The sequence below is a fragment of the Amphibalanus amphitrite genome, unplaced genomic scaffold (genome assembly GCF_019059575.1).
Source record: "Amphibalanus amphitrite isolate SeventyFive unplaced genomic scaffold, NRLGWU_Aamphi_draft 000986F_arrow, whole genome shotgun sequence".
Lineage (NCBI taxonomy): Eukaryota > Metazoa > Arthropoda > Thecostraca > Balanomorpha > Balanidae > Amphibalanus > Amphibalanus amphitrite.
In genome coordinates this window covers 151959-224047 of record NW_024882480.1, presented here as the reverse complement: position 1 = coordinate 224047, position 72089 = coordinate 151959, and the positions used below count along the sequence as shown (strand labels likewise).

The following is a 72089-nucleotide window of genomic DNA, read 5'->3' as shown; positions in this document are numbered from 1 at the left end:
TTATAAGCATTTCTTCGCTAAAACCCATGCAAAACAAGAGAGGATTTAAAAATGAAAACTAAGAGCTTTGTTGACAGTAAGCTAGCATCACCACTAGCATTTACAACTAGCTCGTCAGCTTGTTGAGCCGCTAGAGATTAAATCTGGCCCTATCTTTTTGATGGATCGCAATCTTACCAAGAATACGAGTAGACGCAATAGTTCAGAGACCTGGTAGCTCGGTTGTAGGTATAATTTGCTCTAGAAAATGTTTGCCTTGCAATTTACTGCTATTTAACCCGCGCCTTGGTGGGGTCTGTTTATAACGCGACCTGGTGGGGGGGCTATTTTTTGCCCCCCCCCCCCCCCTCGTATCTCCGAAACTACTGGACGGATCCGCAAAATTCAAACGGCGTTCGAAAGGCCTGTCCAATTTGTCGAAGGAAACCAAATTTCATTGACCTCGGGGTCACCGATGACGTCACAGGTCAGGTCAAAGATGAAATGTTTCACCGTTCACGGGTCTTCTAGGGAATGCGCTATAACACCGAGGAAAACGCATTTTGTCGAGAATCAGCGGTAGGGCGTCAGTTGCCTAGTAGATATGTTGCTATTAGAGGTCACTGGCAATACCAGGTCAGGTCACTGGTCAGGTCACCAAGGGTCACAGGTCAGGTCACATGAGCCCAACTTTACTAAGGTTGTGTGATACATGTTTTATGGCCAATTTTTCATTTCCAACTCAATGGTGTTGGTTATAAGACTATCAGGTACGGCTTAGGTCACTTTCTGGTGAAGTTCAGGTCAAGGGCAGGTCAAGGTCAGGCCAAAAAAGGTCAAATTTTAAAGTTGATAGTTTTGCATAAAATGGGTATTGATTCGATGCAGCTCGTCACGGGGAGTCTAATGGAGGTCTTTGTTTTGCGCTACGGGGTCTAGAATTGCTAAAAATTGAGTTTGAAAATTTGACGTCATCAATTTTGAACAGTTTTTTCGCTATAACTTCGCCAAAAAAAGAGATATCAATCTCAAATTTGGTATGTGGATTGAAGGCGGTAAGGACTATCACATATATTCCGGTTTTTGCGAAATTCAAAAAACTTCTGGATTTTTCGATTATTATATTCAAAAAATCTATTTTTTTATTTTTGGGGGTCAAAGTCCAAAAATTTCAAAAATCCGAGATAGCAGTTTTGTAGCCCTGTCCAATCTACAGCTTTTATGTCTTTATCATTTTTCTGTATTCGCAAAGCTATAGGCCTGACAGCTCTTCCCGCGAAACCCTTTTTTGGGTCGAAAACGGTAGAACATGACGTCACTCTGACGTCATTTCCGGCCAACATATCAGAGCCTTTGGAAAATTTTTGGTCACAATGTGTAAAATTGATGTCCGGGAGGGTACTGAAAGTTTGGTGACGATCGGCGGAGCGGTTCTGGAGATATATCGAAAAGTCTGGAGGGGGGGGGGCAAAAAATAGCCCCCCCCCCCACCACCAGGTCGCGGGTTAATATAGATAATTGTATTAAACTCGTGTACATGAATCGATTTTAGCAGCATGCGTGCAAAAAATCGACTAAGGATTTATTTGAAATGCAAAGCATATGCACATAATGCTAATTTTGACTGAATGGCTAGTCCCGCTCTTTTGAATCGAACGATTGAACGGCAATCGTGGCCTTTAAGTGGATGCGGCGTGGCATAAAATATGAGAGGAATCGCGTGATTCTGACAACCGTAGTCGTGGAAAAACTAGGAAGAAATAGAATATCAAAGAAGAGTTCCTCTGCATTAGTTCCGTCGTGACTTTAGTCAATTCCATCAGTGGGTCACTGTTTTGGCCTCTTAATTGATATCGACTTAACATGATCAAATGGTTTTATTGATACGAAATACAAGAATATTTGAAACTGAAATCGCGAGCACATATATTGATCAACCACAAGTCATCGAATGAAGTTGCTTCGTCAACGTGTTTTGAAGAATTAGACATGAGATATGAAAGGAATTAGGGATATGTGAATTGCGATAGCCTTACGTCGTTACATGAGTGACTGTTATTGTATATATTTTACCATGATAATACTCCCTTGCACTCTACAACGCACTTTAATCCTGTTGAAAAGTCGAAATTTTGTGCCACATTTTTTAAAAATATCATCAGACTTGTAACTTAAGCAACTATTTAGGTGCAATAATGAATTAAATCAAAGGTATCATGCGTATGGCCAGATACAAGAAGTTTGACTACACAATTTATTGACGGGTACTGCGATCCATGTGCAGCTCAGCAGCCTGCCTTGCCTTCAGAGCAGTAGTCACTTATCCTGGTAAGTGCAATGGCTGCAATTGCACTTACCACAATCGTGCACTAAAAGTAAGCACGATTGTGCATCGTGCTTACTTTTAACGCAAGCCAAGTCTGAGCGTTGTGACGTCACTACAGAAATATATTATATTTGGCAAGAGTTTTCAACGACTGGTGACCATAAAATCGAAAAAAAAACGCAATTCAGTGATATGGTAATGGATAAACCTAGAGTGGCATGCCTTTCGTTCAACAGTGAATGAAGTAAAAAAAAAAAAACAGAAGCTTGACGCGTTAGACGAGTTACACACCTCCTTCCTTTTGAGTCTCAAGCTCATTAGGCATATACGATGAACCAAATAATCGGTGAATGGAGCAATAGACGCTGCGCAGCCGAATCTACACATATATATCGTAGACATTTAGTCATCTTCTCCGGGCAAAAGGTCGCAACTGTTCGCCTGTCAAACTGCTCAAGCAGCCTATGCTAGAGAGTGTTTGATTCGATGAATTTAGAGGACAGAGCCGAGCAGTCGGGGATGTCTTCATTTCGTACAATATCCTGGAAGATACAGAGATCAGAGAAGTCTGAGATTGTCAGTTGAACAATGTTACTGTGTCCAATCAGTCGCTCAAAGCGAGAGGATCTCGGCACCTCAACGCATTGATTTGCTCACAAAACAGATAGCTCGGCATTTAGGTGTATTGATTTTCTTGCGAAATAGCTGGATATTGCTTTGGCGAAAACCTAAATGGGTGTGCCACTAGAAAGTTGGTAGCTTTTGATTTGAGAGAGCAAGATAATTTGGTGAGTTTACATAAGCCCACACCCACTATAAGACCACCAGCCGCTGCTGCAACCGGCTACGCGCTTGGCTTAACCCGCGCGGGGCTGGGGTCTCCAGCCGAACGCGCGGGGCTGGGGGGGGGGTAAATTTTACCCCCCCCCCCTGTTATCTCCCGAACTAACGGTCCGATTTGGAAAATTCAAACGCCAATCGAAAGCTCTCATCACGAACTACTAAAAACATGTACTTAATTTAAAGTTTGAGGTCAAGGTCAAGGTCAGGTCAAGGGTACAAATTGCAAGTTTCTACAGTATCGGCCTTGCACCGTAGTTGCCGAAGAATGGAGTCATGGACTGAGACTGATCGCCCAAAACGTGTTCTTAGGCTACCAAGACAATATTCGTTGCATACAATATCATTCAGAGGTCAAGGTCAAGGTCAGGTCAGGTCAGGTCACCAAAAAACAAAATATAGAAAAGGGCATGTGCGACACATGTTTTATGGGTCATTTTACTCATAGAATTCAATAGGCACACTCAATAAGTGATATGGAGCACCTCTGGATGAATTTCAGGTCGAGGTCAGGTCAAGGTCAGGTCAAGTGAGGTCAAATTTTGAAGTTGGTTGTTAGGGCCTAAAAAGGTGTCTATCTGATGCAGTTTTTCACGGCGAATCGAATGGTGCTATTTTTGTTTCCGTACGAGGTCTAGAACTTTCAAAAAAGTCATTTTTCAAAAAATTTGTGTGTCGTGACGTCATAAAATTTTGAATAACTCCCACATTTTTTAACCGATTCTTCTAAAATTTGGTATGTAGGTGCACATATACCACTTCTCTGACATATATTCCGGTTTTTTCGATAGACTCAACATTTTGGATTTTATAATGATTTTCCCGAAAAAGTCAGTTTTTTGAAAAAAAATAGGCCAAAATCCAAAATTTTCAAAAAACCGAGATAGCCATTTGATGGACAAAGTAAAATTACGTATAACCTTTTTTGTTACGTCTTGATTCCTTTAAAAATGAAGATGTTAGCGGCGTTTGAACTTTTGCCGTTTTTGAGGCGAAAATGACGAACATGACGTCACTAAAACGTCAATTTCTCAACAATTTTCCGACGGATTTCGCTCAAATTTTCAGGGAAAGTGTCAAATTGATGTAAGAAAAGGTGCTGAAAGTTTGGCGGCGCTGCGCGCCGCCGTTTTTGAGATATCGCAAAAATTCGCGAGGGGGGGTAAAATTTACCCCCCCAGCCCCGCGCGGGTTAACCTACATTCATAAGTTTACCATAGCAAAATGCCACGAATGTTTTCGAAAGAGTGGATCTTATTTACCTTATGAACTCATTTTTTTCAATTATCTTGTTGATAAGGCTTAACCCTCGCCGGCACAGGCGGGTAGCTGATGCAACCCCCCCCCCCCCCTAAGGGTTTTCGCAAATAACGTAACGTAAAAAGCGGCTGATCGCGACGAAACTTTAAGTTCCCTCGCATTGATCAATTTTACACCTACCCTGAAAACGTCATGACCCTGACCCAAATGACCTTTGACCTGTAACCTCTTTTCCGAGACCATGTTTGGCCGGAATCGCGATTCGGCGTATGTCGGCTCGCATTAGCCACGCGTTTGCAAGCTTGTCGTGGTTTCACACGTTCAAACATGTGATTTGATGTTGCTCCCATGCATTAGGGTGGGAGTCAAGGTCACCTGAAGGTAGGTCAGGTCATTGACCTATGGTGACCTCGGTTCACTTTTTCGAGTTTTACATGTTTCTAGGCTAGTTTTTGGAGCTGAATTCGAATTTCGCAACCATTTGAACATTTACGAAGTAGTTTTGGCGCCTTCGTAACACATTACGAAGCTGTCAGAGGCGGATGACAGGTACTGCGAATACCCGGCAGGACCCCTACCGGTTGACCTGACCTGACCTGACCCGACCTGGTCTAAACGCTTAACAACATCATTAAGCGTTTGGGTCATTGATCTGACCTGGGAGGTCAACCGATGATCTAGGACCTTAAAATTGGGTATCATTGGGTTCCTCTCGTGACGAGCAGCACGCTCGTTTTTTCCGCGAAGCTCTAGCTCCATTAGGGGCCAAACGCGAGGGGGGGTCGTACCCCCCATGTGCCGTCGAAGGACTCAAAATGGCCTGTGCCGGCGAGGGTTAACCCGCGCCCGGCTGGGGTCCTGGATTTCCACGCCCTGCTGGGGGGGGGGGGGGGTGTTTGAACACCCCCCCTTCTAACTCGGCTCCTGGACCACGTAGCGATACGCGGAAGGCGGCGTTCGAAAGAGCGTCAAAAATAATGAGGAAATCACTTCGGTCAATTTTTTGGTCAGGTCAAAGGTCAGGTCACCAGAGGTCATTGAAGGCAAAATTTCGCCGATTTCCAGGTCGAATGTCGACAATTTCCAAGAAGCCAGCGCATAACTCGGGAACCAATAGAGCTACAGCGCCGCGGAAAAGCGCATTCGATAGCCCTATTAACGCCCTTTCTGAGTAATTTTCTCAGATTTGACCTAACGTCAACGGTTTTGCCTGCAGGGGGCAAAAACTGCAAAAATAGCCGATTTTTTCGGAAACAGTTTTTCTGCAATAACTTTTGACCCAGACCTTGTACGAGCTTACTTTTACCGGCATCGTGTTCCTCTCGTCAAGACGCATCGAATGAACCATAACTTGACCTTTAAAGGTCAACTTGAAAATTTGACCTCAGGTCAAGGTCATGACCTGACCGGAAAGGGTCATGTTGCATATCAGTCGATCCGTATCGTCGAGCTGAACACATCTAAGGCGTTTTCATCGCTCTAGCATGCCCCTATCAAAAGTTATTTGCGAAAAATTGTTAGATACCATTCGTGACCTAAGATGACCTCAGGGCATAAACAGGGGTCACGGACACCATTTTCATGTTCAGTGTGTCTAAACCACTTGTAATTCAGTGTTTGGGAGTGTTTATAATGTCTTTCGTCCAAAAGAGGCGCATTTCAATTTTCTCCCATTGACTTATAATGGGGAGGTCGCAAAATTGACCTGACCTTAGGTCATCGATATCAAAATTCTGAGATATACATTTTGTACATGCTATTGCTCTTAGCAATCGCTGAAAGTTTCAAAGCGATCGGTCACTCGGTGTAGCTATGACGGACATTGAAACTTTTTATGAGGTGAGGTCACTTCAAGTGACCTGGTGACCTGACCTTGAATGACCTTGGTCTGAAATTTTCACAACATGTGTAGAATTGATGTATGATAAGGTGTACCAAAAACGGCGGCGCGGAGCGCCGCCGTTTTTGAGATATTCGCGAAAAACCACAAGGGGGGTGTTCAAACACCCCCCCCCCAGCAGGGCGCGGGTTAACCCGCGCACCGACGCCCCCCCCCCCCTCCTGGCTTAATCTTACATATAAACGTCGTGGAATGGATATGGCAGCACTGGCTGCAGTTCAGCTGCAGACGACGGCTAGCAAATGCAAAATGATTTTCACGTATTTCAATCCATCGTATGTTAACGGTCCAAATTATCATTTCGTTGACTCGGATAACCGTTTGTCGGCACTGGTATTATTGCAAATGTTACCAAATGCCGTGATTAGAACAGTACGCCATTCTATTAAATTGGAACCCTGAGGTTATTCGTGAATAGGGGGGAAACCGCGGCATGTAGCGCTGCGAACTTTGGCATGACCTTTTCCACATTAATTTTGAAACTTGGACAAACACTATGTCCAAGTTTCAACCTCCTACCTTTCAAAGTCAGGTCACCAGATCACTTCGAATGACCCAGCCTCAAATCACTTTTTTTGCAAATTTGTCACCGTGTCACAGCTACAATAGATGACGGAGGTCTTTGAAAGTCGTAGGATGTAATGTGGTTATTGATAGCTACATTTTTTATTTAGGAATGTCGATGACGATAACCTAAGGTCAGAGGCCAGTTTTACCAACAGAAAAATAGCAGCCCGGCGCAATTTTTCTGTCAAAAACCAGCCGACGAGTTTCACCAACCAGGCGAAAAAATATCCGCCGGCGTGAAAAAATATCAGCCAGAAAAATAGCCAACGAGTTTCACCAACGGCAAATGCGGCATTAATGGAGTGTTTATCTGCGCCATTATATGTAGAAAAACAGCCCAAAAAAATAGACAGGCGACCCCGTCTATTTTTTTGATGTCGTGTTGGAATAATTGGCCTTATTTGTTGCGAACTATCGTGATTTGCGCTTCTCAGTTGATATAATAATTTAGTATCATTCATAGCCAATTTGTAAAGCATCTGGGCTTCAAGATTAGAAGATGCATTGACCTAAAAAAGACTAGACGCGCGACTCCCATTGGCCCGGCGCCCGGCCGGCCGTTCCTGTCTTGCGACACTAGCGCCACCACACGACTGGGGGCGTGAGTTAGCATCGTAATGCTAAGGCTATGGCGAAATATCAAACTTTGGATGCGGATGCTGATAAACCTGTTTGGGTTAGAACATTTTAACCTTCACAGATGCATTAAGTAGTCAATTATGTATGCTAGGGAACAACAAAACTTGATCGGCAACGTTACAGCCCCATGGAACAGGGCCGATCTCGAAGCCTTATTCCACGGTTTGGGAGGTGAACGACGGGCTTCAGGCGGTGCAGTATTTATTCTAAGTACGTTCTTTGGCAACCTGGGAACGTGCATCGCTGTCTGCTGTTGGGAGACCAGAACGAGACCAGAAAGCAGGAGATTCTGAAAGAAAGCCAGCCAGCTGACCGGCCACAGCGCTCAACTCCGCTCAACTCAAACAGCCATACATCGATACATACATCTACGCCGCGCTCCGTCGAGATACTAAGGTGTCCGGCAAATTCAAGTTAGATTAAAGAGGCGTTTCTCAGTAAGATCCAGTCACTTACACTGTCACACAGTGTCTGTAAACTAGTAAGCACATGCCAGGAACGAATCAGGCCAAGGCGATTCCCTTGACTTCACAATGAATTACATTTGTTAGTGTCAAAGACCGTCATCTAACAGAAAGCAGCTACCCGGCTATCACCCACTTTTTCCCGGAATATTTCATGTCCTCAAAAAAAGAATAAAAGTACACGACACTGAAAATTGACACTAAATAAATTTTGGATGGCGGACATTTCACATTACTGCTACATCTCACGTACAATTTTTTCCAGACGAAAACTCACAAATTGGTGGATAAAGCGAAACAGCGAGTGAAATCACGTAAATATCAAAGATAGCGAAAACGACAAAACACCAACTATGCATACAAAAAAAAATTAAATACCACCTACACTATTGAATGCACATACTCATATGGCACATATACTTACTGCCGCGCAAACAGCACCTGCTTGTGCAGATGATGCCTCACATGGGCACTGGCCATCCCGCTCAGAGTGATATAGTGGCCGTAGGCATGCAGCCGGACGCGCAGGTACCGGGCCACCACCTGCTTCAGCAGACTCACTGCGTGGCATCCACCTGCGCGAGGTTCAAACATGTGCTCCTGCACGCCAGGGAATAGCTCATGACTGCGCTCAGTCATAAACTGAGCGAGTACGGAGCACTGAATCCTCAGAGACAGGTTCTCCTGTCCCATTTCACCGCACCTTCTCAGCGCAGTCAGGTGCCGCTCTGATGACGCAATGATTGCGTACGTCGACGCCGATGGGACGAGAAGGCCCCCGTTGTCTCGAATTTCGACCAGCCTCATCACTTCGCGTGATGGCGGATCTTCCTCGTTACTGAGAAGTGCACCTATACACTCTCCACACTTCACCACGCTGCCCTCTATCAGCTTACGGCACACATAGCCAGCTATGTAGCCGACAGAGTCGTCCACAAACGCAGACCGGTTGCCGGGCGTCATGAGGACATGCTGCACTACCGCCGGCATCGGATCACCTGCACCGAGTGCCGAGCGCTGCCGTTGTGGGCGACGGATCTGCAGCAGACCGACCTCGTCGTCGTTGCCGTTGTCCTCGTCAGCTGGTGCCGTGCTGTTGCCGGTCGCAGATGGCGAGATGAAGTTGTGGAGAGCCAGTCTCCGCAGAGCGTGCTGCAGCTGCACCGCGTTTGGGTTATTGTTAAACCCACCCATGCGCCGGATACGGCTGAACAGCAGCTCCACGTGATCCTGGCTCATCTTGTAGGGCAGGACGTACGCGAAGCCCTCCTGCTCCAGGAGAGCCTCGCTGACGTCCAGGACGGACTGCGCGGCGAGGCAGAGGCCCAACACAGGAGTGGAGCGGCGCGTCTTCAGCACCGGCTCTCCGGATGCCGTCTGCAGCCGGAACAGTGTGGAGCTGAACTCCGCCAGGAACTGACGCCGGATCCTGAAAAGGGTTGAATAAGTCAGGAACCCGAAAAAAACGGGAGCTGGTTTAAACGACTCTAATTCCAGGCAGGAGTCAGAGTCGGTGATTTTTTCGATTCCGACTCCGGACAAATTAACTAACGACCACGACCCCGACGCCGCAGCCTTGATTTAAAGTACTAGCAGCTGATTTCGGACACCTTTGATGCAAAACAAATGTGAAAGACTGACAAATAAGCAAGACAAGCAATTGGCACGATATGAATATTTCAGGGCATCGTGGCAAACAGGTTACTTCAAAGCTATATTCAGGCAAAAATGAGTCAATGCAAATGGTCTGATTATTGCTGGTTAATGTTGAAGCACAATGATAGCAACAAAAAAAATGTATCCATCGCTTTGAATCCATCGCTACTCACGGTAGGTTATTGGCGGTTACAGGAGCCTTGAAGCCCTTGCCATAGATGCTACTGCCGTTCAGGTAATCGAACGCCTGGTCGATCATCAGGATGAATCGGGCCGTAGCTTCAGCTCCAACGAACTGGTGATGGCCAGATTCTGCCATGTACAGCAGGGCATTGCCCACCGAGCTGCTGAACAGCTGAGCCGCGAGTTTTACCTTCATTTTGTTTTTCTTGTACTCGATGTGGAGGCGAGATAGCTTATTTGCAGCTCGGATGCCCTCCCTCTGTTGAAGAGCGTACAGCGCCTGTGAAAAAACAAACCAAAATTATTTTGATGAAGAACGTCGGCAGCCGACCTGGCAGTCAGATTACTTCAATGCTACTGCCTACTGCTATATTAATGCAAAGCTGAGTGAAAGGTCTGGTCATTGCTGGTTAATGCTTAAGCACAATAAAAGCAAAAAAATGTAAATGACACTGTTGACAGCATCCTGATGGGTGGTTACTGGTTGTGTTATTGCTGATTATTGTTTCAGTACAACAACTACAAAATATACAAAAAAAATATTCACTACAACATTATGCACAGTATACAAAAAAGCTGGGTAGTGGTTAAAATCAAATAAACCCATTACAGCAAGTCCGCTGATTAGCGTTAATGCTCACCTGTACATACTTCCAGGATATCTCTTCGCCATCCAGAAGCAGCATTTTCTGTTCACCGAACAGGTTCCGCAACAACTTCAACATGTGGACGACATCAAGGAGTATGTGTACCTTTTCTCCTGTAGCAGGGTGCAGGAAGAAGTTGTTCCTGATGGGAAGCTGGAGTTGTCCCGGCTGCATATTCTGAACGCCCAGGTGAGCGAACATCGTCATGTTGGCCTGGAGACCATCTGCCACAAGCGTCCTAGCCTTCAGACCTGCTGAGTTCAGGGCACGTAGGACGGTCTTGGTCAGCTCAGCCTGCGTCTCTCCCGTCAGGTGATCAGTTAAAAAGTACGCGACTGGGTGGCGCCACACCCCCTTCAACCCAACGGCCATGAACACCATGGCATTTGTGGCCAGTCTAGAGTCTTCCACATCACCTGCTCCCAGGTCGACATGGCCAACAAACTTGTCCTTGGGCTGGGAGTACACTTTTGCCTTTCGGATAGCCATCTCATCTACCATGAGGCAGCAGTTTGGGTCGATTTTCTTCGAGGCTACTTGAGAGGCCAGGGTCTGTAAGACCTCGTCGAGGACACCGACTTCGCATCCGACGCTCCTTGTCCACTCTTGCAGCGAGGTTACACCAGGAAGGGAGAAGTTCTTAGCGAGGAACTTGTACGCTCTGGGAGAGTAGTAATGTAGCGTGAGGCAGAGCTTTTTTATCTCCTCGGAATATCTTCGCCCACCACGCTTTTTGCGACCACCGTTCACTACTTCGTTGGCAAATAGCTCTGACACAATTGGATTTTCAAAGCGCGCACGGATGCTGTCCAACAGGTTAGCATCCATCACCTGGCTCTCCTTGAGTGCATCCAACGTGCTTTTCAGGCACTTCAGCCGCCTATCGCGTCTCTTCAGTTTTTGACGCAGCTTCTTTTTCTCATAGTTTAGCTGGCGAACCTTGGCCACCATCTTCTTCATTGGACTGTGGATGTGGCGCTCTGCCGCACTAGAGGAGTAGCTGTGGTCCAGCAGAGTCGGCTGGAGCTCTTGTACAGTGGGCTGCTGAGGCTCTTTGGAGGCAGTGGACTGTTCGACCTCCTCCGAGACAGTGGGCTGCGGGAGCTCCTCCACAACAGTGAACTGCACAGGCTCCTCTGAAACTGTGAGCAGCTGGACCTCCTCTGGGACCTCTTCTGAGGCAGCCTGCTGCTGTTGCGACTCTGATGGCCCGGACAGGCCGGACATATCTGTATTCCTAAGCAGTACCCGTCTCACTCGCTTGGCCTTGGGTGAAGACAAGCTGGCACCAGCTCGCTTCAGGGGACTTCTGCATTCAGCTTGACCGCTTTTCCCTGGGAACACAAACCAAGATGGGATGGTTCCCTCACGAAGAACTCTGCGCTTATGGCTGGGACGAAAGTCATCTTCAGAGAAGTGATCACTGCAGAGCATGGCAGTCAGTGATGGCTTCCATGGCCTTCCGTGATCTCCTCGTCGCCGCACTGCAGCCATCCACTTTCTTAGCAGCTTTGGATCTTCATGAGGAAACCTGAAAGAAAAGAAAACTGTTTTAAGCCTGATATCTGAAGTCTGTAGACATTACCTATCAAACAAAACTGACAACATGTCAGTAAAAATATATAATGGACATTATAGACACCAGGATATACAGCAACAATCAATACTTAGAACGTATTTTCTTTTATATTATTTATTCTCTTGATACTATAATTTGTCTCTCTGTATCAGATTAATATACTGGTGATGTTAATACGAAACACGTTTGTGTTAACAATACAGAGTAGGTAGATTGTAATGTTGTTTGTTATACTTTATATGCTATATTACAATTGCTCTTTTTAGTCAATCATTCCATTCAAGCTTAAGAAGCTTAATAAGAAACCAGAACAGATGGCAGCTGTAGGATAGGACAGATGGGTTTACTGTTGTAATACTGACACTGCCCAAGCTTTGATTTCCGTGATCAGGCTACAGCAGTTGAGCTTAGCCCATCTATGACGTTAGCCCATCTATGATGTAATGTCCTCAATATAAGTCCTTTTCAGCCTCCTTATAGACAAAGCAGATAATGCAAACAAATAAAAGTTAGTAGGTAATCAATTTAGTTTTCACATTTTTATCCATAATAAATCATCAAAATATCACCTTGGACAGCAAGAAGCTAAAAAAACAGTCTGAAAAACATGGCAGGGTTTGACATGATCTAACTGGGGCGGCTCTGAAAAAATTGGGCATCATTCAGGGATTTCAGGCCAGTACCTACTCGAGATAGGGCAGAACACATGGAAAGCAGGGCAAGTGTGACATAGATCGGGTGACAAAGGTACAATTTTGGGTAGGCTAACAGATAACTGAGGGTAAACTGTCCTTTTGACAGGATCTGGGCTGCCCAGAGATAACTATCTCGTCAAGCCCACTGCCCAGGGCCACGGTTTTATGAGAGGCTACGCAGTAAGCACGCGTAGTTACATTTCCATGAATGATAAGAAAAAAATTAGATTTGCTTTTACTTCATATGACTATTCTTACCAAAACACACATTTCAATTCCCTGTAAAAAGCTCAAATCTTTCTGATGACGGATCACTGTGCTTGTAGGATCTTGTGATTTTTACGTGGTATTACTTTGCTGGTTAGGTATCACTTATCATTAACCACATCACTGCTTTTGCCTTTTCCTAACACAATATTGAATTTTGAAATAATGTGGATTCTCAACTGATGGCTATGAGTCTTTCAGGTTAGGTTTTTATGTGATTTGGGTTAATTGGATTTAGTTATCTCAAACTGTTTCCAGTGTAGAAAATTCCTCCTGATGGCAGCAATCAACAAGGTAAAAATAGCATTATTGTTCAGAAATACATGAAATTATACTTAACGCATCTTAATCTATCATTCTCTTTCTCAACTCAACCGAATTAATAATTAGAAATATGTGTTTCAATTTATGCCGAAACGCAGCACGCCTGACGACAATAACGGCGCAGACCTATCTTTAAAAAGAAGATCCTTAAAAAGCTAATTCAGGCACATAAACTTACTTGTGGAACGACAAAACGGTGCCATGCCTGGGTTGACCTCCTTGCCTCTTCGTGCACCCGATCGCAGAACAACTTTTCGTCATTTCCGAGTTTTAGCAAGACCGCTCACCAACGGGAATACGACCAACAACGGTGAACGTTTGCCGCAGGCCGACGAATGCCCCCCTGTCAGAATGACCTTGAGTTTTACAGCGTTGCCGGGCGGCACGTTATGAAAAGTCTAAAAGTGTGTCTAGACTTCTAGAGGTCAATGAGAAGATGAATACTGAGGGCTGTTCGGGTCCCTGCAGCATAGATCTGTGCTGCGTGCGTCATACTTGGGTGACGTCAACCGCCTGGCTCCGCCCACTCTCCGCCGGCACGCCGCGGCCGAGCGTCGCTGCAGCCTATTTCAAACGCGGCGAACCGTTGCGCGGGTGGACTGGTGATTGTCGCTCAAATAACGTTTAAATTGCGTTCAAATGTGGTTAATAGCAATGTGCCACCGAAAAGAGTGATAATGATACCCAAAAAACAACATACAAACCGCTTACAATAAGAAATATCGGACGGTAAACTTTAATCCGCGCCACTTTCGCCTCCTGCAGCACCGAATTTCGTGCTGCAGGAAAACGAAGCATGCTTCAGTAGGTGACGTCACACAGCCGGTGACGCAGTGGTGTGGGCGGGACTAACGGGCGACGAAGTCCTCACTGCGCATGCGTGCTGCAGCATATTTCATTTTGGCTGCGCAGCCGAACAGCCCTCTGATGATATTGCGTAAAGAAAGAGCCTTTGTCACCAGGCAGGACCAAAAGAAACCAACAAGACGGGTGTTTGGTGTTGTGGTGTTAGTTTTTTTCGTTTAATATTATCTTTTTGCTACAAGCACCCAACAGCAAGATGATAGAGCATTAACTAGTGGTCAGCTTACAAGTTCATTGCTCGGACGGAAGTGGAAAATAATGATGGAAGGTCATTTTCGAAAATTGAAGGTGCTAGAAGAAATGCTGGAAGGAGAGGCAGAGAGGGTAGGCTCATTTGACTCAAGATTTAAAATAAATATGTCACTGTTTTCACATATTCAGCTACATTTGACATGGCAAGGCGCCAGCTACTGATACCACTACTACTTTTGGGTGGAACTTGCTTGAGCTGTGCGGAATAGGGAAGGTGCATTGACATTGCTAAGACCAAATTGGCAAGATTTTCAAGATAAATGACAATAAATTTTTAAAAAGAATTTGAATAGCATGAAAGAAATGTATAAAGGCTTGTTTTTGAAGCAAAACGTGCAAAGTTTGTATGGTTGCGAACCCGAACAAACTTGCTGTCATAAGATTGTGCCACTGAACTCAGCAAGTCATGCTGCCAATATTGAAGGGAAAGAAAATAATAGTAATGTTGTAAAATGTAAATGAATCCATAACTGTTGTGTGTGCACTGTGCTGATAATGAATGCATGTGTATCTTGCATGCTTGAGTCATGCAGGGATCATGTTAAAACTGGCTGTACCTAAGTATTGTGAGTTAGTTTTGGAAAATTGTGGAGGCACCAGGCAAATTGCGGCCAAAATGTTATTTGTTCACCTCAGCGCTGAACTTTCTGCACACAGAGTTTTCAGATCATGCGCCGAAATGTTCATGCAGCCCGTCCGTTACACTGGTCATGTTGACAGTGACAAGGATTTTTTCCCAGTCTCATGTTGAAATACAATAATAATTCACTTAGCTTGATTTAGCTTATGTTTTTCATGCCAGTTCCTAGAATAAAGCAACAAATATTTTCTGTCATGTGAGAAATATAATGACAATATGCACAATTGCAGGCTGTGGCATGTTGTGAGGTTTTTCCTTGTTTATTGCTGAGGTTTTTCCAGTCTCTGCTGCAAAAACGGTGGTGAATCCACCGTCGTCCGACGGTTTCGATGACGCTAATCATCGGCGAGTGTTGCTGTGATGGCCGACTGAGCGCACAGCGGCAGCCGCCGTCGCCAATAACGACAGTGAGGACACCTCCGAGTCGGACGGAGACGCCGCCGCTGACGATTTCACCGTGCTGGACGAGGTGGAGCGCTCGAGCCGACAGGCCGTGCACCGCGTGCGCTGCCCCACCCGCAGCCGATTGGCGACCGGCGGCCGGCGCCGGCCAATCTGCCGGCGCTCTGCCCCGAGCTGCGCGCCCGGCTGGCCGCCGAGGGCATCGAACAGGTGTTCCTGGTGCAGGTGACCGTGCTGCCCGAGCTGCTGGCGGCCACAGAGTCGCCGCTGCCACCGGCCGACCTCTGCGTCTCGGCGCCGGCCGGCCGCGGTACGACGCTGGCGTTTGTGCTGCCGGTAGTGCAGGCGCGGCGCCGGCCGCCGGGTGCGCGCGCTAGCTGTGCTACCCACACAGGCGCTGCCCGCTCAGGTGCCCGCCGTGTTCCGCCAGTACGACGCCGACACGCCGCTCTGCGTCCGGCTGCTTGGTGGAGACACAGTGGCACGAGGGGGCGCCAACTGGTGGCGGTGGGGCCGCGCGGCCCGGTCTCCCTGGCTGATCGTGGTGAGCACTCCCGGCTGGCTGATGGATCACATAACCAGCTCCGAGGGCTTCTCGCTAGCGCACCTGCGCTACCTGGTGATCGACGAAGCCGACCGGGTGATCGAGATGGCCGAGACGGGCTGGCTGAAAGCGGTGGAGCGGGTGGCGGCGGCCACGGCCCGCCGCCCTGCATCGCCGGCCGGCTGACGGCCGTCGCCGTCTGCGCGCCTCACCTGCCGCTGCAGAAGCTGCCGTTCTTGGCCACCCTGTCACAGAACCCGGAGGCCGGAGAAGCTGGAGCGAATGTCGCTGTTCCAGCCGCGACTGCTGGCGGCCGGCACGGCGGCCGCCGCCGTCGCACTGCCCGGTTAGTTCGTCGGCAGGTTCACCACGCCGGCCAAGCTGAGCGAGTCGTTCAACGTGGTGGCGCCGCAGCCGCTGAAGCCGCTGGTGATGCACCATTTGCTCCGACAGCCCGACTGGCGACGCTCGCTCGTGTTGGTCAACTGGAACGAGGTGGCGCACCAGCTGGAGCTACCGCTGTCTGTGCTGGGCTCGCGTGACTGAGTTCTGTGGGGTAGTGCCGACGTGCCGGCGGCGGCGCGCGCTAGGTGAGATGGCCGAGCTGGTGTGCTCGAGGCTATAGCGCGCGGTATTGACGTGGACGCCGTGGACGCGGTCGTATCGTACGACATCCCGGCGCTGTTGAAGACGTACACTGCGTGCGTCGGACGGCGCGCATCTGCCGGGCCGGCCAGGCGGTCAAGCTAATGTTGGAGCGGCAGCGCAGCCATTTCCAGCGGCTGATGGTGCAGGCGGGCAAGGCGGGCGGCCGGGTGCGGGAGACGCTGGCGCTGCTGGACGAGCTACGAGCTGCGCCAGTACGAGGCGACCTACGTCAGTGGATTTCCACACTAGCTTCTAGTGGATCGCTGTTGTTTTTTATGCCCATTGCTCATGATTTATTTACATTTTAGAAATATTGCAATGAATAGGTGTATGCCTTGTCATCAGCCTAGAAAAGTTAAAGTAAGTAAGGCGTTTTAGTTGCATAATGTATATTTGTTCATGAACACGGATTTAACATGTCCTAACTCCCAAATATTTCGATATTAGACCCGAGTTACAAACCAATCGAAAGGCTTAGACGATCATTTGGGGCGTATAGCCAGACGGCTCGGCTGGGTGTGAAAGCCGGCGACCAAGGTGGTGACCACCCGATCATAATGCAGAGCGGTCTCCGTCGGACGATTGTGTCCGCGCGCAACGAATGATCTCGGCACACGCGGAGGAGTTCGGCAGGACTCTCCACTGAGCGGTACTGGGCGCAGTCGAACGACGGTCGACGACGCTAGCGCAGGTATTGTTAATTTGTTACGACTTACGAGCTGGACCAGTGTAGCGGGCCCGGAGCGAATATTCTTTGCTGTGTGGCGTTCCTTCTTCTCGACCGGGCCCGGCAAACGGGGCCTGCATATCGGCTAAAACCACCTAGCCGGGCAGTCTGACCTCCACCTCGCCGAAGCGGAGCGAGCGACCACCCTCAGCCCTGCAATGACCGCGGTGCAGCAGTTAATCTGGGTAGGTATTTTCCTAAGGTAAGACACTCGCCTTGGCACAATGCTTTATATAGGCCTTGGCGAGTTCGTTAGCCCTCTTACTCCCGCTAGAAGGTGCTAATGCAGTGCACGCGAAGCCGCCTCGTAGCACCGCAGTTCAATCGCTCGGCTGCGGAACTGTCCGTCGTCCGTCCAGCTTCAGGTGGCGTCTCTGGGAGCAATGTTGACCGCTTCTTTGCCGCTCTTTTGAAAGCCAGGAAAGAGGTGCGGCTCCCGGATCTGTCGGGAGCGGGACTCATAGGCGGCGGAACGGGTAGGGCACCGGGGCACCGTGCCCCCTTTGATTTTGACATTTTGATATAAGCCCTATGGGCGTTGCATGGAAAAAATGGGACCAAAAGTCGGCAGTGCTCCCTTAATTGAAGGTGTTCCGCTGCCACTGGAGTGGTCCCATCTAGTCCCCACCTCATAGGTGAAGGTCCACACATTGCGTTCTCGGTCTACACGATGATTTTCTACAAGGTGCGACTAAAAACAGACAAAAAGGTACATAGCATGTTGAAGGTATTGTAAAAATTAATATAATAGGCTGACAGGAAAAAAGATCCATCTTAAATTTGCCTTAAATGCAAGCTTCCTTACGTCACCTTTATGAATGACGTACCTACGTTTACAATTTGGTAGTTTTGTATTGATTGGCTTTTGCTGGGCACCAGAATGTTAATATAGATATGAAAGTTTATAATGCTCTACTTTGTTGTTATTAGGGGAAGTTGGGGCAATGCCGGAGTTGGGGCAAAGCCGAAATTCGAGATATTTCTAAAACCGTACGACATGGATGCCACGTCTCAGTGATGCTCTGAAGCTTAAGTGACTACAATTATCGCATGTTTGTTACGAGTTGTCATTTGGAATACTTCGGCTGTGAGGGCGCCAAAAGCGTTTTCAAGGTACGTTTCCCTTGTACTACATGCGCCTTTGAAGCTGCATTTCTTACTCATTATGCTACCGTTTGTCTGGCCAATTCGGTCAAGTAATCTTCAGCATGTCTTTGCATAAGTGTGCTGCCTATTTGAAATTTATACAGCACGTTTAAAAGTTATGGGCCTGCAAATGAAAGTATGGCTGGCTGGGGTAATGCCGAAAACGTGCAATTACGCACGTTAAAGCACGCTACGTGGACTTTACTGCTGTAGAATAGCAACGCGTATTTTTAGTCAAACAAATTACACTTTCAGCCGGCACAACGGCCAGTTACCTATAAGGAATGATTTACCTAGCATTTTTTTATTATATCACACAATTATAACTTCCAGTGTGCACCAAGCGTCCTCAAGCTCTTAAAACGCGTGTCAGCTTTGATGAATTTTGGATAAAGTTTGAGATAAATTGGCAAAACATCAATGTCTGCATTCCTCGTAGATCATTTATCCCATTTTCGGCTTTCCCCGCAGTCCGGGGCAACGCCGAAAAAGTCAGTTCTTTGATATTTTTAGTTTTTGCGCTTAACGGTATGCGAATTCATCAAATGCGCCTGGTATGTTTGAAAGACAAAAGACTGGCCTCTCGAATGACGCCAACAAGAATAGCTTATGTTGTCTACCTTGCGTGCTACGGGCGTCAGAAAAAAAGTATTCGGCGTTCCCCCAACTTCCCCTACTCTTGAAAATAATGTAATAATTTACGATAATAATATTTCGAAATGCATATAGCATTTGCATTAGAAATCACGCTTCAATTTGATTGAAAACATGCTTTAAATGATTTATTAACCTCCTTGACATATCGTAATTTGATATCGTAACAGAATATCAGCTGACTACCGGCGACAAATAATTTCCGTCCGAAGTCGGCTGGAATTTTTTGTTGGTGAAACTCGTGGCTGTGTGGCGTCTATTTTTTCGGCTGGATATTTTATTTCGGCGGCCGGCTGGTATTTTTTGGTAAAACTGGCCTCAGGTCAAATTCTTGGCCTCCTCATTATAAGTAAATGGAAGAAAAATCAGCCCCCTGTTGTTGTTTTTTTCTTCACTAAAATGCGTTGGAATGGCCCAATGTACCATGACCGACTTCATATACGATCAACTTTGACTGCCTTGAGGCCTTTTAGCTCTTAGGCAGCTGTAAGGTCATGTGACGTCACCACTCACCATAGGTTTTTTGGTAATAACTCCTTACAGGATCGAGATACAGCCGCGCTGATGGTCTAATTGTGTTCAGCTTCTCGAAGGTGTATTGAATGATAGGTATACATGGTGACCTCGAGGTCACGTGACCTGAAGACAACCTTTGACGTTGGCCTTTCGAGGTCAACACATATATGAATCGATGCGGATTGATAAGAGGATCACGATGGTGCCATTGGTTAGTCCCTAGCTTGGCTTCTTAGACAGTTTTTTTTTTCGAGAAAAATCTTCATTTCTTGCGCCGCCATTTTGACTTGTTTGACCCCTGTGACGTCATCTTTGACCTGACCTGAAGAAGACCTTTGTTAAAATTGTAGACCTTTTCCGTGCGTATTCCATGCCGTTTACTTTACCACTTGTCGCTATCTTGCTTCTTTCTCGAGATTTCAGGGAGGGCGGTCAACCGCCCCCCCCGTCGGTTCTGAGTTGGCGCGGGTTAAGCATATTGTGAGACACTAGTCGAAACTGTCACTTTGTTGATCCTGCCAAGTAGCAGCCACGAATAAAATAGGCATTAATCTGACACTTCGATCCATGGCGGAGAAAACATTTTCATTTACTTGCTCACATGTAGTTCAGACATGGTGAGAGGGAGAAGAGAAGTGAAAGGAAGTGAAGAAACTGGAAGAGAAAAGAAGAGAAGAGGAGAGAAGAGAAGATAAGAGAATAGAAAAGAGAAGGGAGCAAAATAAAAAAGAGATGAGGAGAACCGCGAAGAAAAAGAAAGAAGAAAAGATAAAGCAAGCATTATATTTTAGCGGCAGCTTTCTATCCATTTTAGTTTCAACACATTCTTCAATTCATTCATTCCAAAAGGATATACACATAGCCGGCGAGGCCATGATTCTTTTATACACTTCCGTTTTACCTGAAGTATAATATATTTTGAAGTAAGATCTCACCAACCGGTTAAAAAAACAGAGACCATGACCGGCCCATGGGCTGGCTTCACAAAAAGAGACATTTACCAAAAAGTGCAACATACTTTCAATCAGTAAAACATACATCTGAAAAATAAGTTGTAGACTAACGGTGGCTCGAGCGGCGAGCGGCGAGCAGGACGCACGCCAAAGTACACGTACCTACATTTCGTAAAGGACGCACGCCTTTGGCACCTTGTACACGTGTCACGTACACCTCGTGCCTGTGGCGTACACCTCGTCCATCGCACCCGAGTGGCATTGCACCGCACCTCGTCGTAGTTCTTCGACCTGCCGCTGATAGCGCTAGTGCTGCGGTATATGATGGCGCCACTGAATCTGACACAAGTGAGGGTGGCATGGCCCGTGCCCACAGAGACATTCCTTCAGCTCATATTTACTAATTCAGCCCAGATTCATGGGACACCTTCAATCGGCTTACCCACGCCCCGCAGGACTACCAGCGGACCCTACCACCCGTAAGGGGAGGGGGGGGGGGGTTTCAGCCCCCCCCCCCCAAGATCTTGGAAAGTTACCGGCCGATTTTCAAAATTGAAATTCAAACGGCGTTCAATAGCCCCACTAGGGAACTACTTTGTGACCCAATTTCATGGACCTCGGTCCAACCGATGACGTACAGGTCAGGTCAAAGGTCGCATTTCACCGTTTACAGGCATTTCAGGCAATGTGTGGTAAACGTCGAGCAAAAGGCATGCTATTGAAAATCGTCGATGGAGAATCGCTCATCAATTACTCGTACATTTTTTACTATTCGATATCACTAATACCAGGTCAGGTCACAGAGGTCAGGTCACTGAGGGTCACAACATAAATGTGACGTGTGATGCATGTTTTATGGCCCATTTTAAATGGCAAATGCAATTATGTTTGGCAGGCGACCTCTGGAGCCAGTTTAGGTTATGTTCTGATGAAGGTCAGGTCAGGGTCAGGTCAAATTAGGTCAGATTTCAAAGTTGATATTTTGCATAAAATGGGTATCGATTCGATGCACCTTGTCAAGGGGAGTCCAATGGTGGTCTTTGTTTTGCGCTACGTGGCCTAAAATTGCTAAAAAATAAAGTTTGAAAATTTAACGTCATCAATTTATGAACAGTTTTTTTTTTGCTCTAACTTGGCCAAAAAGGAGGAATCGATGTCAATTTTGGTATTTTGATAGAAGACGGTCGGGACTATCATATACATTCCGTTTTTTTCGAAATTCGGAAAATTTTTGGCATTGTTTGGCTAATATATCCCCCAAAATATTTTTACCTATTTTTATTTTTGTGGATGAAAAAAAAAAATCCATGCTAGCTATTTGATAGCCCGTTACATGCTACACCTTTTATGTCGAGAACATTTTTCTGTATCGTCAAAGCTGTAGGCCTGACAGCTCTTCCCGCGAAACCTTTTTAGTTGGGGTCGAAAATGTCAGAATATGACGTCATTCTGACGTCATTTACGGCCAACCTTTCATAGCCTCTGGTAAAAGACAAAAGTTTGGTCAAATTGTGTACAACTAATGCCCGGAGAGGTCCTGAAACTTTGGTGACAATATCTGCAGTCGTTTAGGAGATATACCGGGTGGCCCAAAAAAAACGTTCCGAACTTTGGAGGCCTATATCTCAAATTCGAGTGCACATAACGAGCCAAAATTTTCATCAGGTTTGCGTCACTTCTTTGCGCATTGGTATGTCAAATTATAACACTGTACCATCATTTTCAAGCCAGCAATCTTATGTTGAATTAAGTAAGACGTTTTTGCTTTTTTGCCGTTGTTGAACGGAAGTAATGATTGGCTTAGACGTACCATGTTAGAAAAATACAAAAAATAGAACAACGTGAATGATACCAGCGCGCGTGTTGCTATTTTAGATATTTTTGTCACACTTATGTGCCAAATATTCAAATACTAAGCCAAAGTCGTGTTAATGGATGCCATTCGTTTCAACAATCAACACAAGTCCTGTTTCGAGGCGAAGCCGAGTGGCACGGTGCATGGTAGAGATGTCAATCGGATACCAGCTTTTTGGTATACCGATACCAAACCGATACCAACTTGGTATTTGGTATTTCAATCGTAATGTGTTTGGTATTTTGTTGGTATCATAAGCCCTCACTAATATATAAAAGGCTAAGAAATCGGTAAAAAGTTGGTATTTCCCTCAGTTTCCCAAGTTGGTTTGGTTTCGGTATTTTCCCGTGGTTTTGGTTGGTATTTGGTTTGGTATCGGTATTCCGATTTTCCGTAATTGACATCACTAGTGCATGGGTTACTGCTGATCGCCCTCCCTTCAAGAAGATCAAATAGTAAATCGACCGAATAAGGAAAAAAGCTAGAGGGAATGTGTCACCCTGAGGCCTTAACCACCAATGAGACTAGTTGCCATGGTAGCAGTCATGGCTGTAGGCCGTGGTGCCGAGATGGAAGTGGCCCGTTCACTCACATTTTTGGTAAACATCAGAGCAAAAAAGTGATTTTTACATGGCATGCTAGAAACAAGAACCGTTTAAAAAGTAATTGACCGAATAACATGAAAATCATACCATTCACTGAAAATATATGTCGCATTGACTATTGGAAGTTTCAATGTTGTATCTTTATCACTTTCTGAGAAATGTTCATTTAACCCTCGCCGGACCTATTGGTTTTCTACATACGCGCCGGCCGAGGGGGGGGAGGGCGGGTACGACCCCCCCTCGCCGTTTCGCCCCTGGTGGAGCTAGCGCGTCGCGGAAAAAACGAGCGTGTGCGCCGTTACGAGACGCAGAGATTGGTACCCGATTTTAAGGTCCTAGGTCAACCGGTGACCTCTTAGGTCAGGTCAAGTGCCCCAAGGTACGGTTCAGTTTTTGGTGAATAACTTCGCAAAAAACGGCCGCAGAGCGCCGATTTTGGCAGCATCGTGTTCGTCTCGCTCAGGCGCGTCGAATGATATACTTTTTGTCCGGGTCAGGTCAACTTGGGGTGTTGACCTCAGGTCAAGGTCAGGTCAGCACCCCCAGGTCACGAAGTTGGTCGAAAGAGGTCATGTCGCATATCATTCGATTCGGCAGGTCTTCCTGAGTCCATTGGTGGCTTTCCCGACTCGCTAGCTCAATTTGATCAAGAGTTATTGACGAAAAACTAATATGACCTTGATGACGTCATAAATGACGTCACGCAAGGTCAACATTGCAAAAGTGACGCATCTAACCTTGCAAGGAGTGCATAAAATCACGATTCTGTGTGCTTGAGATAGTTGGAGATCGTTCCCGGCGCCAGAATAGCAGTTTTCATTTTTCCCCATTGACTTATAATGGTGAGGTCACGAAAATGACCTGACCTCATATGACCTTTAGGAAAAATCCGAGATATACAAGTTGTGGGACTCATAATGGATACTAGATCCTGCAAGTTTCATTTCCCTGTGACATCTCCTCTGGCAGTGAGGGCGTTGCGAAGTTGCGACATCTGAAGACCGTGCAGAGGTTCACTTATGACGTCATAGGTCAGTGACCTGACCTGACCCAAAAATGCAGTTGGTGTCAAAAGATGCGGCTTGGATCAAAGGTCAGGTATGCCAAGTTTCAGCTTTCTATCGCCAGCGTGTTCGGAGCTATGGCGAAAAAAAACCTATGGGGGGGGGGCGGCACCCGCCCCCCCCCTCGGCCGGCGAGGGTTAAAATTGGGAACGTTTTTTCTGGGCCACCCGGTATACCTACGGAAAAGGACAGGGAACCGTTTCGCCCCCCCCCCTGTCGGAGGCGTGTTAAATTGCACTTTATTAAGCTCATTATGAAAGAAAGTCAGAAAGTCAGAAGCACACAATTATCGGACTGCGCTCAAAGCCGTTTGCGGTTGGATCTGCACAGGCTAACACAGGTCACGTTTCCGAGACTTATAACACATAAGAATTCCTACACAGGCATACAAGTTACAAATGAAAAATATGCGTTTAATACGTTGCATCATTTTGCAGTCACTATTCACTGAAGCTTTCGAAAGAAACGTTTGATTGGTTGAACTATAGTTAAACCAATCAATATAGTTTAGTAGTATAGTTTAGTTTTTTACTAAAGTTTTTTTTACTATAGTTTTGGCACTATAGTGCCAAAAATGCGGCAAACCATGTTCTGTAAAATATTGTGAACCGCATTTCAAGTAATGTTTTTAAAGCGATGCTAGCGTGCTTTCATTACGATATAAGTCAATGGGAAGCTCGACACCCCTTTATGTTTAACCCGGCACCGCCTGGGCTATTTCCGTACCCACGACAGCCTGGGGGGGGGGGTCGGATCCGACCCCCCCCCCTGTTATCTCGAGAACCAATGGTCGCATCGAGCCCCGCGAGGCGGCGTTCGAAAGGTCTCTACGAGACCTTCCCAAAGCACTCTTAAGATTTTAAGATTGAGGTCAACTTTCGGGTCAAGGTCATGTCAAAGGTCAAATTCTGGGGTTTTGCATGATTAGGCTTACGGACAGCGGAATCGATAGCTGCTGCTCGAAACTCACCAAAAATGACCTCAAAGGCCTAGTGAAGGTACCATGTGCGTATAGGGGTCATACTAAGTACGGGTCAAGGTCAGGTCAGGTCACGAAAGGTCACGGTTTTCACTTTCTGCTACATGGGCGTGCGACACATGTTTTATGGCTTATTTTTCACGCCGAATCCGATGGTAATGGTTATATGTGACCCCAAGTCACTGTGCTGGTGATAAGTGTGCATTGAAAGCATAAAAAATCGTTTATACCATACGAGGGGTGAGAAAAAAGGTCAATTTTTCAACTTTTTATTTTTGACATAAAAATGCACTTTTCTAAACGAGCTTTGTCCCAGGAATCTAGTGGTGCCATTTGTTTTCACACGCGATGTTCAAAAGTGCCTCTAATTCACGAAAATGCTTATGACGTCACCATGCCCTATGCATGTTGGAGCTATTTTTTACAATTTGGGGGTCAAAAATCAAGATAGAAAGTTGAAATTTGGGACATCTAATGTTCTAGTAGAGCTCTATAACATATATTCCGGTTTTTTGGAAATTCTCAAAATTTTGGATTTTATTAGCTGTTTTCCAAAAAATGTAGTTTTTTGAATTTTTAGGGGTGAAAAACGCATTTTAAGGAAAATCCGAGATAGCCATTTTAAAGAACTCGTTGAGCTGCGTCTTTTTATGTCCTTAATTTGCAATTTGCTTTTAACCCTGATTTTTGGCGATTTTTTAAACATTTACCACTTTTTGACCAAAAACGCCGTGTAGTTACATCACTAAAATCGATATATCTAAAAAAAAATTGAAATTTTTTCTTAAAAATTACACAGAAGACGTCAAATTGATGGGGGAGAAGGTATGCCAAGTTTCAAGTTGATAGCGTAAGCGGTTTTTGAGTTATTCAAGAAAAACGGAGGGGGGGTCGGATCCGACCCCCCCCCCAGGCGGTCGCGGGTTAAACACAAACACCTTGAATCCTTGGCGCTCTTGGCAAAAAAAGAAGAGAAGATATTTACGATAGCTGATTAAAAGCATATTGCCTATTTCGTGGCTGGTGAACAACTTAATCGCTGTCGCAGTTCCATCGTAACAATATGGACAATAACGGGGAACAAATCTCATTATTTCCGCAGGAACAAAATATGATTAGTTTACCAAACCTGATTGAAAACTGTGAAATTGTGTGACGCAGAATGTCTCTTCAAGCGTTCTAAGGCTTAGCATGGTAATATAAACAGCTTGCTGAAAAAGCAGCGCCGGCGAAGCTCCGTGCTTGTTTTACATTGTGGAGAATTAGCCATTAGTTTGGAGTGTCGTTGGTCTGCTTTGTCATGCATGGCCCAGTGACTGATGAAATAACTATTGACAGCCATATGATATCCCGATAGACATATTAACCCGCGCCCTGGTGGTGGGGGGATTATTATTTGTTCCCCCCTCCAGACTTTTCGATATATCTCAGGACCGCTGCGCCGATCGTCACCAAACTTTCAGTACCCTCCCGGGCATCAATTTTGCACACTGTGACCAAATATTTTTTGAAAGGCTATGATAGGTTGGCCGCAAATGACGTCAGAATAATGTCATGTTCTGCCGTTTTCGACAAAAAAAAAAAGTTTCGCGGGAAGAGCTGTCAGGCCTAGCTTTGAAGATACAGAAAAAACATTCAAGACATTAAAGATGTAAAATTACCTAGGCTACAAAACTGCTGTCTAGAAATTTTGGTTTTTTTGTAATTTTGATCCCTAAAAATAAACATAAAATTAAATATAATTGGCAAAAAAATCAAAAACAAATTCGATTTTCGAAAAACGGAATATACGTGACATCCCTTACCGAAGTCTATTCACATACCAAGTTTTAGCTCGATACCTCTTTTTTTGCCATGTTATAGCGAAAAAATGTTTAAAATTGATGACGTAAAATTTTCAAACTCAGTTTTTAGCAATTCTAGACGACGTAAAAAAACAAAACAAAGACAATTATTAGACTCGCCGTGACGAGCTGTATCGAATCAATACCCATTTTATGCAAAGATATCAACTTTGTAATTTGACCCTTTTTGACTTGATATTGACCTGACCTCCACCAGGAAGTAACCTAAACCGTTCCTGATGGTCTCATAACCAACACCGTTGAGTCTGAAATGGAAATTTGCCATTAACCCGCGCCCTGCTGGGGGGGGGGTGTTTGAACACCCCCCCTTGTGGTTTTTCGCGAATATCTCAAAAACGGCGGCGCGGAGCGCCGCCGTTTTTGGTACACCTTATCATACATCAATTCTACACATGTTGTGAAAATTTCAGACCAAGGTCATTCAAGGTCAGGTCACCAGGTCACTTGAAGTGACCTCACCTCATAAAAAGTTTCAATGTCTGTCATGGCTACACCGAGTGACCGATCGCTTTGAAACTTTCAGCGATTGATAAGGATAACAGTATCTATAAAATGTATATCTCGGAATTTTGATATCGGTGACCTAAGGTCAGGTCAATTTTGCGACCTCCCCATTATAAGTCAATGGGAGAAAATTGAAATGCGCCTCTTTTGGACGGAAGACATTATAAACACTCCCAAACACTGAATTACAAGTGGTTTAGACACACTGAACATAAAAATGGTGTCCGTGACCCTTGTTTATGCCCTGAGGTCATCTTAGGTCAAGAATGGTATCTATCAGTTTTTCGCAAATAACTTTTGATAGAGGCATGCTAGAGCGATGAAAACGCCTTAGATGTGTTCAGCTCGACGATACGGATCGACTGATATGCAACATGACCCTTTCCGGTCAGGTCATGACCTTGACCTGAGGTCAAATTTTCAAGTTGACCTTTCAAGGTCAAGTTATAGTTCATTCGATGCGTCTTGACGAGAGGAACACGATGCCGGTAAAAGTAAGCTCGTACAAGGCTTGGGTCAAAAGTTATTGCCGAAAAACTGTTTCCGAAAAAATCGGCTATTTTTGCAGTTTTTGCCCCCTGCAGGCAAAACCGTTGACGTTAGGTCAAATCTGAGAGAATTACTCAGAAAGGGCGTTAATAGGGCTATCGAATGCGCTTTTCCGCGGCGCTGTAGCTCTATTGGTTCCCGAGTTATGCGTTGGCTTCTTGGAAATTTTCGATATTCGACCTGGAAATCGGCGAAATTTTGCCTTCAATGACCTCTGGTGACCTGACCTTTGACCTGACCAAAAAATTGACCGAAGTGATTTCGTCATTATTTTTGACGCTCTTTCGAACGCCGCCTTCCGCGTATCGCTACGTGGCCCAGGAGCCGAGTTACAAGGGGGGGTGTTCAAACACCCCCCCCCCCAGCAGGGCGTGGAAATCCAGGACCCCCAGCCGGGCGCGGGTTAAACAAGCATCACACAGCCTTAGTAAAATTGGGTTCCTGTGCTGGCCTTTGGTGATCTGGCCCGTGACCTGACCTGGAATTATCAGTGACCCCTTATAGCAACATAGGTACTAGGCAGCTGACGTCATATCTTTGATTTTCGATAAAATGCGTTTTACTCGATGTTATAGCGCATTCCCTAAAAGACCCGTGACCGGCAAAACATGTTATCTTTGACCTGGCCTGTGACGTCATCGGTGATCCCGAGGCCAATTAAATTAAATTTCCTTCAACAAATTTGACAGGGCTTTCGAACGCCCTTTGGATTTTGCGGAACCGTCCAGTAGTTCCGGAGATACGAGGGGGGGGGGCAAAAATAGCCCCCTCCCCCCACGAGGTCGCGTTATAAACAGACCCCACCCAGGGCGCGGGTTAGATATTGACGTTGAATATCGCAAGCGTTATACAGCTGCAAAATCTTTGTTTCAAAATGATTAACGCTTCCAAATTTAGTGGTAACAGGTGACTCGACTCAGAAACGAATCTTTTTCAATCCCGGCTCTCGGGTTATATACATAAACGGCTTCCACAAAGGTCATAAAAGTGGGCGGGTGGCTACCCACGACGCTCCTGTTGTTACCAGGTGGCTACCTGGGCCTTTGTGTTATTGAAGCTATTGAAGCAAAACAGTTCGTAAAAACGGCTTCTTTACTTTTTGCCCTCTAGAGACTAAACCTTGACGTGGGGTCAACTATGAGGACACATTACGGATCGAGCGTTAAAAGGGTTATCGAATGCGATTTCTCGCAGCGCTGTAGCTCTACTGGTTCCCAAGTTAGGTATGCACCGGATTTTCGAAGAATGTTGAAGTAGGCAACATTTTACCTTTGATGGCCTCTGGTGACCGGACCTTTGACCTGACCTAAAGATGACCGAAATGTTTCGTCTTGCTTTTTGACGTTCTTTCGAATGCCACTCAACCCTCGCTGGTATTAGTGTCTTGCCAGCAGCGAAGGTAGGGGGGGAGGGGGCCCGTTGGATCCCGCCTTGCCGTTTGGCCCCTGATCGAACTAGAGCTTTGCGGTATAAACGAATTTGTTGCCCGTGACAAGAGGAAGCCGATGATACCTAATTTTTTAAGGTCCAAGGTCATTGGTTGACATTCCGGGTCAGAACAATGACCCAAACGACGGTAAAGTCGGGACCTGTTAGAGCGTCGTTGAGTGAGAATATTACTTTTTTAGGGTTGCTGATCACGAATATCCTGTTAGTTTTGATAATCAAGGATGTTTTCATCCACTTAGGCCAGGTCAGGTCACGTCAGATCAACCAATAGCGGTCCTGCCAGGTATTCGCAGTAGGTGTCAACGGCCTCTGACAGCTGCGTAGCATGTTACGAAGGCACCAAAACTACCTCGTAAATGTTCAAATGGTTGCTAAATTCGAAATTAGCACCACAAACTAGATTAGAAACAAGTAAAACTCGCGAAAAGTGAAACGAGGTCATCAAAAGTCAATGACCTGACCTGACCTCTGGGTCACCTTGACAGCTGACACCCACCATAATACATGGGACCAGCATCATATCACATGTTTGTACGCGTGAAAGTTGAAACCACGAAAGGACTGCAAGCGCGCGGCTAATGCGAGCCGACATACGCCGAATCGCAATGCCGGTCAAACATGGTCTAGATAAATAGATCACAGGTCAAAGGTCATTTGCGTCAGGATAATGAAATCCTAAGAGTAGATGCAGAATTGATTAACCTGAGGGCACTGAAAGTTTCGTCGCAATCGGCCACTGTTTACGCCAATTATTGCGAAAAACCGAGGGGATCCATTCGACCGCCCCCTCGCCCACGTCGTATCGTGGCCCAAGAGCCGAGTTTAGACGAGGGGTGTTCAGACGGCCTAACCCCCCCCCCCCCCCGGCCCGGCTCGGTTGGCGCCGAGCACCAGGCCGGCCCGGCGCGGGCTAGAAACTAGAAAGTCCTTTTGTATGATTTCCGTCAGCAGTGTGTTAGTCAGACATAAAATGTCAATCTGTTTTGATTCCTGGAAAGCGTTGATTTGTTACAATTTCGCAGTCATCGACCATATAATGTGCAGGTGGCAGATGATCATTTTGGGACGGACCAGAAACCCGGCCGTCCGCGTCTGCTCCGTTGACAGCCGTGTTGGACGGCTCAGAGTCCTGCTGTGGGCAGACGGTCATAGTGGACGTTCTACACGGAGGGGAGGTCCCCAGCGTCCGGAGCGGTCAGCTGGTCACCATTCGCTCTCCCTTGGCACGGCCATGGATGAAGTATTCCTAATCCATGGAATACCTAATCCATGGCACGGCGGGTGGGCCGGCGCGCCGACCCACGCGCACCCGCGTCCCTGTCGCCTCGGAAGTGCCCGGAATGTTGACTTTAGCCGCCGGCAGCGTCCCCTGACCGTTGGGCCTCCCTCCAGCGGCTCCGGTTGTCATGGTTGCTGGTAGGGGAGACGACGGATTCTAGAAGCTACTCCGCGCGGTACCATGCGTAGGAAATAAATTAGTTTAAATAAAATTGTGCAGAACTTGCGGTAGAAATGTAGAAAAAACGCATAGGTATCCTATAATAACCTACTGCAAAAATAATTATTATGTTGCTAAAATTAAGTTCTTAACATGGTATGGAAACTTCGGTTGGTATAATTAGGTACATAGGTAGGTCTAAGTTGAAGTAGCAGGCACCTTAATTGTATTCGATACATTATGTCTCCTCTCAATGAATTTACTTAAACACTCACCTGGTTTCCTGGACAACAATGAGCATGAGCCTCTCCTGAAGCAAATGCAGATCCAGATCCAGCAACCGACACTAGCAGTAAAAATATTAGGATTTTCTGTGCACCAATTGATGATGCCTCTTCGAATTCACGCCATAAAACTGCAGACCTTCCATGATTTCGCAAGATATGGAAGGCCGCGCTTTATTTTCGCTCGTTGCATAGTCATACTTCAACTTTGGCTTCCACTCCTTGCACTTATTTGCACATATCCAACGTCTCACTCTCAAATGTTCCACGGCACATATACGCAACACCAAAGAGAAAGTCAGGGAAGACGCTACAGGATTAGACGGTGACCGCCTGTAGTTTCAAACCCTTCCAAACAGCTGACGCCAGACTGGCCTCAGTCCGCCAATCAGACGCTGGCTACCTCGCTGTCGGCGGTTCCCATTGGCCGCTCCCCCTTGGCTCTCGGTGGCTACCAGGGTGGCTTGGCTACCCCGTGGCCGGAAGGTTGGGGTAATGCATTTTCCCAGCTCTATTTCTCTGTTACTTGCTCGAAGATTGCCACAAAAAGAGCAACGAAACGAATGACAAATCCCTGTTTTAATGTTTTTTTTTGAAGAAAAGTCGTTAATAAATGCAAAAATAGTTATAGACTCCAAATTTACCACAAACTGATCGTATGATGAACAGATTTTGGTTTCGCATATCTAAGTCCAAGTACTTGTACTTGCTTGCTACCTAGATGTGTAAATGTTCGTGGCAGGAAAGTTGCCGAGCGTGCTACCTGAGACCGGCGCTATCTCAGGTAGCACACGACATCACTTTTCACTAAATTTGTTGACTGTGCACCTTTCTTTTGAAGATATGAAAAAAACTTGCTTTTTTACAGAGATAAGGAAATCAATGTTTGCTCTATATTCTAGCAAGATTTGTTCCTCTTTTCTAAAATGGCTTTGCCTTGAGTGGTTACCTGGCTTGTCAGTGAGAGACTTGAATTGGTTACCCACGGGTGTGGACGAGTTGGCGACTTTTATGACCTCTGGGCTTCCATTTTGTTTTTGTCTTTCCGAATAGCTTATGACACGATACCCGCCAGAGTATAGCTCCGTACCTACCTGTCAATCCGAATCTGAGGCGAATGATCCTATCTGACTCTTGGAACTGGAATCCGTGGCGCATCAGTCCACCTGAATCTTATCAATTAGCTTCACCAACCCCGCTGTCGTCGCGTGGACCATGTTCTTCACGCATAAACCACCTGTCGTAACTTACATTTAGACCATATGCTCGTAAGACACCCGTGTCACCACACACGTATTTACATACCTACCACACAAAATTTGTGCTGCCACACATGTGCAGTTGCACACATACAAGGCTTGTGTCACCACGCACGTGCCACGTGGTTAGGACACGTGTCACCACGTGCCACCGACTCTGTCCTTATCAGACCCATTCTCACCCCATATCTGCGAGCTAGTTCGTATGTGAGGAACCATGTTCAGAATGCGGAAATGGCAGCGTGTCCCCGCGGTCAGACAGGAAGGGCGCGGGAGGACGGAATGCGGGCCGCAGGCGGATGGCCGCAGGCCAACTGTCACACTCACCACAAACAGGGACGGGGCAGCACACAAAGGTAATGCGGAAAAATTGGACGACAGGCTGCCACCGGGCAACGAGGAGAAATACTGAAATTATTCAGTAGGTATAAGTTTTACTGATGGGCATGTGTCGAAATGCATTCTTTTTGTATGGTATCGACTATCGTTGATTGCATGCTCTTGTTCCTTATTCCAAAGCATTTAGAAAAAATGATGTTTTTATCTGTCAGCTTTTATAGGGCCGCCAGCGTAGGCATTGTAGCACCTGGTTCAAGCCATAATTAATATTTGTTTTACATCGTTACGCTTGAAGTTTCTGACTGGATAATTCTAGGTAAGCAAACCGATAAACGGTTTCAGTCCGGGGCTGGATTACAAGACACATTTTCTCAAATGGTTAGTCCTGTTTGGTGCACATAAGTCATTGTGATGATAATCAATTCAACTGTATAGTTTACTGTTCTGGTATATCTAATTTTGCTAATGCAATGTTTCACCAAAAACTGCGTAAATGACTTCTGAAGCCTCAACAGTTTCAGTTGACACCAGCTGAGGAGGACTGATATTGCATATTTCGAGAGACGATTGTTACCGAATTGAGCCTGTTATATTTATAAATAGAGTACCTATATAAGTTACGCATCGCAATGAGACAGTTGTTGACTGTTGTTCAGCTACACAGATCTCGAGCGTCTGCAGATCGCGCTGGTTCTCGATCTCTCCGGAAAAAGGCGCTGGTTCTCAAACTTCCATCACTTTACAGAGTTCTCGGCTCTTCTGGAGACGTCGCCTGGTTACGACCTAAACACCGCACCAGCTGGCGAGCCTGAGTCACCGTGCAGGGTGACATGGGCGCCAGCCAACACCAACACGGATCGTCGCGACTGTTACTGTCGCTTTCCGCTCGAGCGCTGATGAAACTCACCAAATGGACCGGGTAAATAGTGGCGCCGCGTGATAAAGGTCTTCCATGTTGTGACACGGTGGATGCTGTTAGATCACATGTCGGTGTAGGTGGCCCTACCCACGGAAACACAACGGGCTTTGGAGAAGCAGTCACCAGGTAAAAATAAAGTAAAACATGATTACCCATATATGTTGTCAATTCACCCAGGTATTTTAGCCATCAATTTAAAACAGGCTAGAATTCTTTTGCTTTTTTACCTTAAGTCAGCAAGACGCATAGCTCTGAATTAGACAAGCAATTATAAAGGCCCTAATTTCTGCAAGCATTCCCTATTGCCGAGATAAGTTAGCTGACCATGAATAAGTGAATCTATTGCATTTTATTCCAGGTGCTTGTCAGCGTAAGTTTTCGGACTGCGCAGCTAGTTGTGGCGGTGAGAAATACGGTCCGACATTCTGCTCAGCAGGGCCTGCACACCAGACGGTCGTTTTCCCCGTGCCGACCGCGACTGCCCGACGCGCCATCGGTCTTCCTGCACTGCCAAAAATATGCCCCCGGGGCAGAGCCGCAGCGCCAGGCGCGCCGCCGACCGCTCGCTATGTCAGTAACGAGCGAACCGCGATCGCGAACGCGACGTACGTAGCCTGCTCTCGGCTTGGCACAGCGTGGGCTGTCTACTTTGTCAAAGATCAGCTTTGGACTGGTTGAATGCGATCAAGACACGTCTATCAAGGATACCACTAATCGCGATGGATCAAATCGGCTCTGTGTCTGTCCTGGACGACTATCTTCACAACATTGTCGGCGAAGAGGCACACGTGCGTATAGCTTTTGATGAGTGTGTGGGACGTCACCTGGTAGCAACCCGTGACCTCGCCGTGGGTCAGGTCATCGCCCGCGAGACGCAGGCCATCTCGGCGCCTCAGAGTGGACGTCTTTGTGTCGGATGTCAGCGCCGTCCTGCCGGCTCCGAAGGTTGTCCCCGCTGTGGGTGGCCGCTCTGTAATATTTGTGCGGATAAGGTGGAGAGCGGCAGTCTGTCGTCTTCGTGGCTGCATGTAGAGTGTGAAATCCTGACACCGCTGCGCGAGAAGCGTCCGTGGCAGACATGGCGTGCGCCCGGTGCGGTGCTGGGAGTCCTGCGTTGCCTTCTGCTGCGCAAAGAGCGACCCGACGTCTGGGCTGCCGTTGACTGTCTCCAGGACAACGTCACGAATCTCGGCCGCACTCCGTGGCTGCAGGGATGTCTGCAGAACATCATCGCGCCGATCCAGAACGATTGCGGCCTGAATGAGTCCGTGCGAACTCTAGCACACATCGCCGGGGTGCTAGACACCAACTCCTTCGCGGTATCGGCTGCAGATGGCATGTCTGCCAGAGCGCTATACCCACTCCTCTGCCTGATGGCTCACGACTGCTCCCCAAACACCAACCGCTTCTTCGACTCTGGTGTGACCACACTGATCGCCACCAGACCCATAGCAGTCGGAGAGCGCGTCCTCACGTCCTACACCTCCCTGCTCTGGGGAACGGACGCCAGACGCTCCCACCTCGCCGCCACAAAGTTCTTCCACTGCACCTGTCGTCGATGCGAACAGCCCAGCGAGCTCGACGCTGAGGTGACGTCTCTGGCCTGCCACAAAGATGTCGACGATGGCAGCGTCTGCGGAGGTAGACGATCGTGCCGTCGTGTCGGGGACGACGAGGTCTGGGAATGCGACCGGTGTGGGTTCAGGATGCCGGCAGCCAAGGTGCGCACGCTGCACCAGATGCTGGCGATGACGCTGGGCAGGACTCTGGAGCTGCGGGACGTGGAGAAGGCGGAGCGCTGGGCGGAGGCACACCGGGAGGTGCTGGCTGAGAACCATCACTTTCTGCTGGAGGCGCGTCTGTTGCTTGTGGACCTGTACGCGGAGAGAAAGGAAGGTGAGAGCAGCGAACTAAAAACAAAGCGGTGGGTAAAGGTAGGTTGACTTGTGTCATGGCAACTGAAAGGTAAGCAGAACCAGTCAGTCATAATTTGAGAGGAAATCACGATTAATTATCATGGAAAATTAAAAATATGAAAAGGCAGTCGCTGAAAAATACGTGCTTATAGTGTCAACTTATAAGTACTGTTGGGCAATGTCAATTTTTATCTTACACATGAAAAGAGAGAGCGAGAGAGAGAGAGAGAGAGAGAGAGAGAGAGAGAGAGAGAGAGAGAGAGAGAGAGAGAGAGAGAGAGAGAGCGAGAGCGAGAGCGAGAGCGAGAGCAAGAGAGATCCCCTCCCATCCACAGCTCCCTCAGTTACAGCTTGTCTCTGAGTTGACAAATGAGGGCCAGGAGTTGCAGCTCCAAATAGATGCATTCAACGTCACCTGGAAACGACACATCATTTCAAAGGCAGTTGCGGACTCTAGGAAAGATGAATGATCAGGGCTGAGAGATCAAAGATATTTCATAAATAGGTATGAGTAATGTATGGCTTCTGTTGTCATTTATAGCATTTATAGGTACAATATTTTGGCTTAGCTTAGCTGTTGAAAATAAAAATGTGTGATTACTTTTAGTTGAGAGATGCTCCAGTCAGCTGTGCAGTAAACGTTTGGAAACTTCTTTAGACAGCGTCTCTTTAGCCTCTGCATTTAGGCACATTAGCATTGTAGGTGGGTGTCCCAACAGTCCGTGTTGTTCGCAAGTTTGCCGAAGCCCGACATGCTTTACAAAGTTTGTCGAAGTTTTTGGCGTTTAGCTTGTTTCAAGACACAAACAGATGACTTGAATTCAATCTGAATGTTTCAGGACAATGGAAATTATACCTAACCTTGTGAGAAAATAAAATTCATGTTTAGGAAGACATATTAATGTTTTTTAGATGTATGTATACTGTTCGTTCATGCGTCCGGCTAAGCACAGTTTTCTGTAAATTGTCGCGGCAAACCAGCAATTATTCAAAACCTGCTCCGACGCATTCCAGGCAAAATTCAGCCTTGCCCCAGCCCGCTCCCATGGCGGCGCGGCTGGCCGATCTGGTCGCTGACTCACAGCTCGCTGCCGTGCCAGCGTGTGTTTTGTTTCTGATAGCGGCACAGATAGTGGCAAGGAAAACGTCGATTTGGCTGGCATCAGACCACAGCGGCGTCAATCCGACCCCGATGTTCTGGAGATGTCTCGGCGCTCAAAATAGACAGAGCGCCACGGCTGGAGGTGGGCTATGACGCAAAGCCAGCCCGCAGATCCTCTGAAAGACCTCACCTCAAACGGGGTCGATGTCATGGCAGGGTTTGAATAGCTGCTCGATCACTACGAGATGTCACCGTGTACGAGATAGTGACTTGGTGTTTGTTATTGTTAGTTGCATTGCGACGGAATTTCTGAGAGGATGAACACCATTGGGGATTAATTGGGCGGTTGAATATGTAGAGGCAACTTGTAGAGTGGAGCAATGTTATTATTAGAGAATGCGGTCCTGAACTTTGCTCTTTGAAATGTTTGATGCTCATTTTGCAGGTGATGTTATCGAGAACAACAGAAAGCGACGACGTCTCTGCGAAGGCCTGCTGGACATCACTTCCAGGCTGGATCCGGGCCCCACTCGCATGAGAGGTAAATTCAGAACTGTCAACAACTGTCAGACTGTGTTTTAGATTGCGTACACTTTCACACTGCACGTACTTGCAGCGAGAAAAATGTCAACATCTCAAACAAAAGACATTTTCATCTACTTCTAGTTGATTTTAGCAAGCAAACAATGAACATGAAATTATGTAGCAATTTTAAACAAATGGTCTTAGGCTGAGCTTATGACTAAATTTTTCTACGAACAACCATCTTATCTAATCACATAAGCAACGTGGACAGAAATATGGCATAATGCATGTCCTAATTTTATCAATACGAGTAGAATGAAGCAACGACAGCGTTGTTACACATGTTTCGCCAAAACTCTCATGCATGTTTTACAAGACTGCGTTGATGTGTCTCACTGAACTGAATTGCGTGAACTCTGACTCACTGAAGTTTGTTCAATATTTTGCAAGCAACCTATGTATGTATAACGTGGAATTGAACCGAACATGCGTGAGAATATGTGAAAGCCTGCAAAAACGTGTTTGCATTTTATTTGGGCTCATGTTCGCTACATAGAACTGGCCACAGATCATGGATCGACTCATTTTTCAGACGATATTTGTCATAGAACAATTTGGTGAAATTGAACAAAAAACAGAAGCCTGCAGACCTGCAGAGACCTGCTGTTTTCCTAATTTTAATCGATAAGAAAAAAAAAACATAGTTGATTTACTGACAAGTCTCGCTGATATGAGTCGACTCCAAAGTGTTTATTTGCCCGCACTAACCCCTACGTCACCGATACGTCACGACGTCACGCTGATGTACGTCACCAGTGACGTCAGCCGGTGCTCACACCCTGGCCGCCTCTGTGACGTGATTGCAGGGAAGCTCCTCTGCCACCTGGTCGAGAGCACTGTGCTGGCTGGCGACCCTCGGCAGGTAGTGTTCACTAAATGGAAGCTCAGCTGTGTGAAGTGCATTTTCCCTGACCAGCCGTTTGCCGAAATGCCCGCCTTTTCTGTAACGCTGAGAGTAGAGGAGAAAACATCCATGGATTGCAACCCTTTATGTGATGATCTAGTTTGCATATGAGGTTTTGACTTGTTCTTCGCTGCAGCTGATTTGGTAGAGCTGCTGAATAAAAAATAAAATTGTTCAGGGCGCAGTCAACATGTCACTTGATGACAAAGAATAGCGAGACATTCGTCAATTCTTGTTTGTGTCCCAATATCAGAATAAGGCCATCCACACTTCCCATTTCCAATGGATGTTGCCTCCATCGATGAATGTTATTTGATTACACACCCATCCATGGATGTCCCTTTTGAAGATGCTGCAGCACTTGAAACCTCTGAGAAAGCTTTGATCTAGCTAGCTTCCGAAACTGGTCTTAGCTTCGCTTGGTTTTTAGATAGCGTTGGCATTTGACAGTTGTTATATCGAACGAAACCGACAAAAAGTTACATCGAAAGACACCATCTTTAAACTGTAATCGTTTAAAGTGCCTGCAATCTGCCGGTTTAATTAACCCGCGCCCTGCTGGGGGGGGGGGGGGGGTGGGGGGTGTTTGAACACCTTCCTTGTGGTTTTTCGCGAATATCTCAAAAACGGCGGCGCGGAGCGCCGCTGTTTTTGGTAAACCTTATCATACATCAATTCTACACATGTTGTGAAAATTTCAGACCAAGGTCATTCAAGGTCAGGTCACCAGGTCACTTGAAGTGACCTCACCTCATAAAACGTTTCAATGTCTGTCATAGCTACACCGAGTGACCGATCGCTTTGAAACTTTCAGCGATTGCTAAGAGCAATAGCATGTACAAAATGTATATCTCAGAATTTCGATATCGATGACCTAAGGTCAGGTCAATTTTGCGACCTCCCCATTATAAGTCAATGGGAGAAAATTGAAATGCGCCTCTTTTGGACGAAAGAGATTATAAAACTCCCAAACACTGAATTACAAGTGGTTTAGACACACTGAACATGAAAATGGTGTCCGTGACCCCTGTTTATGCCCTGAGGTCATTTTAGGTCACGAATGGTATCTAACAGTTTTTCGCAAATAACTTTTGATAGAGGCATACTAGAGCGATGAAAACGCCTTAGATGTGTTCAGCTCGGCGATACGGATCGACTGATATGCAACATGACCCTTCCCGGTCAGGTCATGACCTTGAACTGAGGTCAAATTTTCAAGTTGACCTTTCAAGGTCAAGTTATAGTTCATTCGATGCGTCTTGACGAGAGGAACACGATTCCGGTAAAAGTAAGCTCGTACAAGGCTTGGGTCAAAAGTTATTGCAGAAAAACTGTTTCCGAAAAAAAAAATCGGCTATTTTTGCAGTTTTTGCCCCCTGCAGGCAAAACCGTTGACGTTAGGTCAAATCTGAGAAAATACGCAGAAAGGGCGTTAATAGGGCTATCGAATGCGCTTTTCCGCGGCGCTGTAGCTCTATTTGTTCCCGAGCTATGCGTTGGCTTCTTGGAAATTTTCGACATTCGACCTGGAAATCGGCGAAATTTTGCCTTCAATGACCTCTGGTGACCTGACCTTTGACCTGACCAAAAAATTGACCAAAGTGATTTCGTCATTATTTTTGACGCTCTTTCGAACGCCGCCTTCCGCGTATCGCTACGTGGCCCAGGAGCCGAGTTAGAAGGGGGGGGGGTGTTCAAACACCCCCCCCCCCCAGCAGGGCGTGGAAATCCAGGACCCCCAGCCGGGCGCGGGTTAACGTAAATAAGCAATAACCGTTCCTCAAAGATGTGTCATTCGCTGTATCCTATGATTGGTCCATGCTATTTAGTGGCATTAGACCACCCAAGAACGAGAGCTCCCAAAATGTTGTCCCTCTCTTTTGTTAAACTCCATCTGAGTTGCGATGTAAATTTGAGTATACATATACGGACCTAACTGTTCACTGTAGCATAAATCAAGCATAACAACACTCACCAGAAGCATTGCATAATCCGTTGCATTTGCATTTAGTTACCAGCTGGTCGGACAGATGCAGCCTTGTTCCTCCCTTCCACGCATAGATACATATAGGTTTATACAAGATACATAGCTAGACGGAATTCAGCACTGAGGCACGTATGAGTTGAAGTGGTCAGGTAAAGGCTACGTGCTCTGTGATTGGAAGGAAAATGATTGTTCTGCCAAAATGACACGTGGGACGAAAGACAATGTTTAGGTAAGCGAGATAACGAGAGATCAGCGGTAAAAATTAAGGAAAAACGTGAGGAAAGCTCGCGCGAATACTCAGCCTGTCAGACGCCACTGTGCACTGTAGAAAAGCTATATTTAGCGTAGATATATCGAGATGTGAAACAACTGTGTAACGAGAGCCGGAATAACAACGGAGCGGAAGCGACAGTGCCAGAAACACAAACTATTTTAGATAAAAGATAGAAACGGGCTTACAGAAAACAACGAAATAATTACGCCAATTAAAGCACAATAAACTTATTTTAGAACGCAAGTAACATTATATAATCTTAAGACAATAGCGAAGATAATACGATTTAAATATAATACTAAAAACGAGATCAGAAGGTACTTGAAAAGGAAACAGTATTTGCGCACACGCAACAAAACAATAGCGCACTTGGGCGGAGACGCCGCAACTAAATAATGTGCCGGTGGGCTGCGCGGCACCACAGTACTTCCCCCCCTAAGAGCGGAGCGGGAAAAGATAAAAAAACTCACGAGGGTGGAACACGAAACCGAACGCGGCGACCAGCACGAGTGTACACGGCGTCTCGCTGTGGACGAACAGGCACAGGCGACGGCGGCGACGCGGGCGCCGAGCTCTGGCCCCCAAGACGGCGACCACGACGTGGCGGAGCAGATGGTGGCGGCGCTACGTCAGCACGGTCCGGCTCCGCTGGCGGCGATGATGAAGCGTGCACAGGCGGTGCAGCGCTGGCCAGGCCGGGAAGCGGGGACAGCGCGGCATCGGCGCGGCCCGGCTCCACCGACGGCGATGTGGTTGTACCGGACTGCACGGGGGGCAGGGGCGGTGCGGCATCGGCACCGCCCAGCCCACCCGGCGGCGGTGACTGCGGTAGGTATGCTGGCTTGAGCCGCTCGACCGAGACGGTGTCACTCTTCCCCGACGGCAGCTCCAGCTGGTACCAGCGATCCCATCGTCTGAGGACGCGCAGAGGGCCGATATAAGGCGCCTCCAGAGGGCGGCGCACGCGGTCAACCCGCAGCCAGACGTGTGAACACGTCGAGAGGTCGGTCGGCATGTGCGGCTGGGTCAGTCCATGGTGGCTGCCTTCAGACGGCGAGAGGAAGTCTGTCCTGGCGAGTCGGCGGGCCAGCTCCCCGACGGTCTCGGCGGCGCCGTCCGGAGCAGGCTGCCGGTCCACACTTATCCGGGGCTGCAACAGCATGCCCCCGGTGACGGCAGTGAACGGCGCATAGCCAGTCTCATTCATGGCCGCCCGGATGCCCAGGAGGACCACAGGTAGTGCTTGTAACCACTGTTTCTTGCTGGCGATGATGGCCGACTTCAGCGTCCGATGCTGACGCTCCACCATGCCGTTGGTCTTGGGGTGGTACGCCGTTGTCCGCAGGCGGTGAAAGCCGAGGATCTCGGCCAGTTGTCGGAAGAGGGCGGACTCAAACTGAGTACCTCTGTCGGTGACGACGTGCAGCGGCACACCAAACCGGGCCACCCAGACGTCCATGAAGGCGGCTGCGACGGTGGCTGCTGAGATGTCGGCGATAGGGGCCGCCTCCAGCCAGCGGGTGGAACGGTCAACACACGTCAGGAGGTACCGACACGGGGAGGTGAAAGACTCACCGTGAGGGATTGATGGCGGCAGAGGACCGACAATGTCTATGTGGATGGTTTCGAACCTGTCGCTGAGGAGAGAAAACGGAGACGGGACGGTTTTGGTGTGGCGGTGGACCTTACTCGATTGGCAGGAGGAGCACTCGCGTACCCACCGGCGGATACAGCGGTCCATGTCGGGCCAGAAGTAGCGCGACTTGACCAGCTGAAGGGAGGCCTTGACACCAGGATGAGCGAGGCTGTGCACCTGTTCGAACACATGAGTGCGGAGGGGGACTGGGACAAACGGCCTGGGAAGTGTCAGAGTGGTATCACAGAGGACGGTGAGATCAGCTGACAACGGGAAGGGTGTCAGCCGGTCCGAGTAGGCAGCTGTCTCCTGGTCGTCCCTCTGAGCCTCGGCGATGGCGTGTAGGTCGGCGGCGTCCACGGTGGCGGCGTTCACTGACGCTGTAGGCGTGGTGCTCGGTGGCGCAGCAGCCGCCAGCGACTCGGTGGCCGGGTGCGGCGCAGCAGTCACCGGGGTCATGCCAGTGTCGGCGGCGGTGCTGCTGAGCGCAGCAGACGGCGGATCGGGGCGCGCGCGCGCGCGGTCCGGTGCGGCGACAGGTGGCCGCTCCGAGCGCGCGCGGGCACTGTCCGGCGCGGCGACCGGTGGCGGCTCGAGGCGTACCGCGCGCGCGGCGACCGGTGCGGCGACCGGAGGCGGCACAGGGCGCGCGCGCGCGCCGTCCGCGCGCCCGTCCGGTACGGTGACCGGAGGCGACTCAGGGCGCGCACCCGCACCGACGGGCGCGGTAGCCGCGCTGCCCAGTGTGGCCAGGAGTGATCCTGTCGGTGGCGAGGTCTCGGAGCTCTGGTCGGGCGGACTGAGGGCGTCGGGGGTCACAGGGCGACTCCAACAGTCAGCGACCACGTTGTCAGCCCCGCGCACGTACTGGACGGAGGAGACGTACTCGGAGATCACGCTCCAGTGCCGCTGCTGACGGTCCGACTTGGCCGTCTGCGGGCTGAGGAACGCGGTGGTGAGCGGCCGGTGGTCAGTGAAGAGCGCGACGACACGACCTTCCAACAGGTGACGGAAGTGAAGCACGGCCAGGTAGGCGGCCAGCAGCTCGCGGTCGTATGTTGAGTATCGCCTCTGCTGGTCGCTGAGCTTCTTGGAGAAGAAGCCGACGGGGACAGGCTGACCGTCCACGATCTGGTACAGAGCTGCACCGGCTGCCACCTGTGAGCAGTCGGTGACCAGGTGGTAGGTCTCACAGGACGGCAGGTGATGTCGGATGGTGCATGCTGTCTGCAGTGCCTCCTTGATGTCTGTGAAGGCGGCGAGCTCCGTCTCGGTCCACGGGAGGTTGGTGCTCTTCTGGTTGTGCTTCATCAGCTCTGTCAGCGGGTGGACGATCTCGGCGAAGTGTGGGATCATCCGGCGGAAGAACCCGACCATCCCGAGGAATCGGCGGAGTGCTGTGGAGTCCGGTGGAGTCGGCAGATCTGCGATTTCCTCGATCTTGGCGTCTGGCGGCCGGAGCCCCTCGGCGGAGACGGTGTGGCCTAGATAGACCACCTGCGACTTGAAGAAGTCGCACTTGTCCAGCGAGATCCTTAGCCGGTGTCGATGGAGGATGCCGAGGACGGTCTGAAGGTCCTTGTGATGCTGCTCTGCGTCTGGCGAGAAGATCAGGACGTCATCCAGGTAGACGAAGACGCAGCTGACCTGGCGGAACAGCTGGTCCATCACACGCTGGAATGTAGCCCCACTGTTCCGCAGGCCCAGCGGCATGAACACGTATTCGTACGCGCCGAATGGTGTCGTTACAGCCGTCTTCTCCACATCCTGTGGCGACATAGGGATCTGGTGATAGGCTCTCAGCAGGTCCACCTTGGAGAACACACGCATCCCATGGAGACGGGTGCTGATGCTGTGGATGTGTGGCAGCGGGTAGCGGTCTGGCTTGGTCTTGCCGTTCAGCGCGCGGTAGTCCCCTGTCGCTCTCCACATCCCGGGAGTCTTCTTCGGGACCATGTGCAGAGGCGATGCCCAGGGAGAGTTGGACGGTCGGATGATGCCAGCCTCCAGCAGGGTGTCGAACGTCTTCTTGGCAGCTTCCAGCTTGTCCGGCGGGAGTCGTCTCGGACTGGCGAACGTCGGTGGAGAGCTGCCGGTGTCGATGTTGTGGGAGGCTGGAATCGGGCACGCATCAGCTTCTGTTCCCAGTTGCAGCGGCATCAGCAGAGAGGGGAACTGCTGCAGGAGTGTCTGGACCTCCGGTGGTAGACTGTCGCTCTGGTTGACCAGGAAGGCGCCGGGACCGGGGCGGTCGACGGGAGCACCTGGAGAACGGAGGGAGGTCACGGAGTCCAGGAGAGTCTGGGAACCACAGTCAACAAGGAGGTTGTGATGGGCAAGAAAATCATGGCCGAGCAGGGGAGCTGTGACGTCAGCAACAACAAACGACCAGAGGAAAGAACGGCGGAGGGCAGGAATGACGAAGGAGAGCGACAGGGGACTACCGCGCGCGCGGCGACCGGAGGCGGCACAGGGCGCGCCCGTCCGGTACGGTGACCGGAGGCGACTCAGGGCGCGCACCCTGGTGACCGTGACAGGACCGCGACCGCGGTAGTCCCCTGTCGCTCTCCACATCCCGGGTGTCTTCTTCGGGACCATGTGCAGAGGCGATGCCCAGGGAGAGTTGGACGGTCGGATGATGCCAGCCTCCAGCAGGGTGTCGAACGTCTTCTTGGCAGCTTCCAGCTTGTCCGGCGGGAGTCGTCTCGGACTGGCGAACGTCGGTGGAGAGCTGCCGGTGTCGATGTTGTGGGAGGCTGGAATCGGGCACGCATCAGCTTCTGTTCCCAGTTGCAGCGGCATCAGCAGAGAGGGGAACTACTGCAGGAGTGTCTGGACCTCCGGTGGTAGACTGTCGCTCTGGTTGACCAGGAAGGCGCCGGGACCGGGGCGGTCGACGGGAGCACCTGGAGAACGGAGGGAGGTCACGGAGTCCAGGAGAGTCTGGGAACCACAGTCAACAAGGAGGTTGTGATGGGCAAGAAAATCATGGCCGAGCAGGGGAGCTGTGACGTCAGCAACAACAAACGACCAGAGGAAAGAACGGCGGAGGGCAGGAATGACGAAGGAGAGCAGTACTTCACCATGCGTTGGGAGAGGCGCTCCACTGGCGGTGGTGATGCGGACAGCTGTCGGCTGCAGGATGGCTCCCTTGACGACGTCCTGAGGCACCAGAGAGACGCCGGCTCCAGTGTCTACGATGAAGTGTAGAGTGCTGGCTCCAGCTTGGGCTGCGACTCGAAAGAGTGGCAGGCCGCGCGTCGCAGTCGCGAGGGCCTGCCCCTCTAGTTTCCCGGACGCTGGGGAGAACCACGCCGGGAGGAGGGCTCCATCTTGGCGTCCCCCTTCTTCGGCCACCGGCACCAGGGCTTGCACGTGCGGGCCTCCTGGCCGAAGTACAGGTGCGCCCTGCAGACTTGTGGTCGCTGGTCTCTGTAGAATGGCTGCAGGCCTCGTGGAGTGGAGCTGGCAGCAGGTAGAGGTCCATCCCGACTGCGGCCACTGGATCGGGCGGCAGGACGATGGTCCCACTGGTGCTGCTGCTGACTGGTCGAGGGCGGCTGAGGCTGGGCAGTTGCTGCTAAGCAGGACGTCTGAAGCAGAGGCATCAGTTCATCGGCCAGCTTGCCCAGCTGGTGGAGCGTGAGGTCCCGCTGGGCTGCGAGGACAGTTCCCACGGTGGGCGGCAGGCTCTGGAGCAACTTGTGTCTCACGAGGTCGTCGCCGACCCCCACCTTGCAGCCAATCTCCTGTAGTTCTCTGACGAAAAGAGAAGGCCGTCCGGTCAGTTGGACCTTGCTGATGAGCTGATCGAATAGCTCAGACCTAGTCCGCTCATAGAGGGAGCACACAGCATCCCGCAGGGTTGCATAGCTGCTCGAACCAAGCACTGATGTGTCAAGCTTGGAGACTGTGGTGGGCGGAAGGGCAGCCAGGACGTGGTAGAACCTGGTGGTGTCGCTGGTAATCTTGGCCAGATGGAATTGGGCCTCCATGATCGCGAACCAGCCCTGGACAGCCGTCTCCATGAAGGCTGGTGGCTTCACTGACACGTGCTGGACAGCACCAGCGGCAGAGTCAGTTGGAGCAGCTGCTGCTGCTGCACCCCCAGTCACAGGGACAACAGTGTCACCGGAGAGGGCACGGCCATCATCAACAGGGTCAGGCATCACGACGAGCAGGTGGGGAGGTCAATCAACAAAACAGACAAAAAAAAAATGACAACAAAAGCACAGGAAAAGCAGGCAAAACAATCACGTCGGGGTCACCAGTTATGAAGTGGTCAGGTAAAGGCTACGTGCTCTGTGATTGGAAGGAAAATGATTGTTCTGCCAGAATGACACGTGGGACGAAAGACAATGTTTAGGTAAGCGAGATAACGAGAGATCAGCGGTAAAAATTAAGGAAAAACGTGAGGAAAGCTCGCGCGAATACTCAGCCTGTCAGACGCCACTGTGCACTGTAGAAAAGCTATATTTAGCGTAGATATATCGAGATGTGAAACAACTGTGTAACGAGAGCCGGAATAACAACGGAGCGGAAGCGACAGTGCCAGAAACACAAACTATTTTAGATAAAAGATAGAAACGGGCTTACAGAAAACAACGAAATAATTACGCCAATTAAAGCACAATAAACTTATTTTAGAACGCAAGTAACATTATATAATCTTAAGACAATAGCGAAGATAATACGATTTAAATATAATACTAAAAACGAGATCAGAAGGTACTTGAAAAGGAAACAGTATTTGCGCACACGCGACAAAACAATAGCGCACTTGGGCGGAGACGCCGCAACTAAATAATGTGCCGGTGGGCTGCGCGGCACCACAGAGTCATATTTTCAATATGACTGGCTGATAGTGATAAGCGATAGTTTGTTGCGCTGCGTTTTCCATTTGATTTGATGCAACAGGCAATACAAATTTGCTTATCATTTTACATACACTGTAAAAAATATTGACGAGCTATGTGTCAAAACAAGGGTCTCGAAACAGTCACCAGGTTGTCAATGCTTCCGGTACCTACCACTTGACCAGTTACCGCTTAGTTAGCTTACAGGCTGAGAACTATGCAGATCGTTATGATCCGGTATTGTAATGATACCCTAGGTGTACCTTTGTTTTGAAGTGCTGAATTAACTATCAAGGTTGTTTGACGTTTGTTTTTGCCTCAATCCGAAACGAGGAAGACCCTCATCAAATTATTAGGTGAAAGCCAGCCTCAGGATGATCAAAATACTAGGGGTAGTTTTGTCATAGTAATCTGTGAAGGGTGAGGAACAAGCCGTAGCAATGCACTCGTCACTAAACCAGCCTGAGATTATTCGCCAGGTAGCTGCTGCGTTTCCCTACTTGCTGAATCATGTTAGCAACTTTCCATTTCCAGACACTTTTTACGGCAAATAAATTGTTAGGTTATTTGGAAGGTGAATGACAATTTCATTTCTATAAGTCAATACCTTTTTATTTCCGATTGCCCTAAAACTTTTTTTTAATCGTTTGCGGTAGGTTTTTATTGTTCGCAATAAAGTTGCGCACCTGTGAATCCTTCACATAATGCGTTCCCGGCTTCCCGGCGCCAGTTGCGCTGTGCCGTGCCGCGTTCGGTCGGGGGTGCGAGCGTCTGTGAAGTGCGAGTGTTTATCACTGGGCAAACCTGTATCGTTTCCATTTGTGCAGTGTCTAGTTATGAAGAATTGCTTGCCGATATATGACCTGCAGTGATCGACGTTCTGATTCAATAACTTGCCATAAGCCATTATTCTCAACCAAATCGCGCAGAGACGTTTGCAAAGTTGTCGAGGGGGGGGGGAACAAGAGCGATTTCAAATGAATTGCTCTCCATGCAGTGCAATAGGACTTAGGTTTAATTTTTCGAAAGTTGTGGAGCCGCCCCCGGTGTCCGGCCTGGCCAACTCTCTTGTCACCGACGAAAGTGTTCGGACCAACCCGCGCTACCGCTGTGCCGCCGTGATAGCCGGCCGGCCGCCGTGACACCGCGGCGCCGCCGCCGCTCGCTGCAGCCGTCCCGCCGCCGCACCGCCGTCACCCCGTCCAGACTCAGGATGAGTTGTGAGGCATTGTGCAGGGCGGGGCCGCGAGCAGACGCGGCCGGCGGTCGGTACGCGTGCCGCCGACGCTGCCGAGCCGCAGCAGCCGCCACCGAGACCGAGATATAAATTAAGACACGTCGTTTTAAGGCACGTAGGCCGCCAAGCTGGCACCTTCAGCCACCTCCCCGCTGCAGTGCAAGTTCGCACTCGTTTTGCACGCGTCTTAAGCATTGCGTATAAAATGTGGGTCACGTACGACCCCGGCAGAGTCTCACTTCGACCGTCGCGCTGTGCGCACGGACTGATCTGCCCCGCTCGACGCCTCGCCCGGCTGAGCGGGGACAGAGTACAGAAGCACGCGCGCAGACCGACTCTCCTGCGCGCAGCCGCGCCCAGCGGGGCAGTGTCGGTGCTTCAGATTGTACAGCGAAAGTGAATTGTGCTCCGTGTCTGCGTGTTTCATCTACCGGTTTTCTTCACAACTGCTTCCGCTTCTTGCTTCGCGTATACTTCAATAAATCCTCTACGGGAAATCTTCACGTCTATCTACTACTGAAAATCGCCGAATATCAAAAACCCAGGAGCTCACATAGCAGGCGGGCGGGCTACGAATGTCGCACAAACTCACCGAACAAAATACAGTCCACAACTAACCAGAAAAGAACTCCGAACGACAGTTTGTCGGCGACATTTGCTGGTCCTCCGGGCCGGATCCTGAACTATGGCAAGTGGAGAAGCAAGCCCGTCTCTAGAGCGAATGGGTGAAAGTGACAAAGAAGAAACCGCCGACATGGAAGAAGTACCAGCTGAACCAGCCGCTGCAGGTCAAGGACAAGCTGCAGTGACAACAGCCCGAGAGGAACCACGAGAAGGCCAATGCTCCAACGGGGAGTGGCGGCACCTCAGACAGGTGAGAGGTCGTCATCGGGCGGCTCTCACAAGGATTTTCCGGCGCGCTGAAGCTCTCGTGACAGATAGAGCCTCACGCGTCCAGTTTGGAAATATCCGCAGAGAAATGGACAGCGCTTTCCAAGCGTTGATGGCCGTTCACGAATGTATCTCTGGATACACGCAGAGTGAGGAAGAAAAAGAAAATGAGGCTCAGTACTTAAGAGAAGTTCGTACGGAGAAAGAGAGAATCGAGGAGAAAATCGAGACTTTCATGACAAGCACCACAGACGAACTACAGCTGACCTCTACGAGACAGACTGACTTCAGCGAGGATGGAGGAGGGCAACCTGAAGACGGCTTGGGACGCTCAGTGTCACGCATGACCCGTAGCGTCGCTCGCCGAGCAAGGTCACAGGTTAGTGGCAGCTCGGCGGCCTCTCATGCATCAGCTGAAGCCAGGATATCATCCAAACTGAAGGAGTTACGCGTGCGCCAGCTGGAGCGAGAAAGGACACGAGAACAAGAGCTGCGCGAACAAGAACAAAAGATAAAGCAACAAGAGCAAGAACTGCAATTCGAGAGAGACCTTCAGAAAGCCAGAGATGAAGCTGAAGCTGCCCGACTGGAGGCGGACCTGAGGGAAGAAATGGAAGACGAGCTCAATGCAGACTGGCAAGACGATTTTGTGGATGAAAATCTGGGAGAACCAATCACCGAGAAAAGCGTTTCTCAAAGGCCGAACTGCTCCAGATCACAACTTCGTTTATCCGAGCCAGTCTCCATTACGCCCAGAGAACCTCTAGAACCTCTAACCGAAATCAGAGAAGAACCTCCGCAACTAGAACCTCCACGAATGGCGCCCAGTCCCGGTATGTCCACAAGCCAGACGTCATGGATAGATCAGCTGCGACCGACAGCTGTACCACGCCCGGCTCCTACGACATCCGCGTTCACTAAGAGCATCCCCCGTCTCCAGCTGCCGACCTTCTCAGGCAAGCCGTCTGAGTGGCCGCGCTGGATCGGACTGTTCCGAGCGCTCGTGCACGACCAGCCATCGCTCAGCGACGCGGAAAGAATGGCTCATCTGCAAGCGTCAGTGATGGGACAAGCGCAAGAAGCCATCGCTGGCATGTTATTTGACGGCAACCTCTACCAACAAGCCCTCAAAACTCTACAAGATCGTTTCGGCCGAAGCACGGATGTGATTAAGGTACATCTCGAGAAAGTGTTCTCGGCTGAACCTCCTCAGAAGAACAGTGTTCGATCGTTGGAGTACTTCCATTCCGCCCTGCACTGCGCGGTCACGCTCATGCAGGCCCAAGGATATGAGGCGGACCTGTACAGCACAGAGAATCTCCGAAGAACGGTGGTCAAACTTCCAGAATATCTACGGCGTGAATGGGGTAAACATGTGCTCGAACTCCACCCAAGACATCCATCACTCATCGACCTGGACGTTTGGCTGCTGAAGCAGGTCCAAATTGCATCGCTCTGCCAAACCGCTGAAACGCCGAGTGACAGGCGGGGGAGAACCAGAGACCAGACGACTAAGCGAGCAGCGCATGCTACCGCAACTTCGTCACCAGCCTCTCCATCAACGGCACAGAAACCAGGTGGGAATGCGTCGTGTCCGAAGTGCGGTGGTGAGCACAGACTGCACCAGTGTCGTGAGTTCAAAAATCTGGACGTCGAAAGAAGAATCGACCTAATATTCGACAAGGGACTGTGCCTCTGGTGTCTGCAAAGGGGACATCTCGCCAGAGAATGTCACAACACCAAGCTCTGTGGTGTAAATGGGTGCCAGAGACGCCATAATCAGCTGATACATGGCAGCACCAAACGAACCACGCCCCTCACCGACCGCTCGGGAGCCGTAGCCAGTCGGCCTGCCAATGAAACAACTTCAGCGGCAGAAGGAGAAGAGGTACGTGTGGTGGCTGCATCTACCTCCATCGGAAAGACGGGCGGAACTCTTCTACAAATCGTTCCAGTTCGAATCCATGGAAAGAAGGCAGGAACTCACCGTGACACCTATGCTCTTCTCGATTCAGGGTCAGAATCTTCCTTCTGCAGTGAAGCTGTGCTGAACCAACTGGGAATCACAGGACAAGACGAACAGCTGTGTCTTCAGACAGTGGAAGGAACTGGAAAACCTCAAGCATCAACTAGAGTGAAGCTAGAGCTGAGCTCTGTGGCCCCTAGGGAAACTCGAAGAATCATCGTGCCTGAGGCGTGGTCTGTTCCATCTCTCGACATCTCCATGCCGAACGTCTGCAAGAAGCAGCGGGAGAAGTGGCGTCACATCAAGGACTTGGACATTCCTCAGTGCTCCCATGGACAGGTGGAACTGTTGCTCGGAGCTAACGTCAGCGAAGCAGTCATCCAGCAAGAGGTCCGGGTGGGTCAACCAGGCCAACCGATAGCTGTACGTACTGCTTTTGGTTGGACCCTGACTGGCGCTGTGTCCGACCTGCACCCTGGAAAACATGGACGAACTAGAAGAGCGATGTTCATCCAGAAAGGCTCCGCTGCTGACGAGGAACTGGACAACATGCTGAAGGACTGGTGGACAACTGAATCCTTCGGAGCCAAGTATGAAAGGTCAGTGTCACAGTCGAAAGAAGACCGTCGAGCGCAAGAGCTTCTAGAGTCAACAACCACCAAGTTAACCGGCAACCGCTACGAGACTGGCCTCCTCTGGAAGACTGACGACGACACGCCGTTTCCAGACAAATCCAGTGTATTGAGGTCTCCATTTGACAGCAATGTGATGGCTACAAAGAGACTACACGGCACCGAGAGGCGTCTGGTAAACGATCAAGAGAAAGCAGCAGCTTACCAGGCCACGATCGATGCATATGTAAAAAAGGGCCACGCCAGAAAGCTGTCCAGGGAGGAGGCACAGCTCCGGCTACCCAGACGCTGGTTCCTACCACACCATGCTGTGACTAATCCCAATAAGCCAGGCCGCTTCAGGATAGTCTTCGATGCGGCAGCCAGATCGTACGGAACATCGCTGAATGACAAGCTCCTGACCGGACCAGACCTGCTGAAGAACCTCACCGGCGTCCTGCTCCGTTTCCGAGAAGAAAAAGTCGACATGGTGGCAGACATCCAAGAAATGTACCACCAGGTCCGTGTCATCGAGAAGGACCGACCTGCGCTCAGCTTCCTGTGGCGCGACCTGGATCAAACTAGAGAACCAGACATCTACGAGATGCAGGTGACCATCTTCGGCGCCAAATCGTCTCCAGCGTCTGCCAACTACGTCCTCCAAAGAACAGTCGCGGACCATGGAGAAGACTGCGGGCTGCCAAAGAAGGCCGTGGAAACTGTGAAGAACAGTTTCTACATGGACGACTTCTTACGATCAGAAGAACATGAAGATGATGCATTGAAGACGACGAAGCAGGTGACAGAGACACTCTCCCGAGGCGGCTTCCATCTATCAAAGTGGGTAAGCAACTCGAGGCGCGTCCTGGAGAGCATTCCCCGAGAGAAGCGCGCCCAGCCGGAACTAGACCTCACAGAAGCGGAGCTGCCCACACAAGGTGCCTTGGGAGTGGTCTGGGATGCTGAAAAGGACAGTCTGAGCTTCAGATTCCGAGACTCAAGCGTCCCGATGACAAAGCGGGGAGTCCTCCAAAGGACTGCGTCGATCTTCGATCCTCTGGGGATCGCCGCGCCCTTCGTCATCAGAGCCAAAATGTTCATGCAGCAGCTCTGGGCCAAGCAACTGGACTGGGACGACGAGCTGGATCGTGAGGAGCAGAAAGAATGGGAAGAATGGCTCCAAGAACTGCCAGCACTGAGAAACATCAGTGTCCCACGCTGCCTCCGTCCAACATCAAGTGACACAATAGCGCGTGAGCTTCATGTCTTCTGCGACGCATCAGAGGGAGCGTTCGGAGCAGTCGCTTATCTCCGTACGACCTCACCAGACAGCACGCATCACTGCTCGTTCATCATGAGCAAGACACGAGTTGCACCGCTGAAGAGACTGTCGATCGTCAGACTGGAGCTCCAAGCAGCAGTGCTCGCAGTGCGCTTGGTGGACGCACTCCAAAAGGAGATACCAGATCAAGTCAAGAAGGTCACCTACTGGAGCGACAGCCGGGTCGTCCTGCAGTACATCAGCAACGAGAGCAGACGATTCCATACATTCGTCTCAAACAGAGTGGCAGAAATCCACGACCTGTCAGACAAAGGTCAGTGGCGTCACTGCCAAGGACGACTCAACCCAGCCGATCTGTGCTCCAGGGGTGAGACAGTGAAGGAGCTCGCCGACAACCCTCTCTGGCTATCCGGCCCAGACTTCCTCCGAGGCGACGAAGAAGGGTGGCCAGAGCAGCTTCACGTTCAGAAGCTGGCTGAAGAAGACGTAGAAGTGAAAGTTGGAGCCTTCGCCACAGTCACGGTGAGGGATCCAAAGGCAGCATTGCCGACACCGAGCAAATTCTCGTCTTGGACAAAATACAAGCGCACGGTGGACTGGATCCTGCGCTTCCTCCGCAACTCGAAGCTGAAAGGCGAGCAGAAGCGACAGCGAAACCTAGGCCCACTGACCGTGTCAGAGCTCCATGACGCGGAGAAGACCATTCTCCAGATGGTGCAGGCGGAGGCCTACAGGACCGAACTGCAGCAATTACAGGCGGGTCAGCAGCTCAACAAGAAGAGCGGCATCGCCGACCTGTCACCAATCCTGGACGCTGATGGCATCTTACGAGTCGGGGGGCGACTAGGAAATGCCCCACTGGACGAAGACGCTCGCCATCCCATTCTACTCCCAGCAGGTTCTGATGTGGCGAGGATGGTCATCTACGAAACGCACCGTCAGCTCATGCACGCCGGCGCAGAACACACCCTGAACGAAGTTCGCCAGAAATTCTGGATTCCGAGGGGTCGTTCGCAGGTAAAACGAGTCCTTATCGACTGCGCCATCTGTCGCAAGAGAAGGGCGAGACCTCAGCCTCCAAGAATGGCCGATCTTCCCGCTGACCGGTTTAACACCTCCCATCCGTTCAGCTTCGTGGGGATCGACTATTTCGGACCGCTCACAGTCAGGCGGTTCCGAAGGACGGAAAAAAGGTACGGCCTGCTGGTGACGTGTCTGGCCACGCGAGCCATTCATCTGGAAGTGTCCAACAGCCTGGATACTGACAGCTTCCTGATGGCCTTCCGACGGTTCGTGGCACGCCGAGGTCGTCCAAAGAAGGTTTTCTCCGACAACGGAACAAACCTGAAAAGCGGTGAACGTGAACTCCGAGAGGCACTAACACAGTGGAACCAGCAAAAGATCTCTGACGAGCTGAGCCAGCAGCAGATCGAATGGTGTTTCAACCCACCAGCCGCGAGCCACATGGGCGGCATATGGGAAAGAATGATCGGCGCAGTCAAGAGAGCGCTGTCGGTCGTGCTCGGCAGCGAGGTGACAACTGACGAGGTGCTGTCAACTGTCTTCTGCGAAATAGAGAGCATGATCAACAGTAGACCGCTGACACACGTCACAGACGATGTGAGAGACCTGACAGCTCTCACACCGAACCATTATCTCTTGGGGAGGGGAAGCCGTTGTCTTCCCCCTGGAGTCTTCAGCAGCCAGGATCTGCACTCCAAAAAAAAGATGGAGGTACGTTCAAGCACTGACGGACCATCTCTGGCGAAGATGGAAAAGGGAGTACCTCCATACCCTGATCCACAGGAGAAAATGGCAAGCTGACCAACGGAACCTAGCAGTCGGCGACGTGGTGCTGCTAGCAGAATCTGACACGCCCCGAGGTCACTGGCCGCTGGCGCGCGTGCTGCAAGTGTTCCCGGGGCCTGACGGCCGAGTCCGCGCCGTACAGCTCAAGACGGCAGCAGGTGGTACGTATACCCGGCCTGCCACGAAGGTGGCGCTTCTGGAACTTGCCCCGTCGCCTCCTCAGCCATCTCATTAGCCGACCGAACGCAAGCAAGAAATGATGCTGGCTGACGAAGGACTGACCAGCCAGCGCCCCCGAACCAGTTAAAGTAAGGAAGAGTGTTGTGCGTGTACGTGCTTACCGACGCACTCACTCTTCATTCGTGTTTTGCTTTGTGAATTTGAGCTTCGTACCTCACGCATATGGCCGTTTGTGCTTCGCGTTTGTCTTGTGAATCTGAACTTCATAAATCGCGCGTAATGGCCGTTTGTGCTTTGTAGTTTATTCGATTTAGGCGTGTAAATCGCACTTGTTTGTACATCTTTGTCGGTGATCGTGTCATTTTGTGTTCTCCCTGTGGTCAAACACGGGGGTGGAGTGATGTCACCGACGAAAGTGTTCGGACCAACCCGCGCTACCGCTATGCCGCCGTGATAGCCGGCCGGCCGCCGCGCCGTGCCACCGCGGCGCCGCCGCCGCTCGCTGCAGCCGTCCCGCCGCCGCACCGCCGTCACCCCGTCCAGACTCAGGATGAGTTGTGAGGCATTGTGCAGGGCGGGGCCGCGAGCAGACGCGGCCGGCGGTCGGTACGCGTGCCGCCGACGCTGCCGAGCCGCAGCAGCGCCGTGGCCGCCACCGAGACCGAGATATAAATTAAAGACACGTCGTTTTAAGGCACGTAGGCCGCCAAGCTGGCACCTTCAGCCACCTCCCCGCTGCAGTGCAAGTTCGCACTCGTTTTGCACGCGTCTTAAGCATTGCGTATAAAATGTGGGTCACGTACGACCCCGGCAGAGTCTCACTTCGACCGTCGCGCTGTGCGCACGGACTGATCTGCCCCGCTCGACGCCTCGCCCGGCTGAGCGGGGACAGAGTACAGAAGCACGCGCGCAGACCGACTCTCCTGCGCGCAGCCGCGCCCAGCGGGGCAGTGTCGGTGCTTCAGATTGTACAGCGAAAGTGAATTGTGCTCCGTGTCTGCGTGTTTCATCTACCGGTTTTCTTCACAACTGCTTCCGCTTCTTCTTCGTATACTTCAATAAATCCTCTACGGGAAATCTTCACGTCTATCTACTACTGAAAATCGCCGAATATCAAAAACCCAGGAGCTCACATAGCAGGCGGGCGGGCTACGAATGTCGCACAAACTCACCGAACAAAATACAGTCCACAACTAACCAGAAAAGAACTCCGAACGACAGTTTGTCGGCGACATCTCTCAAGAACCGACAGCTAACGGAACACTGAAGTTTCACTACGACGATTTCCGCCAAAGTTATGAAGAAAAGGCAAGTGCAAGAAGTACAAAACTTCTCTTGGTAATCAAAACTTAGGTTTGGCAAATTCCAAACCCTAAGTCACTACAACTGTGGGTATAAATAAGCTGGTTATTGACGGCCAAGCTCTGGCCAATCTGAGGTTCAGACCTATCATCAAGTTCATGAGGCAGCTGCGGTTGGGTGGCTCACGGGCTCCACTGCATAGGCTCAGACAGGTACTCTACAAAATGTCTTCTGTGTTCTTAGGTTCAGATCTATCGATAGGTATGTGCATGCTTCTGATTCGATTGATAACTGTAAACGGGCGCTGGAAGTGAAAGGTTCGCTTGATATACGAAAGGTGCATTGCAAGAAAGCACATTATTTCATAAATACACTTTCATTTTATCTTGAGCGTTTTTGGAATGGGCCGGATGAATTCGTCATCAAACTGGTAAGGGATTTCGTTTGAAGACCAACGATATTTAATATTATGATGGTCTTCAAACGAATTTGCTGGCAAATTCGATGACTGGATTGGGCGGCGTAGGATCTGCTGGTCAACTGACTATGGGTTGATTAGGGCCTAGTTGGGCCCCTAGTTTTGACCTAGTTTGAGCTTCATTCGTTAAGTAGGAACAAGACGATGCTTCTTTTGAACATAGTCACTAAACAAACCGCCCTCGTTTTGACATTGTTTTTCGTTATTATTGTTACTAGGTACTTTGTTATCATACACAGCATTAACGAGGACCTGCTTCCAAAACAAGGCAGAAACGCTCCAGATATTTTTGGGACGTGGTAAAAACTAACCGACACCTGGTAACTGTCATCTGACAAACACAAAACAAGCCAGGGGCTCGCAGCGTGTGTCAAAAGTAGGATGCAAAACTAGTCTGTACCCCCGACATTTAGCGTTGAGAATCATTTGACGAGGGGCTAGTCAATATTTTTTACAGTGTACGAGAACTCGAGCCAGAAAGAAAGAACTTACGAGTATCTTTGCTTAGCGGTACAATATTTGATGTGATTTTCAAAAGTTATAGAACCAACATGACATATTTTGCTGACAATTTGTCCTTGGCTTGCGCGTCTGCTTTTGATGTGTCGAATTTTCACCAGTCTTCCATAAGCCAAGCAAATATTTCATAAACTTCTCTGATAAGCAGCTTCTGAAAATTCTAATATATATCCATTTTCGCATATAACACGCAGAAGCTTATCTAATCACCAACTGTTCTCACTTCAATCTTCATAAGATATACCATTTTTACCTAATATTTTTCTCCAAGTATTGGTGCTTGTGTACCTACTATTTATAAATCGTGGTTTAATGGCATGATACTTGGCTTTTAAGGGTGTTGACTCAGTCAATTAAAAAGAAGCACATATCTTCAACTCATGTTCAAACTCCTACAATAAAAATAGTGGACTACCTACAACCAAATTCCCAGAGCTGGGCAAGTGCGTTCCTTTAGTGCGTTCCTGCGTTCTTCCGTACGTACGCACCGCCCTTTTTAGGAACGCAAGAACGCAGGAACGCAAAGTTTTTCAAAGGAACGCAAGTAAGAGGAACGCACCACCCGAAATTTTGAAGCGTTCCTGCGTTCTTGCGGAACCACCCGAAAAATTATATTGCTGCCAATGACCTCTGTGTCAAATGTTTGAATCTCGAGTACGTGTGTTTGCCGGTAGAGGCGCCACTTGTCGATCGAATCGAGGAAGGCTTGCTTAGATTTAGTGGTGATGTTTACTATTCGATTCGGTTTCAGGCATTAAATGCGTAAAGATTTTTAGTGGTGATGTTTACTATTCGATTCAGTTTCAGGCATTAAATGTGTAAAGTAAATATGATAACTTTTACTAAGATACATCTTTTAACTTAACTTATTGTTTTTAAGCAGGTCGTATTTTTGTTGAAAACCCTACGGATGATATTGGTAAAACGTATTTCAGATATTCGATTCGGAAAAGAAATGTCGAGTTGCTTTTCGGCCCCACGTCGCCATTCTGGGTATTCTGTGATCGATTCGCCCCGTGTTTGGTTGGGCCCGCGCCGCGTGGTTCGGCGGTATTTTTGAGGGAGGAACGCAGGAACGCAGGAACGCTAACGCACCGAACGAAAAAAAAATTGAGGAACGCTATTCCAGGAACGCACTAACCGCGGCCGGAGGAACGCAGGAACGCTAACGCACTACCGAAAATCGAGGAACGCGCCCAGCTCTGCAAATTCCAAACTTGCTGCTTTTTTAGCGAGCGTCTTCCTATCGTCTTCCCAAAATACCGACACCCAAAAGCGACTTGCCACAAAACCTTTCAAATGAATTCCGATGCATTGAAACACCTAACGCCGAGTGTTTTTTGATTTCAGAAGCCAGACTCGTGGTACGTGGCATTGGCTGATGAGGCGGTGGCCATCCTTCGCTACGACGGCCTCCTGCGTCCACTGGCAGAGCGAGTTAGGGAGCTGGTCAGGGCTCGGATGCCTGCTACCTGAGCGCCACCTACATCCAGAGTGCGCGACCCGCGCGCTACCTGTGCTCGAGCCTCGAAGCTGCTGGCCTGTTGTCCACTACCTGATGCGGCTCACTGTCGCTGAGTGTCGTGTATGTCTTTGTCGAAAAAAACGGCTGTCACGTTTTTGCAGTCCAGTGGCTGCCTTCAAATAAAATAAGGTTAGATGATTATTATCACGCCATAGCACATTATTTGTAACTTTCCAGGAAAGTCTTCATGCATGACAACCAGATAGGCAGCTTTTTTACTGATGAGTCTTGTGCCGAACTGCCTAAAATTGATATGAAGGTAGAAGTGAACCCATGATGATAGGATACGGCTAGATGGATACATCAGTTGTTATCTGCGAGTACCTCTTGTTTTGTATTTTGAAACGAGTGATCTAATATCACTTGGTTTATGTGCTGGAACTTATCACATACACAATACCTTTATCGAGCGAAAACTTGATATAGAAATCAATACCGGTAAGAATACGACTGATTAACAATGTGTTGGGTCGAGTTTTAACCCGCGCGGGGCTGGGGTCTCCAGCCGAACGCGCGGGGCTGGGGGGGGGGGTAAATTTCCCCCCCCTGTTATCTCCCGAACTAACGGTCCGATTTGGAAAATTCAAACGCCAATCGAAAGCTCTCATCACGAACTACTAAAAACATGTACTTAATTTAAAGTTTGAGGTCAAGGTCAAGGTCAGGTCAAGGGTACAAATTGCAAGTTTCTACAGTATCGGCCTTGCACCGTAGTTGCCGAAGAATGGAGTCATGGACTGAGACTGATCGCCCAAAACGTGTTCTTAGGCTACCAAGACAATATTCGTTGCATACAATATCATTCAGAGGTCAAGGTCAAGGTCAGGTCAGGTCAGGTCAGGTCACCAAAAAACAAAATATAGAAAAGGGCATGTGCGACACATGTTTTATGGGTCATTTTACTCATATAATTCAATAGGCACACTCAATAAGTGATATGGACCACCTCTGGATGAATTTCAGGTCGAGGTCAGGTCAAGGTCAGGTCAAGTGAGGTCAAATTTTGAAGTTGGTTGTTAAGGCCTAAAAAGGTGTCTATCTGATGCAGTTTTTCACGGCGAATCGAATGGTGCTATTTTTGTTTCCGTACGAGGTCTAGAACTTCCAAAAAAGTCATTTTTCAAAAATTTTGTGTGTCGTGACGTCATAAAATTTTGAATAACTCCCACATTTTTGAACCGATTCTTCTAAAATTTGGTATGTAGGTGCACATAGACCATTTCTCTGACATATATTCCGGTTTTTTCGATACTCTCAAAATTTTGGATTTTATAATGATTTTCCCAAAAAAGTCAGTTTTTTGAGAAAAAAAATTTAGGCCAAAATCCAAAATTTTCAAAAAAACGAGATAGCCATTTGATAGACAAAGTAAAATTACGTATAACCTTTTTTGTTACGTCTTGATTCCTTTGAAAATGAAGATGTTAGCGGCGTTTGAACTTTTGCCGTTTTTGAGGCGAAAATGACGAACATGACGTCACTAAAACGTCAATTTCTCAAAAAATTTCCGACGGATTTCGCTCAAATTTTCAGGGAACGTGTCAAATTGATGTAAGAAAAGGTACTGAAAGTTTGGCGGCGCTGCGCGCCGCCGTTTTTGAGATATCGCAAAAATTCGCGAGGGGGGGGGGGGTAAAATTTCCCCCCCCCCCAGCCCCGCGCGGGTTAAATCATATTGCCGACTCAAAGTCTCAGTGCCAAGTGCCTCAAAGTTTTCGATGTAAACACCAAACAGTTTGTGTTAGCTGTTAGTTCTTTTGTTTTGATCTACCATGTCGGATGCCTTAGCACGAATGTTTGATCAACGATCATATTAATGTTTAACCCGCGCACCGACTGGGGTCTGCGCCAACTTCGTACCGACGGGGGGGGGGAGGGCGGATGACCGCCCCCCCCCCTGAGATCTCGAGAACGAAGCAAGATAGCGACAAGCGGTAAACGGCAAGGGATACGCACGGACAAGGTCTACAATTTTTACAAAGGTCATTTTCAGGTCAGGTCAAAGATGACGTCACAGGGGTCAAAAAAAGTTAAAATGGCGGCGCTAGGTATAGGGAGAGTTTTTCTCGAATAACTTTCGAACTAGTCAACATAGGAACAAACTAAGGGCATCATCGTGATCCTCTCGTTAATCCGCATCGAAGGATATATATGTTGACCTCGAAAGGTCAAGGTCAAAGGTTGACCTCAGGTCACGTGACCTCGAGGTCATCATGTATATCATTCGATGCGCCTTGACGATCTGAACACAATGAGACCATCCGCGCGGCTGTATCTTGTTCCTGTACGGAGTTATTGTCAAAAAACCGCTGGTGACCTTTGATGACGTCACATGACCTTACATCTACTCAACAGTAAAACAGACCTCAAGGTAAAGAAGGTTGATCATATATGAGGTCATGTATGGTTTATGGGGCCATTCCGACCCGTTTTAGTGGTAAAAACAGGGAGTTGATTTTTCCCCCATTGACTTATAATGGGGGGGGGGGGGTCGAGATATTGACCTGACCTTAGGTCATCGATATCAAAATTCCGAGATATACAAATTGTAGCTACTAATGACCTTTTAACATCCTGCGACTTTCAAAGGCCTCCGACATCTACTGTAACTCTGGCACGGTGACAAAGTTGCAAAAAAGTAACTTGAGGTTGGGTCATTCAAAGTAACCTGGTGACCTTACCTTAAAAGTTAGGAGGTTCAAACTTGCACACCATGTGTAAAATTGATGAGAGAATAGTCGTACCCAATTTCGCGGCGCGTAGCGCCTCGGTTTTCCCGCTATTCGCGAAAAACCTCAGGGGGTGGATATCCGCCCCCCCCCCCGTCGGTGCGCGTATTAACCCTATTCCTGGCGGGCTCCGCCGCACACTGGGCCGATCGCCAGGTCTAGCACGACATGGGTACAAAAATCGAACTTTGTGGATGTGCAATGAAACCTATACCAATTTGTTCAAAAATGATCATACTACATTGCTGTGGTCTTTGTTTTCCAACACAATTGCTATTTCATGGCGAAAACTCAGCTTAAACACGAACTTCGGAATCGTTTGGACCGAACTCGTCCCCCGCACTCTTCGACAACGTATCTTTGATCCACGAAAACAATCACAATTTGAAGAGGAATTCCACATTTATATACATCAAACGATAGCTCCGGGTCTGCAGAACACACATAACCACATGAAAATGGCGAACTCTTACTTGGTTATGATGTATTGGCACCGCAAAGATTTAAAGACGAAAATATAATTTCACATAATTGATGTCACACACAAATAGACTTTTAAAAAAAGTACCGCGGAGTACCGCTTCGAAAATCTCGCTGCATGTCAATGAATCATTGCACTACAAGATCCAACAGTCATTTTTTGCGACTTTTTGCGACTTTGGATGTAGCAGCCAAACATCAACCCGCGCCGGACCGGTGCTCGGCGTCAAACGCGCCGGGCCGGGAGATGTTGATTGAACACTCCCCCTCTAACTTGGCTCTTGGGCCACATAGCGACACGTAGTAAGTGGCATTCGAAAGAGCGCCCGAAATTCCAGATGGAGTTATTAGTCATTTCTAGGTCAGGTCAAAGGTCACGTCACCAGAGGTCATCAAAGGTAAAATGTTGCATATATCAACATTTCTCGAAAACCGGCCCTTACCTCGGGGACCAATAGAGCTACATCGTCGCAGAAAAGTGCATTCAATTGCTCTTTTAGCGGTCTTTCTTAAATAAGCCCTCAGATTTGGCTTAACCCTCGCCCCTAGTGGTGTTTTTCCAGTCGCGAACGTATAGAAGAGGTCCGTTGGACCCCCCCCCCCCCCCGCCGTTTCGCCCCTGATCGAGCTAGAGCTTCGCGGAAAAGACGAGCGTGTTGCCCGTGACAAGAGGAAGCTGATGATACCCAATTGTAAGGTCCTAGGTCATCGGTTGACCTTCCAGGTCAGGTCAATGACCCAAAAGTCGGGAAAATCGGGACCTGTTAAAACGTCGTAAAGGGCATGGCTGCTATGGGTTTTTTGGGTGCTGATCACGAATATGATGTTATTTACGATCATAATGATGTCTTCATACATTTAGGCCAGGTCGGGTCAGGTCAGGTCAGGTCAACCAGTAAGGGTTTTGCCGGGTATTTGCAGTAGGTGGCAACCGCCTCTGACAGCTTTGTAACATGTTACGAAGGCACCGAAGCTACATAGTAAATGTTCAAATGGTTGCTAGATTCGAATTCAGCTCCAAAAACTAGCCTAGAAACATGTAAAACTCGAAAAAGTGAAACAAGGTCATTAAAGGTCAATAACCTTACCTGACCTTCTGGTGACCTTGACACCCACCCTAATGCATGGGAGCAACATAATATCCCATGTTTGAACGCTTTAAACCAAGAAAAGACTGCAAACCCGCGGCTAATGCGAGCCGACATACGCTGAATCGCGATTCCGGCCAAACATGGTCTCGAAAGAAGGTCATAGGTCAAAGATCATTAAGGTCAGGGTCATGAAATTTTCAGGTTAGCTGTAAAAGTAGTTATCGCGAGGGTACTGAAAGTTTCGTTGTGATCGGCCGCTTTTTACGCGAATTACTCGCGAAAAACCAAGGGTTCCGTTCGAAGATTCAGGCCCCGTCGCGCTAGAATGGCATATCGGCCCACTGTGCGCCGGGACAAGAAACTGGCGGGGGGGGCCGATTCGGCCCCCCCCCCCTGAGATCTCGAGAACGAAGCAAGATAGCGACAAGCGGTAAACGGCATCGGATACGCACGGCCAAGATCTACAATTTTTACAAAGGTCATTTTCAGGTCAGGTCAAAGATGACGTCACAGGGGTCGAAAAAGTCAAAATGGCGGTACTAGATATGGAGAGAGTTTTTCTCGAATAACTTTCGAATTAGTCAAGATAGGAACAAACTAAGGGCATCATCGTGATCCTCTCGTCAATCCGCATCGAATGATATATATGTTGACCTCGAAAGGTCAAGGTCAAAGGTTGACCTCAGGTCACGTGACCTCGAGGTCATCATGTATATCATTCGATGCGTCTTGACGAGCTGAACACAATGAGACCATCCACGCGTCTGTATCTTGTTCCTGTACGGAGTTATTGGCCAAAAACCTTTGGTGACCTTTGATGACGTCACATGACCTCACAGCTGCCCAACAGCAAAACAGACCTCAAGGTAGTGAAGGTTGATCGTATATGAAGTCATGTATGGTATATGGGGCCATTCCGACCCGTTTTAGTGGTAAAAACAGGGAGTTGATTTTTCCCCCATTGACTTATAATGGGGAGGTCGCGAAATTGACCTGACCTTAGGTCACCGATATCAAAATTCCGAGATATACAAATTGCACATACTGGTACCCTAACTAAACCCTGAAGAGAAGAAATTGATCGGTCAAAAACTCTAGCTCTGGCGTGATTGCAAACTTTTCTGAGGTAGCGTCACCAAACCGCCTCTGGTGACCTGACCTGAGGTCAGATCAACTCAAAATTTTCAGACATGTTGCGTAGAAGCCTTTTAGGAAAAGTCAGAAAATTTGAGCTTCCTAGCTCAACGCGTTTGGGAGATATAACCAAAAAACCTCAGGGGGGGGGGGCTCCTGAGGCCCCCCCCCCATAGAGATCTTATATACATAGAGATGACATGCACTTAAAATCGTGGCGATTCAGTGGGTCTTTTTAAGCAACTTATTTTCAGCCAGTAGCGTGCCAATATGGCTGAGGCGTTCTTAGTCTGAAGAAATTATTACGTAGCGAGCGAAGCAAGCGTAGTCTTTCGTAGATTAACGGAAATTTCTGAGTATGAGTGGCCGGCCGGCCGTGGTTACGCTTTTGCGAGGCTTATATCTCAGCAACCACTTGACTGATTTACATTCGATGATTTTTCTAGGGTAGCTTCATTCCTTCTACCAAGTATTGGACTATTCTCGATGCATGTGGGTGACCGCTTATGCACGTGCCACGTGCAAAACGAAGAGGTGTCAGTTTTGCAATTGTTGCAATATCTTGGTAACTACTTGGCCGATTGCGCTGAAAGTTGGTATGTAGGTAGGCACCCACTAGGCAATGCATATCCATGTGCCACAGTTGGGGTGCTGCTGCACGTGCGCACGTGCAGGGGTCGATTCCAGATCTCGAGAACGGCTGAACCGATTGTGCTGAAATTTGGTACATGGTTAGGGACCAGTTAGTAGGGTGCCGTGCAAAAGTCAGTTGTGACCCATTTTGCACGTGTGCACGTGCAGGGTGCCGCTTCCAGATATCGAGAACGGCTAGGCCGATTGCGCTCAAATTTGGCACATCGCTAGGGACCGGTTAGTAGGGTGCAGTGCACAAGTTAGTTGGAGGTGACCCTTGCAAATTTGCTTGTCCAAGGCCCACCCTCTCGCTCGCTCCGTTGGTCGCCCCAGAAGGCGTTTTACTGGTTAAAAATATTGCTGTTCTTTCCTGGCTGATTTCATTCCTGAGGTAAGCAATGAAATTTGTAGCATGATTTCATTTTGTGTTTTTATTGAATTCCTTAAAAGCTCGCCTAAAACATTCTCTCTCATTCAGGCTCTCATCAACCCGGCAGGCGGTGGACCACCCGGCCACCTTCCGCGCGGTGGGGGGGGGGCTTTTTTTGCCCCCTCCCGTATCTCCGAAACTACTGGACGGATCCGTAACATTCAAAGGATGTTCGATAGCCCGATGTTCGATACATAGTAACTACATATTGACTCGTAGTTGTCACCTGACAAGCAATGCACCAGGCAACGGCTTGTTTAAAAAGTATCATTTGGTAAACATACCAAGAGATGATTGGTTATATTACACAAGACTTGTCAATTTGGTTTACAGTGTACATATGTTGCATGTTCCCATTCAATGATACATTAACCCTCGCCGGACCTATTGGCTTTCTATGTACATACGCGCCGGCCGGGGGGGGGGGGGTACGATTTCCCTCGCCGTTTCGCCCCTGATGAAGCTAGAGCGTCGCGGAAAAAACAAGCGTGTGCGCCGTTACAAGACGCAGGGACTGGTACCCGATTTTAAGGTCTCATGAGGTCAGGTCAAGTGACCAAGGGCCAGGGTTCAGTTTTTCATAACTTCGCAAAAAAAAAAAACGGTCGGAGAGCCGCGATTTTGGCATCATCGTGTTCGCCTCGCTCAGGCGCGTCGAATGGTATACTTTTTGTTCGGGTGAGGTCAACTTGAGGTGTTGACCTCGGGTCAAGGGCAGGTCAGCTCCCCCAGATCACGAAGCTGGTTGAAAGAGGTCATGTTACATATTACTCGAATCGGCAGGTCTTCCTGAGTTTATTGGTGGCTTTCCCGACTCGCTAACTCAATTTGATGGGGAGTTATTGATGAAAAACTAATGACCCAAGTATATAACCGCAATGAAAACCGTAAGCCTCATGCTAATAATTATATTCAAAATAGGGCCAAGAAAATAAGACATGTTGGCCAAACTGACAAACTGACTTTTGTCAAACCGTCTTACGGTTTTCATTGCAGTTATATATGTAATCATGAGCCTCAAAACCGCACTTTCTGTAATCAATGACCCCAGTTACCATAAATGACGCTATGCAATGTCAACAATGCAAAAGTGAAGCATCGGACCTTACAAGGCGTGCAAGAAATCACGATTCCATGTGCTGGAGACAGTTTGAGATAGTTCTCGGCGCTAACATAGCAGTTTTCATTTTTCCCCATTGACTTATACCTAATGGTGAGGTCACGTGGCCGACCTGACCTCATGTGATTTTTAGGGAAAATCCGAGATATATGTACAAGTTGTGATACCTCTGGATGATACTACATCCTGTAAGTTTCATCTCCCTGTGAAAGTTCCTCTGGCACTGACGGCGTTGCGAAGTTGCGACATCTGAGGACTGTGCAGAGGTTCACTTATGACGTCACAGGTCAGTGACCTGACCTGACTCGAAAATGCCGTTGGTGTCACAAGATGCGGCTTGGATCAAAGGTCAGGTATGCCAAGTTTCGGCTTTCTATCGCCTGCGTGTTCGGAGCTATCGTGAAAAACCCTATAGGGAGGCGGCACCCGCCCTCCCCCCCCCCCTCCCCCGGTCGGACGGCGAGGGTTAATGATACATGCAGTAGGTACCTGATAAGAGCATAAGGTTAAAACATGCCTTAATTTCATTTCAATAATAACGCTCGAAAGTGTCACAGCTAGACAAAAAAGAAAAACTACTTAAAAATAAGCGGATATGAACACAATCTCCTTGACCGAATCCTTACAAAATGCAAGTCACGGGCCATGGCACCCCAGAAAACCTTGCTTAAAAAGACCCACTGAATCGCCACGAATCAAGTGCTTTAACATAGGCGTGTCATCTCTATGTATATAAGATCTCTATGCCCCCCCCCCCCCGCCAGGAATAGGGTTAAATATTTGAGACATGTCACCCGCATCGATCGAAATACTACATAAAGCGGGCTTTTAGATGGATATTAATGCGAACACCCCTGATCCCGTCATGATTTGTGTGTTTCCAGGCAAGTGAATACGTATCACACTAGTGAGACGATTCATATGTGTAGATTGGAGAAGGCTGCGGCTCCTTGACTGTGAGGCTAACTGATAATCTTAATTTTGATGAAAGCTTAACATTTTTCACATTACAGCTGTGTTTGCGTAAGCATTTAAAAAAGACACAGCTTGTAATGACAAATCGTTCATTGAAAACAATGTATTTATGTGTTTGCAAGTCGGCGAGCAAATATATAGCTGCATTTTGAACACTTATTTACCTCTTCATTTGTTAAATGGCTGTAGGTATAGCAGCTACAAGCTAATTATAGCTATTTCGGATTCATATTTGAGAGGTCTTTTGCGTTAATTCATACACAATTGGTATCGATCTAAGGCAATGGATTAAATTTGCCGCGAAGGGAAAGCTGGCGGGGGCCGGGGGGGGGGGTGCGCAGAATCTTCCCTCCCCCGACAGGTCGCGTATGGCTGGATAGTCAAGAGGGGCGCGGATTAACTAAGCATTGTTGCAAATATTACGAAGGTGTGTAAAAAAAATGTGTTACCATGCGTCTGTCAGATCTACAACGCATAAAGTACGAGAAGGTACGGTTCTCCAGGGTATTAGTCGTTGGTCGCTCGGCGAGCGGGAGGGCAACCAGTTCCGCCCCTGTATCGCGTGACCCCTTGCTCCGCCCAGTTACGCACGAGCGTACTCCACGCCGCGTAGTAGCGTGGGGAGGGGAGGGTTAGAATGGTGGCATGTGTAGAGGCTAGAACCGGTTTCCACCGCCATGCCACCGCCCAGCGACATGGAGCGGGGTCAGTGACCAGGGCGCAGGGAAAGGTCAGAGGTCAGCTTTAACGTAGAGCTTTGTGTCTCCCTCCCCTCCGTGTGTAACGACCGCACGACAGCGGCCGGCCGCCGATCAGGCTTGACATGTCAAGGTCACCCGCAGTCAACGGGCTCAGAGGGTTGGTCGAGTGCGAGTCCGTGGCTGACGACAGTCTCGACCATGTGCTAACTGCTATGGTGCCGATACACTAGCGCGGGTAATAAGTTTGAGTTCAGTGCATATGACTGCTGGGGCGTGTCCTCTTGATATGATGCTTTGTAACGTGTATGATACGCTTAAAACCTCGCTGGCAGTGGCCGAGAGGAGAGGGGGGAGGCGGTTGCCGCCTCCACATGTTTATTTTTGTTGATACCTGCGAGAGCTGAAATTTGGCAAGCCTGACCTTTGATTCAAGCTGAATTTTTATGACAGCAGCTGTGTTTTCACCCTCGCCCATATTGGTGTTTTGCCAGCGTCTATCGTAAAGAGGGGGAGGAGGGTCCGTTGGACCCCTTTGCCGTTCAGCCCCTAACGAGCTAGAGCTTCGCGGGAAAAGAGCGTGTTGCCCGTGACGAGAGGAGGCCGATGATACCCAATTTTAACCCTCGCCGGCACAAGGGGGATTGATGCAACCCCCCCCCCCCTAAGGTTTTTCGCGAATAACTCGCGTAAAAAGCGGCCGATCGCGACGAAACTTTCAGTACCCTCGCATTGATCAATTTTACACCTACCCTTAAAATTGTTTGACCCTAACCCAAATGACCTTTGACCTGTGACCTCTTTTCCGAGACCATGTTTGGCCGGAATCGCGATTCGGCGTATGACGGCTCGCATTAGCCGCCCGTTTGCAAGCTTTTCGTGGTTTCAAACGTTCAAACATGTGATTTGATGTTGCTTCCATACATTAGGGTGGGTTTCAAGGTCAGCTGAAGGGCAGATCAGGTCATTGACCTTTGGTGACCTCGGGTCACCTCGGTTCACTTTTTCGAGTTTTACATGCTTCCAGGCTAGTTTTTTAGCTAAATTAGAATTTAGAAACCATTTGAACATTTACGAAGTAGTTTTGGTGTCTTCGTAACATGTTACGAAGCTGTCAGAGGCGGTTGACACGTATTACGAATACCCGTCACAACCCCTACCGGTTGACCTGACCTGACCTGACCCGACCTGGTCTAAATGCTTAAAGACATCATCTCTGATCAAAACTAATACGATATTCGTGATCAGCGTCCCGGAAAACCACTTAGCATCCACACTTTACGACTTTCTAACAGGTCCCCGGTTTTTGGGTCATTGACCTGACCTAGAAGGTCACCCGATGACCTAGGACCTTAAAATTGGGTATCATCGGCTTCCTCTCGTGACGGGCAACACGCTCGTTTTTTTTTTCCGCGAAGCTCTAGCTCGATCAGGGGCCAAACGCGAGGGGGGTCGTACCAACCCCCCTTGTGCCGTCGAAGGACGCAAAATGGCCTGTGCCGGCGAGGGTTAAGGTCCTAGGTCATTGGTTGAGTTAGTTTTGATCACAGATGATGTTTTCGTGCATTTAGGCCAGGTCGGGTCAGGTCAGGTCAGGTCACATGTTACGAGTGAACTAAAACTACTTCTTAAATGTTCAAACGGTTTCTAAATGCGAAATCAACTCCAAAATCTACCCTAGAAACATGTAGAACTCGAAAGAGTGAACAAAGGTCATCAAAGGTCAGTGACCTGACTGATCTTCACGTGACCTTGATACCCACTAGAATTCATGCGATCAACATCCTTTCACATGTTTGATCGCTGAAAGCCACAAAAAGACAATAAAACGCGTTCTACTCGAAATACGCCAAAACGCGATTCCGGCCAAACATGGTCTCGGAAAACAGGTCACAAGTCAAAGGTCTTTTGAGTCAGGGTCATGCAAATTATAGGATAGGCGTAATATTGAATAACTTGAGGGTACTGAAAGTTTCGCCGCAATCAGCCGCTTTTTGTGCGAGTTATTTGCGAAAAACTGAGGGTAGGAGGTCTGTTCGACACCCTCCTACAAGTGCGAAGGTTAAGGTCAGGCCGTTGACCAATGGCGTCAAAAGTGAACCTCTGTAAGGCCCCAAAATGTCGCGACGTCGCAGCACCCTTCGTGTCAGGGGACTTTTCAATGGGGAATGAAGCTTATATGATCTAGTACTATCTCCCATGAGGCCTCACAACTTGTATGTAGCTATCTCGTATTTTTCTTAAGAGTCACCTGAAGTCAGGTCGGTCACGCAGCCTCACGATTATTAATCAATTTAGAAATATGAAAACTGTTATTTTGGCACCGGGAGCCATCTAAAGCTGTCTCAAGCGCATGAATTCGCGATTTTATACAATTTTTGCAAGCCCCAGCATTCACTTTTCCATTCTTAAAGTTAGGCGACTTCATTTATGACGTCACTAAGGTCACAGGAGATTTCACCAAAAAGTCCCGATCAAATTGAGCTAGCGAGTCGGGAAGCCACCAGTGGTAAGGACCTACCGCATCGAAGAAGCGATATGACCTCCTTGAGTCAGCCTCGTGGCCTGAGTGGCTCTGCCCTGACATGACCTGAGGTAAACACCTTAAATTGACCTCAACAAAAACAAAGCGTAAACTATTCGACGCGTTTGAGCATGCAAAACTCTTGGCTCTGTAACCACTTAAGGTGAAGTTGTTTACCAAAAACCGATCCCGCGACTTGGAGCACTTATACTGACCTCAGAGTTTATCGGTGGACCTTCCTGCATCTCATACGATGCACGCGTTCAGTTTTATCCGCAAGGCGCTAGCTCAATTAGAGGCAAAAACACGGAGAGGGGTCGTAATGCCCCCCCCCCCTCGGCCGGGGTATATGCAGAAAACCCAAAATGCCGTTGAAGGTTAAGCACTGAAGTGATATATTATGATGCCAGAAGCCAGAAGGTATAGGTAAAAACAAGTATGCACAAGAGCGAATGTGAATTAAACTGTGTTTGAGGTATGCCTTTTTTATTATACATTCGATTTGCTTTAGTTATTGGTAAGAACAGATACAACCAAGAAGAGCGCCCCTGAAGAAAAGGTGGCGCACCGGACGGGTGCGATTTTAACCCGCGCCGTGCTGGGGGGGGCGTTTTTACGCCCCCCCCCCTCAGGTTTTTCGCGAATATCTCAAAAACGGCGGCGCGCAGCGCCGCCGTTTTTGGTACACGTGTTCCTACATCATTTCCGCACATGTTGTGAAAATTTCAGACCTAGGCCGTTCAAGGTCAGGTCACCAGGTCACGCACTGTAAAAAAAGTTTAGCACCATAGAGGTACTTTTCAATTGACTAATTTTCAGTACCCTAGCGGTGCTAAGCTAAGCATTTTATTCGTACTTAACTGAGATCTAGTTTAGTATCAAGGTGCTAATATAAGTACCCATATTTGTTTAGCACCCGTGTACTAAATGTAGTACCCTACACCTGCTAGACCAATTTTCAGTACCCTAGCGGTGCTAAACTTTAAAAGGTGCTAAGAATAGCATGCAGTTAGTACCTTCCGTACTCACATATGAACCGTTTTAGCGCTATTGTTACCCCACGACAAGTAGAATAATGCTAACGAAAGCATTGGGGCTGAAAGTAGAATATCTATACTAGTTAAAGCTGCTGCATGAAAAGTTCGCAAAAACTGCTTTCTTTAGCAGCACATGCTTTCACTAGTTACTGCAAAAAGGACTAATCAATTACCAAAAAGGAAATTGTGTAAGGCCGAAAAGACGTGCAAAAATGGTTATATCCTAGATAAGTGATAACTACAAGTCTCAATGATTGTGTTTTGCATTCTGCAATATTCCCGTGTAAGTGCATCTTTCAAGCATCCAACACATTATAAAATTAAAAAATAATAATGGAACATTTATTAACACTTCATATCATCTGCATGAAAAACAAATGTAAATATATACACAAA

At 48.6% G+C, this 72089-nt stretch overlaps 1 protein-coding gene across 2 annotated transcripts; it reads left to right on the top strand.

Annotated features, from left to right (window-relative positions):
- Positions 1 to 33607: 33607 nt before the first annotated feature.
- Positions 33608 to 59287, top strand: LOC122368886 (SET domain-containing protein SmydA-8-like). Of its 2 annotated transcripts, XM_043343198.1 has the most exons (5): positions 33608 to 33782; positions 34141 to 35678; positions 37246 to 37341; positions 38192 to 38247; positions 58668 to 59287. In XM_043343198.1, the coding sequence occupies exons 2-5, from the start codon at positions 34502 to 34504 to the stop codon at positions 58791 to 58793; spliced, it is 1455 nt and encodes a 484-aa protein (XP_043199133.1). In that variant the 5' UTR covers positions 33608 to 33782; positions 34141 to 34501; the 3' UTR covers positions 58794 to 59287. The 2 variants fall into 2 exon arrangements, with proteins under 2 accessions (XP_043199133.1, XP_043199134.1); XM_043343199.1 differs by lacking the exon at positions 38192 to 38247 and having other exon boundaries at positions 33609 to 33782.
- Positions 59288 to 72089: the final 12802 nt, after the last annotated feature.

Coding starts and splice junctions, on each gene's coding strand:
- LOC122368886 (XM_043343198.1), top strand. CDS start 34,502: ATGGATCAAATCGGCTCTGTGTCTGTCCTGGACGACTATCTTCACAAC. Junction 35,679..37,245: donor GTACGCGGAGAGAAAGGAAG/GTGAGAGCAGCG, acceptor CTCATTTTGCAG/GTGATGTTATCGAGAACAAC. Junction 38,248..58,667: donor TGGCTGGCGACCCTCGGCAG/GTAGTGTTCACT, acceptor TTTTGATTTCAG/AAGCCAGACTCGTGGTACGT.